We start from the raw sequence: 72089 nt of genomic DNA, 5'->3' as shown, positions 1-72089 counted from the left end.
AAGCGGCGTAAAACCAAACTCACTCACTATAAAGTATCTCTCTTTCCGTGTTCATCACACATACATTTACTGTACCTGTCTTGTAATAAATGACCCAAACCTGCCATAAGGGGCGGTCGGGTAGCCTAGTGGTTAAAGCGTTCGCTCTTTACGCCGAAGACCCGGGTTCGATTCCTCACATGGGTATAATGTGTGAAGCCTATTTCTGGTGCCCTCGCCGTGATATTGCTGAATGTTTGCTAAAATCGGGTTGAAACCATACTCACTCGCTTCATGGAATAACATATATTCAGCCGCAAAATAAGGCTTACAAAATAATGAAATTAATTATGAAACATAATTAATATTTAAATCCAACCAACATTGTGTCAGTTGATGCCAATGAAACAAAGATTATCGGGTTAGTTTAATAAATGTCCTGTAGAGATACGTCACATGGCTTAGTGAGTGAGTGAGTATTGTTTTACGCCGCTTTTAGCAATATTCCAGCAATATCACGGCGGGGGACACCAGAAATGGGCTTCACACATTGTACCCATGTCGGGAATCGAACCCGGGTCTTCGGCGTAAAGAGCGAACGCTTTAACCACTAGGCTACCCGACCGCCCCTCACATGGCTTAAACGAGGTGAGGTGAAATGGGGTGTAACTTCGTGTTCAAGATTACTGGGCTTATATCGCTGTGTGTAGGAGTCCGTGGTTGCTCTAGTCTGGACTAATGTCGGTTTTATAGTGCCAGCCCAGTGAGACACCATGCCGCAGTTTAACATGGACACTGCACTAAGACACAGTATACTGACTCCGAGCAGACCAGTCCTTGTTTTCTCCCTTTAATGCCGAGCTTCAGGCAGTGTAACAACAAGTACCATATTCAACGTGTTTGGGCATGACGCGGCCGGGGATCGAACCCCCGATCTTTCACAGCCTGGGCATTACGTGCCGTTAAACGTTACGTTGCTCATCAAAGAGACACGACGTTGCTTTAAAACGTCCATCAAAGAGACATCTCGTGGCTTTATAATATGTCCATCAAACAGACATCACGTGGCTTTATAATATGTCAATCAAAGAAACACCACCTTTGCTTTAAAATATGTTCATCAAAGAAACACCACGTTGCTTTAAAATACGTCCATCAGAGAGATTTCACGTGGCTTTATAATATGTCCATCAAATAGACATCACGTGGATTAATATCAAGTAATGGATGCTCATCAACAGTTATTGTAAAACAGTAAATGTATCCTTTTTTAAAGGATGCTCGTCGTACATTTATTCAAACATAATTCTGAAGGAAGTCGATCAGAAAAATCAGGTAGTAAATGTGAAAACCCGCAAAACAAAATTAAGTTACAAATGTATACCATACCTAAAATGTGAACGTAAAATGTAAGGCTGCATATGATACTGTATATGTTCTACTGAAATCTTAAAATACTTTAATAAGGTTTAAACTAGAAAAAATATGTAATCCTATGTTTTCTTAAAAGACATGACTGACATAGTAAGTTCTCTAAGCAACCGATTAGGGAAAGGGAAAATCGTGCTATTCTTCTACATTACGTACTGAGATCGCGTGGTCAGGCTCGCTGACTTGGTTGATGCATGTCATCGTATCCCAAATGCGTGGATCGATACTCATGATTTCAATCACCGTATTGTCTGGTCCAGACTCGATTATTTACAGACCGCCATCACATAGCTGGAATATTGCTGAGTGCGGAGTTAAACAACAAACAAACAAACATCATTGTAATGAGTATATTTGACCGTGTCCCTGTGCGGGTCGTGGGAGCCGTTTTTAAATGTGGATCGGTTTACTGTACAAACAAACAAACAAACAAACAAACATTACACACGGAGTCGTAAAGCAGGGCGTCTACAAACCCCCGGTCATAACAGCTGTAGGCAAATAAAACATGGCGACAGTGTAAAACCACGGAACCATTACTTAAGTAAAGGAACATACGCGTCACCAGACTCAGTGACCAAACGTTTTATAAATGCATTCCGTCAAAGGTATGTTTGATTATCAGTGCCCCAAACGCGTATATCTGTCTGTTCATGGCTCCTGCCTTCTCAGCACAGCCAGGAGGCGTTCCCTGAACTTCCCAAAACACAGCCCATATACAAGTGGCTTGATGCCTGCTCCACAATGACACAGCCACACAAGGGAGGTAATCACACCAGCCGGCAGAGGGCTGAACCGGGAGTACGTCCACACATAGCTGCTGATGACGTAAGGTATCCATGTGCCTACGTAAGCACAAGAAGTGATGACGTAGACCTTGAGCAGCATATAGTCTTCTTTAGCCAACGAGTACTCCTTTTTCTTGAACTTCGTTTTGGTATCTCTCTGTTGTACGTCGTCCTCGGTATCCGACGTCACGACGTAGCCATCTTTAGTGTAGTCGTACGTCTTCTCCAACTTGGGTTTCTTGTTCTTCATCCCTGCGTTCTGAAACTTTTCGCTGTATCGCTTCATCCTCTCCGAGTACGAGTCTCCCTTGGCGCTCTTGTTTGTCTCCAACACCAGAGCTCCCGTTGGTTGCACACGACTCCGCATGTGGAACACCTTTATAAAACAGGCGGAGTAACAGCCGATCATTACAACAAGAGGAATTCCATAGGACAGAATGAACATGAAGTTCATGTGCGAGGTGCTGAGCTGGTGCTCCGGGATGCACTGGTACTGGTCTGGGTAGTATCTCACCTGCGCCCAATGAACGGCCGTGAACACGCAGACGACACCGTCAAAGAACCACACTCCGCAAATGAGAAGGGTTAGGAAAAAACCGATACATATGTCTTCATGTTTGGAGGGTTTGAAGAACTTGAGAAACCTCTCTAAGGCTAGGATGGTGAGTGTGTGGAGGTTTATTGTGTTGCAGAAGGTGGAGAAGTACGCATGGACGTTACAGACGACGTCTGGTAGGATCCAAGCATCACCGACAACGGCCGTGACGGACAACGACGTCCACATACACACTCCGATCAGATCCACCACAACAAGGTTAATCCAGAAATAGTACTTGGGATCTCGGAGTTTCGGAGATTTGATCCACACAACTAAGACTATTATGTTGACAACTAGTGTTACAACTGCGATGAGCACCAGCGAGGCGCCAAGCCACACCTGGGAAGCTACGTTCGTCATGATCCCTCACCCAAAGATCTGCCCTGTTCCCTGGGTAAGAGCGACTCTGGTCAATCAGACAATCAGAACCCCGTATCACCGTTGAGCTGTGTGAGTTACCGGTGCGCGATATTCCAGGTTAATTGCCCTGAAACCTCCATTAAAATTACGCCGTATTCAAAAGCTGTCAGACAATGGCGCGCCATGCTGTACCTGGATATCACAATTGTGTGTCAAACCTCCATGCCAATGATTGACTTTCAGTGTCCAGATCTATACGGCTTCACATTCCTGTCCATATTTCACCCCTGACAACTACACAAACATTTCCCCCGGTTCCTTTCCCTCGCATTGATAGCAGCGCATGATGTCGTGACTTGATAATCCCGGTATTCAGAGTACGACGTTAGTTAATACAGCACTACACCCTAGCCTATATTGATAGTGTCGTACACACTCTATCTACATACGTTTATATGAACGGTCTGCACGAACGACACGCTAAAGACTTAGTCGGTTATGTTTACTAATGGACAAACAGTAGAGCGGAACAAAGAACTGTTTTCACTCCGACCAAATGCTAACAGAAGAGGAACTCAAAAAGTGTTTGAGGGGCTTTCTTCTGTTTATTTGTTGTTTAACGCCGCACTCAGCAATATTACAGCTATGTGACGGCGGTCTGTAAATAATCGAGTCTGGACCAGACAATCCCGTGATTGACATCATGATCATCGATCCACGCAATTGGGATACATTGACATGCATCAACCCATTCAGCGGGCCTGACCACCCGATCCCGTTAGTCGCCTCTAACGACAAGCATGGTCGCCCTCTACGGCAAGCATGGGTTGCTGAAGACCTGTTCGAGCCCGGATCCTCACGGGTCCTCAACCATGGTTAAAACACATCTGTGACGTCATTCTATTGTTTGAGCGCTCCATTATTTTTAGGGAATGGCGAGTTGATTGTGTTCTCTGCACGTGCTCCGTCACGAGCTGATCTTTACACTGCATGTTTTGTGGCTCTTCAGAATGTTTTGTCAAAGTGAAAGAGTAAAGATGTGTTTTAAGTAGGGGAATATCCTCATACCCCCCCCCCCCCCCCCCCCCCCCCATTCCTGCGGGGCCTCTGCTCCATTATTTTTAAGGAATGGAGAGTTACTCGGACATTCCCCCTCTACTGGAAACATATATATTTAGCACGACATATACTACTCAAAAGAAATTAAAGAACACCCAGTTTCATATATGGCTATGGCAGATTAACTATGGTCATGTGAAAAATCGGATGTTCTTCCACTTCTTTTGAGTAGTATATATCTTCAATGAGTCAATAATTAGACTGGCGTCAATTTCTTACCTGCGCCTTAGCCTTGAAGAGCGCATCGATCGTTCTCCATAAACTTGATAAAATAGGGTCAGGTACACATTTCAGCTGAAAATAAGACAATGCTTAATTGTTCTTGTGAAAACATTTTGCGAGGATGGGAACTTGAAAACAAGCACCGCCAGGTCTCTGTGTTTATTGGAATTGAGTAAGTTGGTTTTAACGCCGCTTTGAACAGTATTCAGTTATATCACGGCGTGCCAGCTTGAGGTGGGAGGTGAGGTGAGGTGAGATGAAATGGGGTTTAACGTCGCGTCCAAGATTATTGCACTTGTATAGCGACGTGCATGTACGTGTGTGTGTGTGTGGCTGCTTGTACTAGTCCGGGCTGATGCCAATTTATAGTGCTAGCTCACTGAGATACCATGCCGCAGTTTAACATGAATACCCCACTCAGACACAGTATACTGACACCGAGCCGACCAGTCCTTGTTTTAGCCCCTTAATGCCGAGCGCCAGACAGGATAACAACAAGTACCACCTTTTAATGTCTTTTGGTATGACGCGGTCGGGGATCGAACCCCGGATCTTCACGCTCTCCGGGCGGACGCTCTACCACTAGACCACGGAGGCGGTCTTGAGGTGGGAGACGAGCACGGGTATGGTGCTGACAGACCTAGAAACAAAGTTGGGGCGAACCGGGATTCGAACACATAAAGGACTCTGCAAAGCGAATCGCAGCGCCTAAGACAACTGGGCCCTCCGTGCTCCCATGTGGGTATTGAAGGTACATAGATACCTATTTAGAAATATGATCGGGCCATTGCAGAACAATCTAAATTGACACTGATCCATATCAACGCTTCTACTAAATTTGTTCACCGTATGTATTATCCACGTTGGGATTCAGGGCGAGACGAGGACTCTAATGAGGATTGGGTGGCTGTTTTGACTTTGCTGATTGCGTGTCACTGATCACGCCCTCAACGTCTCGGTCGCAGTGTTGATGAAGCTTGGGACGAACATCGGCGACTGACCCGTGATTCGAGGTAGATTTGGTCTTCAGCAACCCATTCTTGCCGTAAAAGGCGACTATGCTTGTCGTAAGAGGCGACTAACGGGATCGGGTGGTCAGGCTCGCTGACTTGGTTGAAGCATGTCATCTATCCCAATTGCGTGGATCGATGCTCATGATATCAATCACTGGATTGTCTGGTCCAGAGTCGATTATTTACAGACCGCCGTCATATAGCTGTAATGTTGCTGAGTGCGGCGTAAAACAGCAAACCAACATCGGCGACTGCGGCGTGATACAACGAGTACTCTGTTTTAGGTGTTAGGGGAGGGGACGTGGATCGACGTGATTCATAGCAAGCAGTGACTCACGGGTTCGGGAGGCGTCTTACGGTCATAAGAAACCACATCGACTGTCGGATCAGGTTTAAGAATATAGGAGAATCCCAACTGAATACGTAAAACGGGGGTCTTTGTTGTTGCTGCTCGTTAACAGATCGGTGCGAAGAGGGTAGTTTACCATACATAACACACACGGGGAATACAAATATGAACTGACTTAAATCTTCATGTTTCAATTTGAGGACCCTAAAACGTTAGACGTCACTTCTATGAGTGAGGTGCCTTTCTCGGTATCGGCACATTTTTGTTTGTTGTTTAGCGCCGCACCCTAATATTCCAGCTCTATGACGGCGGTCTGTAAATAATCGAGTCTGGAGCAGACAATCCAACCAGACCAGTTCTAACCCGGATCTTCACAAGGGGAGTCAAGCATGGGTTCCTGAAGACCAGTTCTAACCCGGATCTTCACAAGGGGAGACAAGCATGGGTTTGCTGAAGACCAGTTTTAACCCGGATCTTTACGGGCAATCTGGAAAACAGGACGCAATATTGAAGGAAAAGGTTCCACTTCAGAAATAGGCGAGGTGCATCGCGTACAAGATTATTGCACTTAAAAAGCGACCTGCATGCACGTATGTGTGTGGCTGCTTGTATTAGTCCGGACTAATGCCGATTATCACTGAGATACCATGCCGCAGTTTAACACGAATATCCCGCTCAGACACAGCATACCGACTCCGAGTCGACTAGTCCTTGTTTTAGCCCCTTAATGCCGAGGGCTAGGCAGGGCAACAACAAGTACCACATTTTAACGTCTTTTGGTATGATGCGGCAGGGGATCGAACCCGGACCTTCCGCTCTCCGGGCGGACGCTCTACCACTAAACCAAGGAGGGTCCACTTGAGAAATAACAGACGACGGCGATATCTCAAATAGTTTAATTGTCAAACACATTCGTAGCAACAGGAACAACCCAACGGTAACCAGTCGTCTCATATATACAAATACACAGTACTGCATGTCTGGTAAACTAGGTAAGACACGTGTGAGACAGAGGGCGTGGAGAAAGGGGGAGGGAGGCATGGGGTGAACACAGAGGAGAGATCACCACCAGTCACAGCAAAACCGTCATCACCGACACGAACAGGAAGGAACCGTTTTCTAAAAGATTGAGGAAATGGTAAATTTTGAATACTGTAATGACACGATTCTAGGTAAAAACAATGTCACATAGCAAATATATTTAAATATTTCGATTAGGGAGTCCTAAAACGTTGCTTGTGTTTGTTTGTTTACGCTGCACTCAGCAGTATTACAGCTATATGGCGGCGGTCTGTAAATAATCGAGTCTGGACAAGAAGATCCAGTGATTGACATCATGAGCAAACATTCGACTATAATTGGTATAATGCATTAACATAATTTGAAACTCTCGTGAGGTATACTTCTCAAAATAAGTGAAAGAACACGACTGTTTATATTACCATAGTTAATCTGTCATGCCAGTTAAAGCACACCGAATATTTCAAATTACTAAATTAATAGTATTAGAAAAAATCGTTGGATTCTATTTGAGTAGTATGAAACTAACATCAAAATATAATCATGCATTCATTAACAATTTGAAACTGTCATAACGATAGTACAACTTGTAACCTTTAGACTGGGTTTTCAGCTTCGCTGCGACCGGTGGTGTAACGTGTAAGGCCACAAAACCATAAGTATACATATGTACAGATGCTCAATATGGCAGTGTCAGGGGTGGACTTTACAGGGAGAAGCGAGAGTGGGTATATTGATAGATAGATTCTCATACATTCATTGCATGAAGTCAAATCCACATCGCCCAAATAGCCTGTCACAATAATGACCAATTGCGTATAAATCTCTTGACGAAAAATAAACCCAAGATAAAAGGTTTAAGATTCAAACACTCATACAAACACTGATATAAATACATGAAATCAAATAAAAATGTAGTATATTTTCAGTGGCTAATGGAGAAAAATGGCAAGGTTGAATAATACGTTTGATGATACTCGTCATGCTATGTGGAGAAACGTCGAGTGATCATGTGTTCACGAACAACGTCCGTCGCTGAAAGGTCCGAGTCGTTTGGTCCAACATCTCTTAGTGCCACATATCCTCATGCTGCGATGTGCACTAATGTGAGAAGGCATGATCAATGCACAGAGTCCGATTGTGTCTCGTGCATTCATGGCCACTATTCTACAACGATCACTGTTTGGCACAGACTCCCGCGAACTCTTTGATCACGTTTTGATTGTTTTAGTAATGTCAGCATGCTGGTTACGTGATAATACCAAGGAAGTATGGTTTTCGGAGTTGTAAGCAATATGTCAGCCAAATTTGGTACACGGCGAATGGGCGTCAGGCATTAGGTGGAATCGAACCCGGATTTGGGGCGTCCAGAGCCTATCCTGCAACTACTATCCACTATCCTGCTACTAGTCCCCAGGCTGTACTGCTAGAGATGGCGCTCGCCTACAATGGACTCCGCTGAGATTTCTTATGATTATGGAAATGGATCAGTCGTTTGTGTTTCTATAATGTGGTCACCGCGTCTGAACGACCAGTGATTGGTTTTGTAATATCTACATAAAGACGTGGTCTAGAAAGTCTATGATTCATTGTAATCCATCCTTGTGTTGTAACAGGTACACGTGATGGAAAGCCTATACAATTCGGAAATATCAACCTCAACATATTTGAATGTATTGTCGTGTCAGAAAACAACGGTCATAAAAGAGGTCAAAGACAACGCTGGGAGCTTTTATCATAATGAACAAGATGGGGCATTTTAGTATTTCTGCATATGAAATGCATGCATTAAGTGCACGTGTGATGACAAATGTTCTGCATGCATTTCGGTGGCAGGCTACATTGATCTATAATGTTCTGCAGGTAGTTGGTAACAGGGTTGATTATGCATTGCATTCATAAAGATGACTACAAGATTGTGGTGTATGTGCTGCATGCATGAAGATAGGCTGGATTGTAATACGTGTGCTGCATGCAAGTTGATGGTAGACATGATTGTGGTATTTGTGCTGCATGCGTGCATGGATAGAATGGATAGTACTGTTCTGAATGCATGATCAATGAATTAACTGTCCTGGATGCAACGACTGTTCGATCAATGCAGTTCTGAATGCGTGGTCAATGAATGTATTGTTCTGCATGCATGAAGATTGTAGGCAGGATTGTCAGTCTTTCCTGCATGCATGTTTGTGAAGGCTGGATTTGTACTGTTCTGCATGCATAATGGTAGGCTGGATGTTGTCCTAGATTCTCTGGTACCCTGGGATGGTGTGATTGAACTGTGACATGCTGACTGAAGACCCTCACAAAGGAGGTATTGGAATGTCAGTTGCTGCCTATGATTTCGTCTTAGATTATTAGCCAAGACAACATGTTCACAATACACTGCTGTCTCTTTCAGACTAACACAATATCTCAATGGACATGCATTCAACAATGTACCAACAAAACGTTCCTACTCTAACAGCAAAGTCTAAACAGCATCATTTGTACAATTGGTTATGAAACATGTTCACCGCGAACTGACAATGCCTTGTGTGGGTTATGTACAATTATTATGAACACAAATCTACTCATATACATGATATACCAGAAACAACCTTTTCTTTGACATGAAACCAACCACATAATAAAATACTATCATGTGTGCAATGAATTTTTGTGTTAAAATATTCAATAAAATATATCTGACAAGACTCTGTATACTAATAATGGGGCCTCTTGCATCTTGATTGCTGAGCATACATCCAAACACATATGTACATATATTTCTTGGGAGTGCTGATATTGCTTGACTATAAACATATCCACAAAGCGAAAGACTGAACACAATTGGATCACAGCTAAAACACAACAAGATTATGGGCGTGGTGGACAAACGTATAAATTATGCTTCTATATGGGGAAGGAAGTGTGTTGACTACTCAAGGACTAGCGAGAGGGGTCACTACGTTTGGCTATAAATGCATCATCTGTTACTGGTTGGGGACAACAGAAGGACTATCTTCGGATGTTTGGGTGTGACCAAGAGTCCACAGATCAAGTTTATATAACATACAATTGCACAAAGAGCAATTCCTTCAAGACAGGCTCTTGGTATGATCAATGTTTCAATTGGAATATCAGATTCATGATTAAATAAACAGTATAATACAGAAAAATGAGCATCCTGCACAAAAAAATCAGTCATACTGTACGCCTTTGATGGAACATGCCAGGGATTATCTAGACATGCTCAGAGGCCGATATTCGGACCAAGTCAGCAGCAATTCCCAATTTGAATGAAAAATTCCCAATTCCTCTTAATCTATGAATTTTATTTTTTATTTTTTGTTAACAATATCATGATTATTTCCCCCAAATTTGCCCACCAAGGACACTTAGTTTGGAATCCTAGATAAATCCCTGCATGCTTGTTTGACAAGTGTATTACATCATTATTTTAGAGCCTTTGTAACAGCTCATTAACCATGACATCAGCACCCCTTACACAGGTTGGGTATGCTAGTCCAAAACAAGGCTATATTCCTTGTTCCAACAAAGCATTCCCTTGTTCTTTGTGCAATGCCACTACCATAGGACAGATACTACCAAAGTGAATGTGTCTAGGGTTCTAGTGAAACTTGATTACACTTCTAGTTGCATAAACTTTGGATAGATGCACTCTCAAGGCCGTAGTTAACTTTTTTTGACAAGGGGGGGGGGGGGGCAAATATTTGTACACGTATCACTTGTCCCCAACTTGTATTTTCATGATTCAAATAAAACTCTTTTCTATAAAAAATCCAGGGGGGCAACTGCTGGCTACCGCACTGACTCTGGCTTTGCATTGCATAACACAACATGGAAAATGATGTTGGCTCCTGATGAATCAGTGAGTGAGTGAGTTGGGTTTAACGCTGCTTTGAACAGTATTCCAGTCATCACGGTGTGATAAAATCACTGACAGAGTGCAGACAACTCAGAAACTAGTTGGAACCAAACAGCTATGGCCAAAACCTTTCAGTCAATAATATCTGAGGGCTCTTCGTATCTCCTATCCGTCTGTCTTGTATTATATTTCAAACTTATTTCATATAATTTACGCCAATATTTGTAACCAAAAGACATAAAAACAAAATAAATATTTATAATCATCTTTAACTTGAAGTTCTACTTTTTACAAAACCCATTGTTGGCTAGTGAGCAGTTGACTAAAGAAATCCCTCAGTATTTATTATGAATGTAGAGCAGTGTCCGAAATAACTGCCTGCCCACCTACCCATTAACTTTTCAGTCGGGCTGCATAAAATTTTCCTCCACTTGCCCGACTGTCTGGCAGATAATTTTTAGTCTACTTATGTATTCAGTTTTATTATAACTCCTCATAGATTCTCAAGTAGATTTTCAACTGAATCAAGACGTGATTTGTGGAATTTTTCCCCGCAATTTTTTTATTTTTCTGTCTGGGCAGGCAACATTTATGGGTCAACTGCTTTACTGTCTTGTTGGGTTTAAAGATTTCAAGCACTGATGTTACAGTCACTGACCCCTTTCCTCAGCCAGGGCTCCTGGGCTCACATGCTGAATCCATGCTGAAGTCAGGGCCTCCCAAAACACCCTCTGCTTTACATTCCTGGCCTGTCCACCTTATTGCTAGTACATCACTATGGCAGTGATGTGTATATACACAGAGCTCATCACAGCACACACCAGATCGACACTGTCCTTAACCACCAACCTCGCACCTAGGTTTTATAACTTTCTGTTGTGATAAATAATACACCTGCTGCAGTAGGTTTAACATTTACAATTTTCATAACAAAAACATAGTATGGGTTAGCTTTCCACTAACCAATTCACTGTCCAGTCAACTGAAGCATGCATAAAGTAGAGACAATTTTTGGATAACAACTTCTTTTTTTTACTGTAAAGGTGACGTTTTGGTATAGATCCTTATACCGTTGTCAGGCAACTGTTGACAACGGTATGAGGGTCTATACCGAAGAGTCGCCTTTACAGTTAATAAAGAAATTTTCGATAAATTGTCTCTACGTTGTCATCAGTGAACAAGTAATGGCTATCAAACAATTGAAGCATGCATACTCGGACACACTGATCTATGGATGGGGTAATAATGTAGCGCCGTGTGCAGTCACTAGGAGTGGAATACGGCACAGAATAACCAGACTTATTATTATTATTAACATTTCTGCACAACTTTAGGTTCCAGCAAAACTAGCAACCACAGTTTGCGATAGAACACACATCCCTTTTTGAGAAGACTTAAACTAAAATATTCAGTCCACAAGAACATTTGAACATATTCATAGGACCTGGCTGGCATTATAGGGGCTCCTTGAGTGCATATTATATCTGTATAGAGCACGTATTGCACTTCCTGTAGCCAGTGATCAGTTTCAGAGGATGATGCAGGAACTGGTTCCTGAGCCACAGCACTTACTGACATCAGATCATCGGAAGAACATCGAGATGCAGAACCTACATTATTGATGCAATTCTAGTGTGTGACAGCGCCCTAGGAACCCCTTGGCTTCAGTCTGCTGAATGATAGACACGACAGGGTTTGTCTGCACGGAGAGATTCTCTACACTATGTACATGATGAACAGGAAGAAAACATCAACATTTCAAACATGTAGTCATATAAAATTAATTGATCCCAACATTTGATAAACTCTGTTGAACTAAAATTTCAATTGGCCTCAAAAAAGAGATTAATTTATACATTCAGAAGCTTTCTGCATGTACGTAAACATAAAAAATAAATTAATGTATAAAACTGATAAAACAATAAACAAGAATGAAAGATAACAAGGATAACACAGGACACACCTGTACGCGTCCCGACAGGACACAGATCAGATTCATTTCATGATAACATTGATATACATGATCTACACGCCATGTGTATACCTGTATAAGTGAGTGAGTGAGTTGGGTTTAACGCCGATTAAACAGTATTCCAGTTATATCACGGCATGTCAGCTCATTGTTGGAGGAAATCCTGAAGTGATGTAGGTCTCAGATGTTTACCACTTCGGTATGGTGCTGACAAACCTAGAAACATAACTGGGGCAAACCAGGATTTGAACCCACGATCATAGGTTTCTGCCATGCCCAAGGGACACAACTAAGGGTGAAACGATACACCGATATTCCGATGCATCGCGATACTTGACCCACGATACGATATACGATAAACGTGGGCCCATTTATCGATACGCCACGATACGGAACGCAAATCTCAAGTACAGCGTTTCCTCGCTATTGTGCCTTTCAATAAACCGCTAACTTGGTTATAGTGCGCGGTAACGCATGGCTCCCCAAAACGTACTTACATTTTTAATTAGCTCAGGTTTTACACCGACAGATGTTTTTCCCCATCTCATTAAACATTATCAGCTGATCACCGTAAGCACATAACAATGGAAATACAAGTCAGCAAGTCCGAACTGAAGTACGCAATTCAATACCATTATTATACTATCTTGTTATTAAAACGTGTGTTATTTTATTAATTTTACTCAAAATTTCATTTAATATTGTTTTCATTAAGTTAGGTGAAATCGTGTGTGAAGAGATACAGCAACCACGGTAAGATTACCGCTTTTGATGCATCGAAACGAACTTTAGTTGCTAGAGAATGGATACATATATTAAAAATGCCCTACTTTGACTCGTCAAAAGTCATATTTGTGGCAATTTGGCAAATATATGTCAACATAACGTTTTCGCAATCGAAATACATGTAGCACGGGAAGTCCCTAGGGTGACTGGTCAAATTGTTCCATACGTAAAAATATCCTGCAACAGCAATCACCAGTACCAAAATGCTACACTTGTGGTTCTTATAATTTTAAATATATATATATAGTAAAAGCTGCAACTAAGATAACACGATATTGGAATATATTATTCCTGATAAAACAAAAAATTCAGATACAATTTCTTCGACCATTGCGTCAAAATTCTTTTGACGTTGTATCACTGGTGGAGCACATTAATTATTTTCTGGTGTTTGAACTTTGAATTGTTTTTAAGGAAAATTAGAGAAAGTTCCACTTTGAAGCTGAACAACTTCAGCATGTTCAGTAGTCTTGTTATTATAAAATAATTTTGACTGTTCCAAAATCATGAACGGTTCAATCCTGACATGATTTAAGTCTTGTTTTTTTATCATTGCGTATCGAGATACGTATCGTATCGTGACCAGAATATCGAGATGCGTATCGTATCGTGACCTTCCTGTATCGTTGCAGCCCTAGACACAACTCTGCCAAGCGAATTGTTGGTATACCTGTATAATGCATGTGTTAACATATGTTTACACACACACATTGTGAATACTGTGAATAATTATCATGCAAGTGCAATGTATACACAAATTCTGTATACTGTACTGTTAACACCAATGTCTGCAAATGTCATATACACATTGTTCAAACATGTCAAACCATGCTGTTTTTTATTCTTTAGTTTTGATATGACTGTGGCCTGAGACTTTATACAATGCATTTGATCAATTATCATTCAAAACATTGTTACTTTTTTTCTTCTTTTTGTTATAGGTGTATCTTTTGTTTTTAAACCATCAAAGCCAAAATTTAAAAAAAATATTGCCTTATTGGAAGTGCTGACAGTGGCATATAGACTTGATAATCACATAACACCAAACTGCAGTTGTAGCACTGATCAATGGTATTGTCAACAAATTGTCATCAATATATGCACAATATTTTGACAACACTCCAACGTGCACAAAACATAACATTAATATTAACAGTGCATTGAACATTGCAGACACAAAGATGGAAGTACAGTACAGCGTCAACAACTTTACCTACATATTGTACCTATCACATTGTCGGTTTCAATCATCAATGATCACATCTGATACATATTGAGATCAGGCTGTAAACAGATTCTTTAACAATAATTACTTCATAAACACCTCACCTCACAAGAACACACCCCAGTGTGTGGTCTCTTCTCACTCCCTCCATACTCACACACAAAGCCACACTATACTGCTCAGGGTACAGTTCAGATCTAGAGTTATCTAAAATTGCATGTCAGCAGCCTGCTGATTCAAATATAGCTTCCTTTGATCATATTCTATGAGTATATTCTGGACCCTGACAATAGTAACCATGGCAACTACACTTTCTACAATACTGACAATACAAAGAATAGGTCTGCTGTGTTGTTTGGCTACCAAAGAGCCCAGTTCACTTTTCTATTGAAATGACTTGAACTTCTGTCAACTGTTTGGATACCATAGATTGATGATAGTCTACTTTTACATGTGAAAACTCATAAATTATATATGGCACTGCTCTGATCGTACTGCAAGGATTGTAGACGTTTCAACTCCACTTTAGTATGGGAAATCTTTTAACCTTTCCATGAGCCACAAAACTGGTTCTCATGATATGTCAAGTGTATATTCAAATAGAACGACATTCTGATCATACCTATTAAAAGGTGATTAATATATTAAAAGTAATAACAATAATATCTTAAGCAAGGAGGGCTACAAAATATTCCACAAACATTCATATGAACAGAAAGACTTATTCAAAAACTTCAACTATTGGCTTACCATGTCACCATAGAAACAAGTGCACATTTACTGCTGAATGGGTGTTTTTGAAATAGGACGAGGGTCCTATTAATTTACTTTGGCATGGAAGAAAACAAAACTTCAACAAAACAATTAATTGTTGACTTCAACCATGATGTCAAAGACATGCGGTCCACTTCTTCACAGGAGTGATGTTGTCACCTCGAGAGGACCTCATTTACTTGAGACGCTGTCTGGGATGTTGTCACCTCGAGAGGACCACATTTACTTGAGACACTGTCTGGGATGTTGTCACCTCGAGAGGACCTCATTTACTTGAGACACTGTCTGGGATGTTGTCACCTTGAGAGGACCTCATTTACTTGAGACACTGTCTGGGATGTTGTCACCTCTAGAGGACCTCATCTACTTGAGACGCTGTCTGGGATGTTGTCACCTCTAGAGGACCTCATCTACTTGAGACGCTGTCTGGGACATTGTCACCTCAAGAGGGCCTCATCTACTTGAGACACTGTCTGGGATGTTGTCACCTCGAGAGGGCCTCATCTACTTCTGACACTGTCTTGGGACACTGTGATGAACGTCTTGCACAACATCGGTGTACGTGGAATAAGGCAGGTAGACACTCGCACCATTCAAACACTGAAACATGCCGTCCTCCATCCGAAGGTAGCAGCAATACTGAAAAGGTCCTTGATTAAAACTGTATTGCACTGTGAGTCTCCCTGTGGGAGTTGTGGGTCGTATTGGTCAAGTACACGAAGGTGACGTCGTCATTAACTCACACTCGATGGTCCAGTACCGGTCACTACAACTTGGGGCAGTTCTCAAGATGGGTTTTTTAGCATTCTCTTTTGTCTAAAGTCATACACCTGTCGACATACGAACACCGTGGAAGGGTCGACGTCGACTCCAGGCATACGGTGAAGGATTGGGCTATCTCCATCCATGTCGGGAACTACTTTAGATCGTACACATGCATGCTGATCACTTCTGGAAACTTCTGCTCGGTACCTGCAAATGAAAAGGGTAAAGTAAGCATCACTCTGTCATAGTATTATCCAGTTTTGTCAGAGAGTTTTCAGAGTCCAGTTTCCACCCTTGCTGAACTAGGCTGCAATTATGGGGTTATATTTTGGCTGGACTAACGAGTCAATGCACAGCCCAATCAAAATAGCGTAACAAAATCAACATCCGGTTCGTAACCAACGTGCAGATTTCGGTCAACTGCAGTATTTGCAAAGGATGTGTACTGTCAATTGGGCGTCAAGAGATATTTTCCAAATCTTTTCATGTTTTTGATCAAGGTGCTCATGTGATTTGATGCACTTAAGAGGTAAGACGTTTTTTATTACAATAAAGATCTTGATCATTGATCATATTGTCTTGACTGGGCACCGCCCTTTTGTTTGATGTAAATGCAAGTGATATGAGAGGTGGAATCTAATTGGTCAATAGGAGGGACAGAACTCGTAATAGCCACTGGTAGCGCTATGATCAATCCCAGAAATTCCAGCCTAGTTCGGCAAGGGTGGAAACAGGACTTTTAGAGTCCTGGTAAAGTCAATGAATAAACATGCTATTACGTAACTCTTAGCCAATCGACACATACTTTACTCGTATTTCTCTCAGCCAATAGAGATATTCTGTTACATACACTACTTGCAGCCAATAAACAGACATTATTCGTAGTTTGTTTAGGCTGACCACTCGATCCATTAACATTCCTCCAGCCTAGGCTGCTGGGGACTTATTCTAAACCACAATCCCACTGAGGTCTAGTATCTCAGTCATATTAAGGCTCAACTAGGAGGAAAGCCAGATGTGAAGCAAGCTACTCCTGTTAAAACTAACATTGGTGTGGTGCTCGCAAATCAGTGATGACATGTTTGACTCTATACAAAATGTTACAAAAGTTATAAATATGTTAACACAGTCCAAACATTTGACAGCTTGATGGAAAGTTGACACAATAAAAGGGAGATAACTCTAGTAGTAGGTGAGGTGATGTGAAATGGGGTTTAACGTCGCCTTCAAGATTACTGCACTTATATAGCGGTGTGTGTGTGCCCACGTGCGTGCATTTGTATTAGGGCTTATGCTGATTTTATAGTGCTAGCACATTGAGATACCATGCCGCAATTTAACATAAATATCCCACTCAGACACTGTATACCCACTTATGGCCCGCAGTAAATTTACGAGTCGATTTATGTCACAATAAGCTGCATTTATTTTTAAATGAGGGCCTGAAGAGTTTGGTCAGGACCTGCAGCTAAAGTATATGGGTCCTAATGGCATGCAGACAATATTTATATTTTAAACACTGAACAGATCATAAAAAGGCAACAAGCTATGGATTTATTGAGATCTTGATTTATGCGACAGGAACCTATCAAGTGGCTTCTGTTTGCATCAGTATAGTTGTTATATCTTTGTTTGTTGTTTAACGCTGCACTCAGCAATATTTCAGCTACATGACAGCGGTCAGTAAATAATCGAGTCTCGACCAGACAAACCTGTGATTGATATCATGAGCATCGATCGACCCACTTGGGATACGATGACATGAATCAACAAGTCAGTGTGTCTGACTACCAATCCAGTAAGTCAGCTCTTGGGACAAGCATGGGTGCTGAAGACCTATTCTAACCTGGATCTTTACAGATCACATTGTTTCAGGAGAAGTTTGTGCCTACCTGCAATACTCATTAAAGGTGAGCACATAGCCCTTGTCGTCTATGCAGGCCACACTGTTCTCGTCCTTGTGCTTGGAAGCGAACACTTCACAGTCGACATGGTGTGGCTTACGGCCGATCTCTGTGTGTTCAGGACGGTAGTACCACAGTAAGCTCATCATCATCTCATCTGTAACCATGGATACGCATCAGTAACAAAATCATCTCAAACTTTTGATTTAACGCATAATTATTTACCATCAAATTCATTGAAACATAAATAACAACATACCATTACAGACAAGCAAGCTGAAAGATGAGAGTCAATCTACAAAGAACTATCTACATTCAACAGATTTTGAGGCCTATAAGGAAAACAAGCTTGATTCAAAGGTCACCAGATACTCCCCATCCCTTAAAAACTGAACTGAATTCTCGAAGAGAATTGTGACCAACCATGTGCATGATGAGATCAGGGTCTCTATGGGTGACAAAATAACATTTTGACTTTTCATTATATTTTAAAACTACAGCATCTTCAGAACACAGAAATACTATTCACAAGCTCCAATTCATATTTATTACAGAGATACATGACATCAAACATTTGGACTCATTTTCAGACTCATAACTGTTTATGTTATATTTGCAGTTTCTAGACATGATGTCTGATGAATGCATGTATGCTGAAAGATTTTGAAATTATTCTTTTATTACCTTACGAAGGAACGTAAGAAAAATAAGCTCTTTTTGTACAATCCTCACACATGGCTAGTTCAGGACAAGAGCTGTAATTTATTGTTTTGAACAGAGAAGACCCTACAAATATCACATTATGGGTTTGAAGACTTGTACATCTGTTTAACCTTCCTATTGCAAAACAAATTAAGTGAGTGAGTGAGTTGGGTTTAACGCCGCTTTTAACAGTATTCCAGTTATATCACAGTGTGTGAGCTTAATGTCGGAGGAAAGCCCGAAGTGATGCAGGTCTCGGACATTTACCTCTTCGGTGAAACCCACAAGTAAGGGTATGGTGCTGACAAACGTAGAAACATAATCAGGGCGAACCGGGATTCGAACCCACAATCATAGGTTTAATGGCATGGCCAAGGGTCTCAACTCTGCGCAGCGAATCGTGACGCCTTAGACGACTGGGCCACCCATACCACCCCAAACAAATTAAGACATGTATCTGACATAAAACAATTGAATAGGTTGTGTTGGAAGATACAGAAATATGAGTTTGAATGCACTAGCATAACATGTGTTGCTCCCGAGGATGCAGTAAATATGAGAACAGATACTGACTGTCATCGGGATGTTCCCAAAGCGCAGAAACTTTGGCTACAAATGGAATGTCTTTCTTTCTTGGTCCAGACCGGAGTAGCACACAGTCCCTCACTCGGATTATATCCCCACTGCTGTGTTGTATGGCTGGGTAACTCTTCCGCTTCACCGGTGGGGTGTCCCCCTGAAACACACAACACATGCCCTAAAACACCCACAACATGGGATATAATAATATACATGATAATGTCTATCAATATTGCGCCAATCCATCCATTGAAGCATGCTCCAAGTGCTGCATTATTATTACTCCGGTCAGTGGATCAGTTTGCAATTGAATTTCATTCTCAACTCCCTGGGGATTATACCGCCTGAGCTGCCTTGTGAGGTGTTAGAAGGCTTACAACACATTACCATCTCATACTACCAGGTACCTCTTGGAGAACAGAGGCACATTTCAAAGAAAACTTAGGAGACATCACATGTGACATGTTTCAGTGTCGGGCAGAACCAAGACCCGTGAATATCCCGGGGTAGAATAGGTCTTCAGCACCCCATTCTTGCCGTAAAAGGCAACTATGTTTGTCGTAAGAGGCGACTAACGGGATCGGGTAGTCAGGCTCGCTGACTTGGTTGATGCATGTCATCAATCCCAATTGTGTGGATTGATGCTCATGATGTCAATCACTTGACTGTCTGGTCCAGACTGGATTCTTTTACAGACTGCGGTCATATAGCTGGAATATTGCTGAGTGCGGCGTTAAACAAACAAACAAACAAACAAAAAGGGTCGCGCTAGCGGAACACATCTCTCATCCATCTTACTTTCAGTGACAATGGTTGTTTAACTTAGCCTGATTTGTGACCTGTGTTCTGGACACAGGATGTGGCCCATTACACCTGGGGTAGATTCAACAACAAATTCATATGTAGCCAGCCATACTCCCGAGGTAAGAGCTTCCACTCGCCTTTTTATCAAAGTCTTTCCATGCTGCATCAAGCCCACTCTCCTGTGCTAAATATGATTGGTCTATCTCATAGATTGATAGTCCAATCAGAAAACGTTTCACAAAATCAACATCCACGACTTGTACACCTTCGTATGAAAGTGGTTTACCGCTGCCTGTCTTTGTTGACACAAATGTCTTTTCATCTTTTAATCCCCCCTCCTCCTCATCGATTGCCAATGTTTTTGTGTCCGGGATGAAATCTTGAATGATTTCATTATCTAATCAACTAGGTCGTCGACTATGGTTGTCGCCATCTTTGTGAAGCTATACGAGATAAGAACAGCGATCTGATTGGATATCACGTTTCATTACAAGGGGCACAACTCATGATCTACAAGAGGTGGCGCCAGGGTCGAGCCTAGAAAAGTTGCCTTGATGTGGCAAGGGTAGAAACTAGGCTTTGATATAGGCTAGTGGACACGCTTGTCTCGGGAAGATGGTCGCCAGCAGGGCTTGCTCCTTTTTAAAGTTACCAACCTTCTCCAGATATACTGGCCTACAACTAAAGGATGAGGATGCTGCAAAGGGGCCTAACCTGAGGTCGTGTAGCCACCTAGTGGGGCTCTGAACATTTTAGAACTCAACCATGAAACACCTCTATCTTCGGCATCAAACTCACCAGACTTGGTACCACTTTCATATCCGACTCCCCTGACCACCTCCAGCTGTGCGGGGGTGAAGAAATCTGTCGCTGCACGGCTGCCGGAACTACTTTACTTCCCCCCTTCTTCTCCACCCCCTCATCCTTGGGACTCTTGCTGCGCCTCCTCTCCACCTTCTTCTTTGGCTTGGGGTTTTCTGGCTTGGATTTGTTGTCTCCTTTTGGCTTCTTGCTGACGGAGTTCCCACCAGCGGCATCCTCAGGGATTTCCTTGTCGTGTTTGGTGTAGCTGGTGAACGCACAGTCGTGGGAGTTGTCGGGGTTGTGGATGAGGACCTTCACCTGTGCGTGGGGGACGGGGACGGGGAGGTGGTGGGGCAGCAGGCAGGGGTCGATAGACTGGTGCAGCACCGGCGGGTTTGGCTGGTAGAATCCTCCACCGTAGTAACCTGCAATTCCACACACAATCAACATACAACCCAGTGGTAGAAACTAACATTCTCAGTCCACTAGTCCTTATAATGATAACATGCAGCAAAACATTTAAAAATAGCAACTTTCTACTAGTCCTTACGATGCCTTAACAATTGGGCAGTTTGGCAATTCCTAACGCTGCAACCCTGCACTACATCAACCTGATCAGCAACCAGTCCTTACAATGATAACATATAGCAAAAACCCTTAATGAAAAGAGTGAGGTGAGGTGAAATGGGGTTTAACGTCGCGTCCAAGATTATTGCACTTATATAGCGACGTGCATATACGTGTGTGTTTGTGTGGCTGCTTGTACTAGTCCGGACTGATGCCGATTTATAGTGCTAGCTCACTGAGATACCATGCCGCAGTTTAACATGAATACCCCACTCAGACACAGTATACTGACACCGAGCCGACCAGTCCTTGTTTTAGCCCCTTAATGCAGAGCGCCAGACAGGGTAACAACAAGTACCATCTTTTAACGACTTTTGGTATGGTGCGGCCGGGGACATTCCGCGCTCTGGGCAGACGATCTGCCACTCAACCATGGAGGCGGTCTAATGAAAAGGGTAAATTTCTACTAGTCCTTAATATACCCTAACTATTAGGCAGTTTGGCAAGGACCATAGGACCAGTGCCAATTTCTAGTCCTGTATTATGCTCTGAAAAAGAACAGATCTACAGTATTCATTCACAAGGGACTGATAATCCGTAATTTCGGGTTTCAGGTAAGTTATTCTAGAACTCATTGACATTTTAAGAGAGAAAACGAAAAAAAACACGTCATTAACAATGGATGACGTCACATTTTTTTCTCAACACTGAAGCAATGTGACGTCATGTGATATGGACTTTTCAGTGAAGGCTTAATCAATATAATGCTGTTCATTAATACATGTAATAGTAATCATCTAATCAATAGGACTGTTATTAAATAGTGAACTGATTTAGGTGAGGTGAAATGGGGTATAACTGTCAGGTTCCAAATAGTTGCACTTACATAGCGACAAACTGAATAAGACAATTATTGATTTTGGAGAACAACATTAATGTTCAAGTGAAAAAGTGAGTGAAAGTTGTTCAACACTAATAATTCAGCAATAGAATGAGGACCTGTAAATACATTAATATGACAGACACAGGCAAACCAGTGAAAGCATGTGCATCGATTCATGTCACTCTGGGTACATGTTGATGGTTGGTTTGTTGGCACTAAGCAATATTCCAGCTATATGACAGCGGTCTGTACATAATCAAGTCTAAACCAGACAATCCAGTGATTGATATCATGAGCATTAATTTGATCCATGCAATTGGGATCGAGGACATGCATCAAACCAAGTCAGCGAGCCTGGCCACCCGATCCCAATAGTCACCTCTTACGACAAGCATAGTCGCCTTTTACTGCAAGATTTGGTTGCTGAAGACCTATTCTACCCCAGATCTTCACGGGTCCTGGTACAAGGAGATGCTGTCGGTCAAGTCTCTAACCTGCGATTGTCTCGCATGACAATCATATTTACCCTTTCGTAGCTACAGCTTTCATTTATCTTCACACAATTACATTTTGTTTTGTTTCCTGTTTAACCCTGCAGACAGCAATAATTCAGCAGTATCACAGCTGTCTGTAATTATCGTGTTTGGTTGAGAAAAACCAGTGGTTGATATAATGAGCAACATTCCATCTTATCTGGCTTCAATGATGTGCAACCAGGTCAGAGACAGACATGGCTACGAGTCCGTTAGTCCAAGGCAAGTGAAAATATATAGGGTCCAGTAGTTTTCCGACAAAATCTAGTTCTATTACCTAGACCATAGTCCAAAATGAGGTGCGAACTAGTTGTATGGTGTTTAACCCTACAAGTCACTGAACCTGACCCCCAGATCCACAGGGACAGTATACTCTAGTCTGTAAGCCTGGACCAGATTTGTTAATGTTAAAGGTCTAATAAGGGCTAGAAGAATTTCAAACATTTTGGAGGGTATTGCTCATCAGAGGGAGGGTATGTCATCAATATTCGGGCTAGGAGACTTTCTTGGTTAATCTCCATCCCTTACGACATGCATAGGTGAGTATGGTCAGACTTGATTGATGCATGTCATCATACCAATTGTGTAGATAGATACTCATGATGTCAATCACTGGATTGTCTGGTCCAGGCTTGATTATTTACAGACCGCCATCACATAGCTGAGTACGACGTTAAACAAGACACAAACAAATACTAAGTAGCATTAGCATACTCACTGTAAGATGGAATAGTTGCGTGGTTGAATGGCACACTAAATGCGCTCCTGTAGGGCGACTGGTGGTTGTACGACATCATCTGAATGCTACTGAGACTCCCGATACCTCCGAGGGTCAAGGACTGGTACTGCCCCGCGGTGACAAACCTCTCCGAACCCGACCCACACGAGAAACCATTACACGGTGGAACACAGTTGTGACTGGGTGAGAACATGGGCGTGAGGCAGTGTGGTGTCCGGGACAAGGGTTTCACTGGAGTGTGCGCTCCGACCACGTCCACAACACTGGAAGGGCGGTCGTCACTGATTGTCTCTGATTCTGGTATTGTCGATGGTTTCTGGATGGCTGTCATCACAGTGGTTGTGGTCGTCTTAGATTCCTCACAAATCTGTTGTTCTTTCTTGGAGATGCAAACACTGGCTTGAGTTGTACAGCACACGGTGGAGCCCAGCCCATCCACCCACCGAGCTACAGGGTGATGCTTGCTCGCTATTGATACTCGTTTCCATGAAACACAAAAGCGGTCTATCCGAGCAGCACGTTCCAAACTCGGCCTCACATCCTTTGTGGCAGCCATCAATGCTTTTGCGTTTAGATTGGCTATTCTTTTGCCAGTTTTTCCAACCAAGTTCATTTTATCTTTCATTCTTTTTTTTAAATCATCTTTCTTGTCCTTTTTCTTTTTAATATTTGATTTTTTATCTGTGCTTTTGTCTTTAGCTTTACATTTTGGTAATAATTTCTTTATTTTTTTCAAAGTCTTTCCTTTGGAATCAATCTTATTTTTATTTTTATCCAATTTGGCATTTTTCTTTTTTTCTTCAATTTTTACCTTCCTATGCTTGATAATCTCCTCTCGTTGTTTCTTCACATCCTCAACTTTTTCTTTACAGGATTTATCCTTCTCCTTGACTGATTTGCATGCTTTGTCCTTTGTGGATTTATCTTTAGGCCCTGTCTTGTCCTTTCCCGATTTATCACTGGACTGAGCATTGGACTCTTCCTTATTCTGTTTAGCTTTCTTTGGAGTAGCAGGAAGTTTTTCAAACATGATATTGACTCTGGCAGAGGCATTGAGACTCGCCTCTCGCTTCAGTCGCATGAACTGATACACATTAAACTCTTTCTTGGGCTTCTTCACTTTAACTTTCATCTTCTTGGTCTTTGATGTCTCCTTGCTCACTGTGTTAGCAAATGACACAGGCTTTTCTGTATTTTTGCCAGAATTAGAATCGTTGCAACTGGAACCCATCTTATCTTTTTTCTCTAATTTGATTTTTTTCTCCGTCTTTTCCTTCTTTCCTTGTTTCTTGTCTGGTTTGACAACCACGTTGTTGTTGGGTTCTTTCATCTCATCGTGCTTGCGTTTCTTGGCCTTGTGGTCTTGTTTGGACATGAGAGTGTCTTTGTTAGTCTCCAGGTACACCTGAATTACTGACTCATACATCGGATATGTGTCGTTATATGATACAAACTTCTCTCGCAGCTTGCGAGATCCAATGCTGTGTGCCTGTTTATATTTCTTCAGATTCTGAAACAAAAACAAGTCTCCATGAATTCAGTTTTGGGGAGAGTCGAATAAGCTACTGTGGACACTTAATCTGTCCTTAGTGATTCTAATGGCACAGGTATCAGTGGGGTAGCCTAGTGGTTAAAGCATTTGCTCGCCACGTGAAGACTCGGGTTTGATTCCCACATGGGTACAATGTGTGAAGCCAATTTCTGTTGTTCCCTCCTGTGATGTTGCTGGAATATTGCTAAAAGCCAACTCACTCACTCTAATAGTACAGGGAGAGCACTTATTGATCAATGTTAAGAGTACTTCTCTCTGGGTAAGACATGTTGAATACAGTTGTAGAGAAAATCATTTTATTTGAGTTCCTTAATTTTTGGTCAGTTTCGAACAATCAATTGTCATGATTTATGAGTGAGTGAGTGAGTATTGTTTTACGCCGCTTGTCGCAATATTTCAGCAACATCACAGTGGGGAAAACCAGAAATGGGCTTCACACATTATACCCATGTGGGGAACCGAAAAGACCAGTGATGAACGAACGCCTTAATCTCTAGGCTTCCCAGACGCCCCCATTATCATGTTTAAGAATTTGTTTCAGGATAAACATGAGATAAAACATTGTAATCCAGCAAAACAGTGCCCATGGCCTCTTCCTGATGACCAGCATAATAACTGGTTTGTAAGGTCCAAGTTTGATTACCTGGAGGGGCCCTAACATGGCAGGAATACTGCGGTCAGCGGCGTGAAACAACATTCAGTCACATGCTCATGGTGATGTGCCTCTACAACTCGGCGCTAAGCAGTACTCTGCTCTGACTATACAAGGTTGGTTGGTTTGTTGTTTAACGCCGCACTCAGCAATATTCAAGCAATATTCCAGCTATATGACGGCGGTCTGTGAAATAATTGAGTCTGGACCAGACAATCCAGTGATTGACATCATGAGCATCGATCCACGCAATTGGGATCGATGACAAGCATCAACCAAGTCAGCGAGCCTGACCACCCGATCCCGTTAGTCACCTTTTACGACAAGCATAGTTGCCTATTACGACAAACATGGGTTGCTGAAGACCTATTCTACCCCGGAATCTTCACGGGTAGACTATACAAGGAGCCAGAAGTGAGTGAGTGTTGGTCATGCCTTACAATTACATTTTGAGGGGATGCGGGGAAAAGTACCACTTTTACTAGGTTTTTTCCACCACTGACAGAAAATTACAATAATCGAAAAGTATATTGTATTGACTGACATGAAAGATTGTCTTGAGTGCAGTTCTAACACTTCAAAATAGGAACAGTACAGAGAGTTGAACGATCCGCAACAATAAGGCCCGATTACACACTTTCAGCTAGGTCAGACACTGACCAATACTCATTTTACTCAACTCTTACAACAAGCATGTGGTGCCAATGTCAGGCCAAGATTGACACAGGATCTACCAGGTCAGACACTGACCAACACCAATAGAAATTGGCACTCGTCCTATAGCCCTTACCAAACTACCCAGTTGTTAAGGTGTCATAAGGACTAGTAGAAATTTGCCCATTTTAAGGGTCTTGCTGTATGTTATCATTATAAGGACTAGTGGACTAAAAATGTCTCTCACAAAGAGCATGTGGTGCCAACGTCAGGGCATAATTGACACAGGACCTAACAGGTCAGAGACTGACCACCCAATCCCCACCTGGAAACTCTTATACAAGCATGTACTTCATGACACCCTCACGGGGTCTCTCAACCAAGAAAACAGGCAGAACATTCCTCAAGACTGCAAAACAAATTCCTATACTGCAGGTGCATTGTCTGCACATTCACATAGTATTCATTCAGAGGAACAGGTAAAGCCCTGACCTACTGCTTGCACATGTACATAGAGATCAGGGCTTTACCTGCACACCATACAGCTGAGTGGACCCAAGCCTCCATACTTCACTGTGCACAGGGACCACGCCCCCTGCCTGCCCTCACAGAGATAACACTCTAGTCTCAGTCTGTGCAAACAACTTTATAGCCTACTTACAGATGTCCACCAGATAGAAACTTACTTCACTACTACCACATAGTCCTACCATAATGAACCAGCACGAACACACATATCCACTGGCAGGTCAGCTAGATGCATGTTGTCACTGAACACTATCCTCTTGTGGAATGTGTATTGAAAGCATAGCAGATTGGTAAATGGAGTATTTTCATATTACCCAATAAATCCATTTACAAACTTAACATATTTTTACAAGAAACTTTATCTGATTTTTAGGGTATCAGAGAGACCCTGGTCCATTTGGACAGTTCTTACACAACTAAACATACATATTGTGCAGTTTTTCTTACTACATAGCGAACTCTACATATTAGAGTCAAAAGCGACAGTGTACCAGTATAAATGGGTATAAGGTCTCAGTATAATATGCTAAACTAATTTATTTATATATTTTTACCTTTCAGGTAGCTATGTTAAGTTAATACTTTATTATCTAAATAATTAAAAAATACAGTATATGTGTGTATAAGGTCTCAGTGTTAAATATACTCAAATATTATACTGTGACCATTCAGGAAGCCATGTTAACTTAACAATTTATGATTTCAATAATTAATACAAGGAGGTGTGAAACCTTTCAATAAAACTATTTTCAGAATCATAACCTTTTCAAGCTTCACATTATATTTACCATAAGGTACAAGCTACAGCGCTTAGTTGGTTTTAATTGAACAGCTTGCAAATACTCAAAACCAATACGTAATTTTAGAAATAAAGTTTTTTTAGATAAAATATGAAATTGTTGTGACATGGGTGGTAAATTAGGTGACAGATGTAGTTGTATACGAACCCTATTCAGACAAACTCATAAATGATCGTAACTGGCAGTGCGCTCTTCTGGACTGACTACCGCAGCATACATACAGACGAACAACCAGATACCCATATAGGCTGTCGGCCGACATCGCAAAATACATGCCTAGAAAACGTTTAGTACGCTTTTGTGAAGACCGATATCCACTTATAAGTGTTGCCTTCGTCAAAAATAAACACTCTAGAATGAGATATATATTATTGTTACTCTAGTTCACTCACGGATCTCGAGATATGCGACAAAATACTTCAGACCCCTTCGGAAATTGAGAGAAATTTGCACGAATTTTTTCACTCGACTAACTTATTTCTCGTGATTCACCACGATATCCTTATCCGATCTCTCTCAACAAGACATAGTCATCTTCGTAAATGTTCATAGATACGGTATATAATAATTTTGATACCTGATCTTTCGCCTTGTTCGCACACGCAGCGACAACTGGGCTTGCCTTGCCTCCGTGTTTCCGAGCTTCGGTCGCCATCTTTCCGAGGCTTGACGTGACGAGCTTCGGCTGGCCGGTAGAGGGCGCGCTGTCAGGTAGTTTAGTTCGCGGAAAGCAATGCGGTCGCAAGCATCTGCCTGTATAATTATGCATCATACTCCGTCTAAATAACCTTACTCGTCCCCAAATACAAAGGAAAACCAACCATGCATTACACAATAAGAGCTCACACGGCTTTTGGCATTAATTTCTTCCTTCGTGTAGGGTTTGGTATTTTAATCATGACGACTTTTATTGGTGGCACACAATAAAGCCTGCAATATTGAGTGAATACATTTCTCTCGTATATCAAGCAGCTTATTCATTGATAATTTAATTGTGATTGTGTCTTTTTTAATTAAAGGAACCGAAGCAATATTGATGAATTATCACCCGCGAAAGAAAAAACGCGTGTACGTCGAGGAAAGGAGCTGAAAACCCGAATGTGTGAAAATACGCACTATCACAGAATCAACAGTTTATTAATAAACGTACCACGGAAGTATTTACCGCTTAATTATTCAAATATATTTTCATGACGTAAACGTTGAAACCGTTGAAATCTCGATTAATATGACCATATGTCATGACGCACATATGTATGCATGTTTAAATGTAAATGTCCACAACGGAAGCCACGTCGGCAACAACGTGGCAATTATTGGTCTAACACATGATCTATCATTGTAGTTATTTTGAAATAGTGTTGGTCTAATCACACAGTAGAGCAACGACCCTTCAATTAGGATCTGTATGGTCCAATCAGTCCCGGCCTTGAATTAACCCCGACATTAGGACCCATCACCGGACGACTGTAACAAGAATAAGTTAGTTGTTTCTTACGGAAAGTAGACATCCTTACAAGTCAAACAGATTTATCTTGTCTGAATATCGATATTATCGACCACATTGAAGTGCCCGACTTACAGATCATACGGGGGCGGTGGGGTAGCCTAGTGGTTAAAGAGTTTGCTAGTCACGCCGAAGACCTGGGTTCGAGTCCCGACACGGGTGCAATGTTTGAAGCTCATTTCTGGTGTCCCCCGCCGTGATATTGCTGGAATATTGCTAAGAGCAGCCCCAAACCATACTCACTCACAGATCATACGGCCGACTGATGTGCCTGTCCAGTTGCAAGTCCGATTGCTTTCTTGCAATATGCAAACATAATCATTGCAAACAATTCTTCTAATATCCTTCTAGAGAATCTTCGGAGCAAAGCATGCTAGTTCGCCTTACGTGTTTGCTTTCCTAAACACGGGAAGAATTCACTGCAGAAAAGTGACGAGAAGGGGTCTTCGTGACAAAAAGGGTGTGTTCGTGACAAAAAGGGTGTGTTCGTGACAAAAAGGGTGTGTTCGTGACAAGAAGGGGTGTTCGTGACGAGAAGGGGTGTTCGTGACAAGAGGGGTATTCGTGACGAGAAGGGGTGTTCGTGACGAGAAGGGGTGTTCGTGACAAGAGGGGTGTTCGTGACGAGGGGGGGTGTTCGTGACAAGAAGGGAGTGTTCGGGACAAGAAGGGGTGTCGGAGGCCCATTCGGACACCGCATCCCTACGGGGTCGGCGATATGAGAAAATAAGCAATGCAATGAATGAACGCTATTTGCTTCGGACCGAAATATTTGACCGATTGAGCGGCACAAAGCACTCTTAACGTTCTAAGAAATAATGAGGCGACTGTCTCCCATAACGCACGTTGATGTTTAGATACTGTTCATGTTCTCTACTGCAATAAAACAGTGAGTATACACTCGTGAGTATATCTTTGTCTCTTTATATGACACTATGGCTGATATATTTTCGAAGTGACTTAAAAATTTAACTCACTCACTTAATTGTTGCCCCAAAGTCATTTCGAAATTTTGCAAGCGACATTTGTTGAAACAATAATAATCAAACTTAATGAAAAAAACCCAACACAAATACGAATACACTGACATGATTACTATAAGTTTGCATATCGTACGTAGCATAGATCGATGCTCATGATGTCAATCGCTGGATTGTCTAGTCCAGACTTGATTATTTACAGACCGCCGTCATATAGCTGGAATATTGCTGAATGCGGCGTTAAACAACAAAGAAACAACGAAGCATAATTCTATATCACCATAAATCGAGCATATATCGACCTCTCCGCATACATATCATACATATATATACTGCTATACATCTTCAAATCAAACACACAAGCGTTGGTAATAATTTCCTTATTCAGACTTCGTTGAACGGTTCTTGATCGGAATAGACATTAAAACACAAAAACCTATGTAATACAATTGTATTAGTTTTTACAATTGTTGCATTGTATAAGAAAACTATCAATATTATTACAGTAACAGCTGCTCGAATACGTCCACACTTGTTAGGTTAAAGGGTAGACCTCCGCTGACTCTTCTCTCCCATGATGGACCGCCTCCGTGGTCTAGTGGTAGAGCGTCCGCCCGGAGACCGAAGGTCCGGGGTTCGATCCCGCGTCATCCAAAAGACGTTAAAAGATGGTATTTGTTGTTACCTTGTCTGGCGCTCAGCATTAAGGGGCTAAACAAGGTGTTGTCGGCTCGGAGTCAGTATACTGTGTCTGAGTGGGGTATTCGTGTTAAACTGCGGCATGGTATCTCAGTGGGCTAGCACAATAAATCGGCATCAGTCCGGACTAGTACAAGCAGTCACAAACACACGCGCATGCACGTCGCTATATAAGTGCACAAATCTTGAACGCACGTTAAACCCCATTTCACCTCACCTCTCTGCCATGATGAATAAAAACAATACAAACAATGACGAATGACATAGTTGCACATCTCGTTCTGGATGGCTGACGATAAATGTACTGAATGAGACAAAGGTCAACCTATGGCGCCCATCTGGGTATTAGGATATCGGTGTAAGTAATGGCAATTAAGTAATGGTCGCTATGACAATACATACCTTCGTATCGACATGCTAAGTATTTATCTATATATTGACATGCCTTATATGCAACTAAATACTAAGTAAATACACACATACTGTCTTATTTTACAGTGTATTATTGGTCATGGTGTCTTTAGTTATATTAGGTTAGCAGCAAAACTATTGGGCGAGGCGTGGTTTCTTTTAAAATTAATGTAGTTGCACATCACAATTGATAATATTAAAACACAAAACTGTGTCGGATAACGAATTTCTGTACCAGAATTTTCATGTGAAATATGTGACGTGGATGTTGGAAAATCCAAGATGGCTGTTACTAACGGTATACCGCCTGAAATTAGGTCAGTAACAGTAAGTATGGTTTTACGCCGCTTTTAGCAATATTCCAGCAATATCATGGCAGGGAACACCAGAAATGGGCATTTCACAACGTACCCATGTCGGGAATCGAACCCGGGTCTTCGGCGCGACGAGCGAACGCTTTAATCACAAGGCTACCCGACCGCCCTAGGTCAGTATCAACCAGATTTTACATTGCCGGGGTCCCGGCTGTGCCATCAAAATGGTTCAGTTGATCTATCATCTGAATTTATATCATGTCCGTACCATTTTGGAAGAGGGAAATCAGAGTGTTCGCCAAAGACATTCATGTTAACTGTACCACCCTATACTGAAGACGTGAAAATCAACAAACTCAAATCTGTTTGCATGTCAGTGACAGCTGCGAACGAGGGGCAAGATCACCACCGGAATGAGAAAAGACAACCGTAAATCTGCTAACAGCGTTTTACGCTAGAGATGGGGAATGTTATTGTTCACATTTCGGATACTTTGGGCCCCATAATCAGAAAACAAACTTCTACGGAGTTTTCGAATGATTTGTATCGGAAATGTTCACTTTGAGTGATCTGGTAGTGCTGTCGTGAAGAAACAACTCCCGAAACAGTGCCACAAAATACGTTTCGAACGAAGGGGACACTGATGGCACAACCGGATCATCCCAAGTAAGTCTAGATATCTGACCAGATAGTTTAAACTGACTTCACTTCACCACGCTTATCCATTTACGTTAAATCAAATTGAAAGTTGCGTAACTGGTCGGTGCGTCACGCTCATGGGGACCCTCGATCTATTGATCGGTAGTCGTACATTGTAAATGGATATAGCTCGATTATATAATGTCTGTAGAAGCTCTATGCATAACCTATGTAGAGTGTAAACCGCATTTGATGCGTGTGACTATCTTGTTTGGTTTAATAAAGTGTTTGTAAACATCTCTCGCTCTCATGAGATTGCTTCAGTTCTGCCTTGTAGTCGCAATATGAATGGCGTCTCGCGTTTTTTTTTATGAATGAAAAAAGTAGCCCCGGTGTGACAGAGGTCACGGTTATCCAATCAAAACAAATAAAACAAGGTCAACCTTGCACGACACACTTGTGACGTACGGATTTAGTATCTTACCACCTGTATCTTCACCACGTGGGTAATAATACTGATTCCATTACATGGGGCACGCGTGGCCCAGTCGATTCGCTGTGCAGAGTTGCGTCCCTTGGACACACCAGAAACCTATGATTGTGGGTTCGAATCCCGGTTCGCCCCGATTACGTTTCTAGGTTTGCCAGCACCATACTCGTGCTCGTGGGTTTCACCGAAGTGGTGAACGTCTGAGACCTGCATCACTTCGGGCTTTCCTCCCACATTAAGCTGACACGCCGTGATATAACTGGAATACTGTTAAAAGCGGCGTTAAACCAAACTCACTCACTCACTTACTCATCACATTACATATTTAGTAAATTTACATAAAGCCATGTTTAATATGTATCTTCATATTTGAATACTACTAAATACTTACATATTGTCAAACTTGGTATATACATCGATAATTAAGCATATGCCTACATCTTGTCATACTTAATATTCACTTGAAATTTGCATAACTTGTATAGCCCTTACTATTGTCAATCTAAGTATATGCCTTCATATGATCAAGCTTACTATTTATGCATCTTTGAATACTGTATAGTTTCATATTTGCATTCTTATACATTTTGTCATGCTTAATATATATCTTCATATTTAAATACTTAATAAATAGTTTCATATTCAAATACTGTGGTATCTGTCCACATATTGCCATGCTTGATATATAGCTTCATATTTGAAGCGAAACCTTTCATATAATTTTCACCGCTAATTTGCCTTTTACGCCCAATGGAATCTGTTTCGGTGGATAATCGAGACTGGTTATTCTCTGGCGTTGACGTTTTTTATTTACTATATATCTTCATATTTGAATACTCCATGAATAATTTCACATTTTCATACACCTACATGTCATGCATAGTTTACATACGAACGCTTCCAGCTGCTCCTTACTATCTCCTCCCGTTTGAAGGGTGCATGATCTCACATAGCAACTACAAAAGATTGAAAGTCGTTCCATTACTCAAACACAGATACTGTAAACACTGCTTCCTCCACGAACACCGTAAAGGGATTACAAAACAGCCGACGGCAGTATAAACACATGTACACGATGGTCTTAAAAGACATGTCATTTGGACAACCACTTCTTTTCCGCCGTTCTTTCAACTTATATCCGTAACAGATCAAACAATACATACTTATATAATTATATATGATATAATTTGTTTGTGTTGATTAAAGCCGCACTCAGCAATATTCCAGCTATATAACGGCGATCTGTATATAATCGAGTCTGGACCATTCAATCCAGTGATTGTATTATAGAAATAGAAGCGACAAAAGACTTTCCTAGATGATAAGACATTTGTGCTAAAAGCAGAGCACAGTGTGCGTTTCCGACTATATCATAAGCATGTGCGTCTGAATCACGATCAAATAGGGATGCTCTACATGGGTCAATGTATCTATGTTTCCATAGAAGGGCACCAAAAACGATCATTTACAACCACCTCTTGAACACTTCCGTGTTTGAGTCAACGCCATGGAGTGGCCGCGAGACGATCGCCTAATCCCTACTTAGTAGGGCATTGTATGTACAACGCGGAACAAACAGAATATGACATAGAATCACGTCACAATGTTACCATTGAATGCAATCGGATTGCATTGACGTATTGCTAGACGCGGAGGGACGGTAAGCGAGTGGAATCTGACATGGCGTTTGTGTGTTGCGTCACTTGTGTAATGGTGGTTATCTAGGTATTAACCTGTCGCGCTGCACCGGCTCGTGGCCTTGTATCTGTCGCCTTATTATCTACTGATGTAGGTCTTGAGTAGGTTTCCATTCTACCAGTGTCCATGTGCTGATCATATCTGCCCTTCATGCACATCTTGTCACAGGTCTCTCGCAGCGGTAGAAATTGGCACTCGTCCTATAGTCCTTGCCAAACTGCCCAATAGTTAAGGTATCATAAGGACTAGTAGAAATTTGCCCTTTTTAAGGGTTTTGCTACATGTTATCATTATAAGGACTAGTGGACGAAAACTGTTTGTTTCGTGGTGCCTATTGCCACGTTAGTGAGTGAGTATGGGTTTACACCGCTTTTAGCAATGTTTCAGCAATATCACTGCGGGGGACACCAGAAATGGGCTTCACATTGCACCCATGTGGGGAATCGAGCTACGCGTTTACGATGGGCACTTGTATAGCGACGTGTGTGTACATGCGTGTGTGTGTGCTTGCGTGCATGCGTGCCTGCGTGCCTGCGTGCCTGCGTACGTACGTTAGTCCGGACTAATGTCGGATTTAAAACCATGCCGCAGTTTAACATGAATACCCCACTCAGGCACAGTATATTGTCGCCGAGCCGACCAGTCCTTGTTTTTCCCCTTAATGCAAGCGCCGGACAGGGCATCAACAATTACCACCTTTAAACGTCCTTGCTATGAATCGACTTGGGAGCGAACCATCTCCGTTCAACTCTGCAGACAGACGCTCTATCCACTAGACCACCTATTTCCAATACAACGCTGCTTGTTTCACAGACAGAACTAGCATTTTCTCCAAACCGATGTAGTCTTGGAACCGTTTCCACTGATAATAGAGGATGAATATCACTTCACTGCTGCTTTAAATGCTTTTAGAATTAAATATTTACCAAAGACTAAATACATTAAAAAATATAAATGTCATGAAAAAATAAAATCAATATGCTTGTTTATATATTATGCTCATGACAGAACAAAGTAATTGTTTAACAATGTATAACATTTTGAAAATTGTTTTATATATATATTGGCATATGACCTTCAAAGTGAATAAAGTATTGATTGATTGAGCTAAAATGATGTTTCGGCCGGGACTGCGATGGGCCGAGCACAATGTTTGTCTTCGATTCCGTTTCTACTGTTAGACAAAGGAACGCCATGTTACGGCTTTACAGTCAAACATTCGGAGCAGTGACGACCTAAGTGGAACTCGGAACTGCTACCTAACGACAACTGACTGGTGGCACCATGTAATTACATGTGACACCACCAAACTGCACGAGACAAGTGACACCACCAAACTGCACGAGACAAGTGACACCACCAAACTGCACGTGACAAGTGACACCACCAAACTGCACGTGACAAGTGACACCACCAAACTGCACGTGACAAGTGACACCACCAAACTGCACGAGACAAGTGACACCACCAAACTGCACGTGACAAGTGACACCACCAAACTGCACGTGACAAGTGACACCACCAAACTGCACGCGACAAGTGACACCACCAAACTGCACGCCACAAGTGACACCACCAAACTGCACGCCACAAGTGACACGACCAAACCGCACGCGACAAGTGACACCACCGAACTGCACGCGACAAGTGACACCACCAAACTGCACGTGACAAGTTACACCACCAAACTGCACGTGACAAGTGACACCACCAAACTGCACGCGACAAGTGACACCACCAAACTGCACGTGACAAGTGACACCATCAAACTGCACGCGACAAGTGACACGACTAAACTGCACGCGACAAGAGACACCACTAAACTGCATGTGACAAGTGACACCATTAAACTCCACGTGACTGGTGAAAACCACTAAACTGCACGCAATAAGTGGCACCACTAAACAAACGTCACGTGACTAGTGACACCAACGAAAATTCAAGTGACGTGTGACACCAACAAACGTCACGTGACTTCTGACTCTAAATAACTACACATGACGAGTGACTCCAGGGACAACAGCTTTCAACATGATTTGAGAAAGACGGTCGCACGAAGACCCTTTAAGGCACACATGGTATCGTGATCTGTCAAGAGGGCAAAATAAACACATTTGATGTTGAAGCATAATGAGACTGCGAAGAAATGCATTCTTGATTGACAAGAAGAAATTTAGTCTTTGAAGAAGCGTGGTGAACCAAATACATCAATGTTTTTTTATTGCACAAAAGCAACAATGTTATCTAAGGTTGTTGACAATAAGCAGCAAATTTAGCCAACTTGTCCTCCATCAACTCAAGCAGGCACCAGTTGTGTCCATTGACTTGATAAAAAGTGTACGAATATACACTGAATTGGAGAAAGAACTTGGAGCTCGCCCGCTTCTTTTAATCTTTCCAATGCAGTTTCGAAATGTCACTCAAAGGAACTATTTCAAGACGAATAAGAACAGAGTAAGATACTCGTGTTTTTGTAACAGATAGTGGAAAACGGCTCTCACATTTCAACCATGCTTACTTTTTTTTGGCTTTTGTACCGGTATGGAATCTTCATCAGAACTGGATCGGGAAATAAATGACGATTTTAAAAGTGAGTGAGTATGGTTTTACGCCGCTTTTAGCAATATTCCAGCAATATTCCAGCAATATCACGGCGGGGGACACCAGAAATGGGCTTCACAGATTGTACACATGTCGGGAATCGGACCCGGGTCTTTGGCGTGAGCAGCGAACGCTTTAACCACCAGGGTACCCCGACGCCCCCGGCGTGACGAGCGAACGCTTTAACCACTAGGCTACCCCACCGCCCCGGCGTGACGAGCGAACGCTATTACCACTAGGCTACCCCACCGCCCCGTCATGACGAGCGAACGCTTTAACCACTAGACTACCCCACCGCCCCGGCGTGACGAGCGAACGCTTTAACCACTAGACTACCCCACCGCCCCGGCATGACGAGCGAACGCTTTAACCACTAGACTACCCCACCGCCCCGGCGTGACGAGCGAACGCTTTAACCACTAGACTACCCCACCGCCCCGGCGTGACGAGCGAACGCTTTAACCACTAGGCTACCCCACCGCCCCGGCGTGACGAGCGAACGCTTTAACCACTAGGCTACCACACCGCCCCGGTGTGACGAGCGAACGCTTTAACCACTAGGCTACCCCACCGCCCCCGGCATGACGAGCGAACGCTTTAACCACTAGGCTACCCCACCGCCCCGGCGTGACGAGCGAACGCTTTAACCACTAGGATACCCCACCGCCCCGGCGTGACGAGCGAACGCTTTAACCACTAGGCTACCCCACCGCCCCGGCGTGACGAGCGAACGCTTTAACCACTAGGATACCCCACCGCCCCGGCGTGACGAGCGAACGCTTTAACCACTAGGCTACCCCACCGCCCCGGCGTGACGAGCGAACGCTTTAACCACTAGGAAACCCCACCGCCCCGGTGTGACGAGCGAACGCTTTAACCACTAGGCTACCCCACCACCCCGGCGTGACGAGCAAACGCTTTAACCACTAGACTACCCCACCGCCCCGGCGTGACGAGCGAACGCTTTAACCACTAGACTACCCCACCGCCTCGGTGTGACGAGCGAACGCTTTAACCACTAGGCTACCCCACCGCCCCCGCCATGACGAGCGAACGCTTTAACCACTAGGCAACCCCACCGCCCCGGCGTGACGAGCGAACGCTTTAACCACTAGGCTACCCTACCGCCCTCGATTTTAATAAGGATCATCGTGATCACTTAGCAAGGAGCAGCGACATGAACCGTCACGCCACATCAGATAACCAACGTTGTCCGTTACACGTTCACTTCCAGGCGTTATGTCGTAAAACTATAAGCCAAAGCGGGATGCCATCAACACGTGTTACTTCCGCCCTAGCTCCACGATCTAATCTTCCACATGGCGATTTCAATCTGGTCGTACAGATTGCACGACGGTTCCCCCTCCTGTCGAGTCTCGTTTCAACCGGTACTAAAAGAACTGTTTTCAGACATATTTGAAACATTGAGCGTTTTAATTGTTTGGCTTGTGTCACAACGACATAATTTCTCCAGGAGATGTATGGACACGAGAGCCTAACATGCAATAAGCCTGGAAGATCGCCTCAGGACGTGATATAGTCTGTTTACCCACTCGCTGGTGATCCATTAAGTCCACACTGAAGCGAGTGTAGGTGCTAACCACAGTGGGAATCTAAGACGGATGGCTCTCAATTTCGTTATTGAATTAAAACTTGATCTATCAGGTGTGTGCAGGAGGGAAGGCTAAACGTCAAATTATAGACGAGCTGGTACTTCTGCCGCACTTATTACCTGGATAACTGTCATTGTTATACCACTTATGTCGATTTGCAGATTGCTTTGCCTTAGACGTCCAATGGAATCTGGTTAGGCAGATAATCGAGACTGGTTACTGTCTCGTTGACGTTTTATATTTCTTTGTTTCCCGACTGGGGCGGTCGGGTAGCCTAGTGGTTAGAGCGTTGGCACGGCACGCCGGAGACCCGGGTTCGATTCCCGACATGGGTACAATTTGTGAAGCCCATTTCTGGTGTCCCCCGCCGTGATATTGCTGGAATATTGCTAAACGCGGCGTAAAACCATACTCACTCACTTGTTTCCCGAAGCTACAAATCTTTCACTTTATTGGAAAAGATGGAATATTCTGGTGCTTTATCTGACGAGAAAATCTGGATCAAGAATGGGTGTCCCGCGAAGCCCGTCTTGCGCTTGGATGCGGATATTCCAACAAAACTTCCTATTAAATATTTTCGATTTATATTTTTGACGTTAGCGAAAAACATAAGAACATACACGTTTTCGCTGTAATGATGCATTGTGGGACAAAATATATTTGTAAACGGTATGGGGTCAAACGCCAGAACATTCTTCAACACATCTCTAACTTTTACAGACTCATCTTTCCTTAGATCGGTCATGTTGATAATTATTCAAGTTGGGGATATCACTTATTTATCATTCCAAACTGGCTTCCACGGGAGATATCGCTTGGGCGAGATCAAGCGATACATCCTAAAGTAGGCGATATCGCCACTATAAAATCGCAGCACCAAGCTTTGCATTCGTGACCAACTCGTGTCATTCCGGGACTAGCCGAAAAGCGACTCGCGCCCCTCTCGTGGCCATTTTTTGCAGCTGGGTTTCGTCTAAGCGCAAACGAGCATAGCTAAAAGAATTCGTTGCGCAATGATTCACGTATATTTCCCCCCGTGTGTCACTTTATTCCATATACTATTTAAAACACATCGGGACTTACGGTATTATACAGCATGTTTGAGCACATTTAACTGTATGTTGGGTATATTTTAGATGCAAGACATATGTGAAGTCAAAGATTATTCCTGAGGGATTCTTTGACCGAAGTACTTGAAGTCATACGCGCAGTCTGATTGGGTTGTCGTATTTACGCACATAACATTCATCGATAGGGGGACGAGTCTTGCAGACCATCGTGACATCACTTGTCACCATGACGTCACAATCAAATGAAATCACTAATCTGTTACTGAAACTGGTTAGCTGTAATTTTTACACCAAATAAACTTGTTATTACTGTTTATATACTGTAAAAGAAGGATATAAGCTGATAAATAGAATCTCACCCTCGTGTCTTTTGATATCAAATATATCAACACAAGTTGATAAAAGCAAAGACGTATATACGTCCGTGATAAAAGTTACAAAGTTTATCGACTTGGTTGATATATTGGATATAAAAACACGACGGCGAAATTCTCTATAAATCACAACCGTCTCTTGGACTGTTCAATGACAGCAATGGGGGCATGTCATTGGCGTTTTAATTAAGTGAAGATTTTTCATGACTGTAGTTAATCGGTCATGTCATGAAAGATTAACTATATTAATATGAAAGAATCGGGTGTTCTTTAATTCCTTTTGAGCAGTATATCTGCATTTGTGTGGACTGACTCGCGAATAGTGTATTCTGACCCGCTCGCTAATTATAGTGCTTAGCGGAGACTAAACATCACTAAGGCTGAGGGTGAATGGATTAATGTTTAGTTATGACTCGGCCAGACATACTTCGTGTCAAGTTCAACTCCAGCTGTACTCGGAGACAAAACCATATGTTCTCTTCATTCACCACGAATCGGGTTTCTGTTATATCTCGGCGTGTTAAATTAATGTGAGAGAAAAGCTCAGTGATCCAGGTGGTAGACGTTATCGACCTTGGCGAAACCAAGAAACCCGATCACTGGATCCAGGCGCCAGTAAGGGACGTAACTCTGCATATCTAAATGCGCTACCTTTGACTACTGGACCACCTGTGCTGAGCGACAGGAAGCCAGGAACCTATGCCAGGTGTTCGAGAAAGGCAAGTATACCTGAGCGTGGTATTACCGTATAAAAACATTCCTACTTGTACAGCGATTAAGTGACTTCAGCTGACATCTCCAAACTTGAGGTGTCTGTGACAAAAATGATGTGCGATGCAATTCCCTATTTTGACTTGTACATGTTACCGTGTTTTGTAATTTTCGGGTGAACAATTAACTTGCCTGTACTTGTGTTTAAGACGGGTACCACCAATGGGGCAGGATACGCTCACTTTTTCGCGAACACCTGGTATCATTACTATTTAATAGTGATTAAGAAACTCGTGCGCATGATATAGTCGGAATCGTGCAATGGTCTTTAGTACAGATTTCTTGTGGAAAAGGTTTTCGTAGATAAAATCGTAGATTAAATGAGTGCGTACGGAATCGCTTGCTCTCCGTGTGTTCAACCGAGCAGTGTAGTTACGATGTCGTGAACGTATTGTACACACGAGTCGGCGACAGCGCAACACGACGTGGCGCCACACACAGCTGTTGAGCATCAGTTACAGGGCCTACACGTCGACACAAGCTGTGCAAGCACCATGTGGGTGAAGACTTGTCCTTTGTCGCTCCCTATTGGATACACGGCCGAAATGTCTACATCATCTGAACTGTATAACGCGAATCTCCTCCTCATCATCATAACCGTCGTCGTCATCATCAATGTTATCATCACATTATCATTACCACCGTCATCATCATCAACATCTTCATCCGGGACGGTGGGGTAGCCAAGTGGTTAAAGCGTTTGCTTGTCACGCCGAAGACCCAGGCTCGATTCCCCACATGGCTACAATGTGTGAAATCGATTTCTGGTGTCCCCCGCCGTGATATTGCTGGAAAATTGCTAAAAGCGGCGTAAAACCATACTCACTTCTCTATTTAGAGACCGCCGTCATATAGCTGGAATATTGCTGAGTGCGGCGTAAAACAACCAACCAACCAACCCCATTCACTCATCATCACTATCGACATACATATTAAACTTCATCAACAAAACAATACATCACGTACCATAGGAAATAATAACTAAATCATGCTATCATAGTCGTCGTCGTCGTCATCCCACCAAATAGGTCCCCAGTACCTCATCCAGACTACAATGGGGATCAGGTGGTACAGAGTGCGATCTGGCGGACTCGACTTTCAGATAGAGATAGAGAAGACACCTTCAGACAGGTGCACATACTGCATATAACACTATTTGGAACTCCACAAATAAACCTTTAGTCACAACACACGTAGTGAAATTGTGATTCAGTCGTCTTGCATTACTGGGCAGTATTTACATTATACTATTCAAAAGATGTTAGTGATTGAGAGGGAGTAGAATAGGTCTTCAGCAACCCATGCTTGCCATAAAAGGCGACTTTGCTTGCTGAGTGCGGCGTTAAACGACAAACAAACAAAACAAACATAGTGATTGAGAGAGTATGGTTTATGTTTTTTAGCAATATTCAAACACTATCACGGCGTGGGACACCAGAAATGGGCTTCACGCATCGTACCCATGTGAGGAAACAAAAGATGTTACGGACCACCCGTTTCTTTCAGATTAACTATAGTAATATGAAATAATCAGGTGGTCCTTAACTTCTTTTGAGTAGTATAGTTGAGCTACCAGAACTTGATGCGCCGGTTACCCTACTTACTTGTTTCTTTGTTGTTTACCGTCGTGCTCAGCAATATTCCAGCTATATGACGGCGGTCTGTAAATAATCGAGTCTGGACCAGACAATCCAGTGATTGACAACATGAGTATCGATCCACGCAATTGGGATACGATGACCGGCATCAACCAAGTCAGTGAGCCTGACCATCCGATCCCGTTAGTCGCCTCTTACGACAGGCATAGTCGCCTTTTACGAAAAGCATGGGTTGATAAAGACCAATTCTAACCCGGATCTTCACGGGCGTTGCCCTGACTGACAGGATCAGTACACTTTTCCAATGACAGAGGAAGTCCGGGGTCGGAATACTAAAATAACCGGTAAGACACGGATACTGCGAATATTGCCTTTGCTATTGTGTCGTTTCGTTTGTTCATCGTCTAACGCCGGATATACCAGCAAAATGATAGTCTGGACCAGACAATCCAGTGATTAATATTGTGAACAACGATCCATTCGTCGGGGTATGGTGACACGCTAGACCACCTGATCCATTTGGTCGCCTCGACAAGCATAGGTTGCTTCGGACAAATTCTAACCCTGAATTCTGGTTATTGTGAGTGAGTGAGTGAGTTTAACGCCGCTTTTAACAGTATTCCGGTGATATCGCGCGTGTCAGCTTGATGTTTGAGGAAAGCCCGAAGTGATGAAGGTCAAGGACGGTTGTCACTTTGGTGAAACCTGGGTATTGTGGCGTATACGGTAACGTTTGTGATTGGTCTGGCAGCAAACTATCTCGGCCCTAACACTGAGTGAGTGAGTGAGTTGGGTTTAACGCCGCTTTTACGGTGTTCCATTTATATCACGGCGTGTCCGCTTCATGTGGGAGGACATCCTGAAACGCAAATTAACCTAAAATGTGTAAACGTATGTCGTAACAGCATTACTACCCTTTGTAAAGGATGCCAGGCAGATCATGTGTTAAACCCCCTCTCACATCTACTTGTAATCACCTGTTTGTCAGTTCCAGATCTATATCATAACCTACATATTCACAATTATGTATCACCAACATTGTATTCAAGTGTAATTTCTTCATAATCATTATCGTGAGTGAGTGAGCGAGTTGGGTTTAACGCCGCTTTTAACATTATCACGGTTATATCGCGGCGTGTCAGCTTAATGTGGGAGGAAAGCCCGAAGTGATGCAGGTTTAGGACGTTTACCACTTCGGTGAAACCCACGAGCACGGGTATGGTGCTGACAAACCTAGAAACATAATCGGGGCGAACCGGGATTCGAACCCACAATCATAGGTTTCTGGCGTGCCCAGGGGGACGCAACTCTGCACAGCGAATCGCGGCGCCTTAGACGACTGGGCCACCCCTGCCCCCTCATAATCATTATCAGTTACGTAGTATCAGGTATGTAGCATCACCTATATGTTATCAGCTGTATATCAATCACTAAGGCGATGCATATCGCCGTGTAGAGTTACGTCCCTTAGCCGTGCAAGGCACTTATAATCGTGGGTCACAGATTCCCCCTGATTACGTTTCTCGTGGGTTAGACGTCTAAGAACTGTATTATTTCGGGCTTTGGGATGTAAATGAAATACTGTTCAAAGCCATATTAAACCAAACTCACTAACTTATATAACACCATCCTTGTAACGCCCTTCATAAGCCACCGTTTACATAACATCACGTTACACACCCCGTCAATCAATGGATACCTTACGTAACACCAACCTTGACCTGCACAGCGTGGTGCCTCCATTAACCTAACAACCAGTCGCCCACTGCAGCCCACACGATGCGCTGATATGAAGAACAGTTTCTATTTCACACTCGATTCCATTCATGTTGTCCATCATCACACTCAAGGATGTTCGTCTCCACAACAAGTCAAATACTCTCTATTTCCATCCTTTAATACCTTTGACAACCCGCCTACGAATATCTTACTTGCTGCAGTAAAACCGGTTCTAGCCATTTACAGCGCCCCCGTAAACATTAGGAGTGCAATTATACATCCGCGTTTGATTTGAGTCTCCCCTCTTAGAGACATCCAGTGTCCGATGAAGATATGATAGCCTTTGTGGTGAAGCGGATACAGCGTTTGTCGGATGGCGGGAGTCGGGGTTCGGACCCCGGCCGGTCATACCAAAAAGGCGTTCAAATATGGTACTTTTTGTTTCCCTGCCTAGCGCTCGGCATTAAGGGAATAATACAATACTGGTCGGCTCGGAATCGGTATAGTGTGTCTGAGTGGGGTATTCATGTTAAACTGCAGCATGGTGTCTTAGTGGGCGTGCACGTCGCTAAGTATGTGCAATGATCGTTCACGCGGTGTTAAACCCCATTTCACCTCAACCCACCTCACCTCACCAAACAAGTGCGCCTAAAGAATACTATACCATTATTTTTGTTCCGGTCCAGTGATCCGGAAATGTGAGTGGTGGTCCTGCCAAGCCCGGAAATTAACGTGCCACAACAAGCTCGGTCACGTGCATCATAGCGTATCCATGCGGTTCCACGCCTCGCTGGTTACAAGAAAGCCGTAAACAGACACATAATTACCAGAAATTACCAGATAACCACTCTCTCAAGGTAATATATAATTGAAGCGAAGGAAACTGCCTACGACATGCCTACCAAACAGGCAATGAATATTTGATATTTGCAAGGCGGTGTAATCTCTCAGGGCCAATTTACAATGAATGAAATTTGCACTTGCACGTTCATCCAAATTCTAACAATGCTTCCTAATCGATTAGTTGACAGCCATGAGCATGCGTCAGGTGGCGGAAGTGTATCTGTGTCATATCCATAGGACTTACTGATGTTTAATGAACTACAGAAAACATATGCGGCACTCTGTCGGTACCAGTTCCTTAACATGTACATGATGTGTTAACCCCTGAAGATCCGGGGTAGACTCAGTCTTCAGCAACCCATGCTTGCCGTAAAAGGCGACTATGCGTGTTGTGAGAGGCGACTAACGGGATCGGGTGGTCAGGCTCGCTGACTTGGTTGGTGCATGTCATCGTATCCCAATTGCGCGGATCAATGCTCATGATGTCAATCACTGGATTGTTTGGTCCAGATTCGATTAGTTACAGACCGCTGGCATATAGCTGGGATATTGGTGAGTGCGGCGTTAAACAACAAACAAACAGATAAACATAATGATTGTGACACAAACTCACAGGATACTATTCCATCTTTGATGAGGATATTTTGGTTGGTTGGTTGGTTGTTTATGTTTATGTTTATGTTTATCTGTTTGTTTGTTTGTTTGTTGTTTAACGCCGCACTCACCAATATCCCAGCTATATGCCAGCGGTCTGTAAATAATCGAGTCTGGACCAGACAATCCAGTGATTGAAATCATGAGCATCGATCCACGCAATTGGGATCGATGACATGCATCAACCACGTCAGCGAGCCTGAACACCCGATCCCGTTAGTCGCCTTTTACGACAAGCATAGTCACCTTTTACGGCAAGCATGGGTTGCTGAAGACCTAGTCTAACCCGGAATTTTCACGGGTCTGGGGATATTTTACCTCTCCAGATACACAAGACTGATTCTCATAATACGTCGATGTGTACAGACATTCATTGGCGTAAATAGTTGAATAATTAACTAGCTTGCGATATTTCTCCGGATAATTATTTTACTAACAAAGATCTTGCATGTCGGAGCACATCCCAGTCATTGAATTGTTAATAGCTTCTACAGCATGGCAGGCGTTGAGGCCATCTGTTAAAGAGAGCCCTACTCCACGTGACCAACAGAAGGGCGACACGTGGCTACATCCCACGCGCTGTAACACCGATATGGGAAACTGATACTACTGCAGAAACAAGATGACAGTAACCGTTCTCCACTTTGTTTTTAATCTAAACTATCACGACAATTATTTTTCCCATTACACCAGTCAAAAGTTTTAGTCTGACTGCGGAAGCGGTAACCCCAAAACATCGTTTCTGTAACATGCAACGCGTACATCAAATTCGTTTTTTGGCTTTGTTTGTTTGTTTGTTGTTTAACGCCGCACTCAGCAATATTCCAGCTATATGACGGCGGTCTGTAAATAATCGAGTCTGGACCAGACAATCCAGTGATTGTCTTCATGAGCATCGACCCACAATTGGGATACGATGACATGCATCCACCAAGTCAGCGAGCCTGACCACTCGATCCCGTTAGTCGCCTCTTACAACCAGCATAGTCGCCTTTTACGGGAATCATGGGTTGCTGAGGACCTATTCTACCCCGGATCTTCACGGGTTACACTCATTACGTTAAGGAACTGGTACCGACAGAGTGCCGTAGAGACCTATTCTCTATCCAGATCTTCACGGGTTTCTGAAATGACTCAACCAGGCCCTTGATAGTGAAACCTTGATTAAAAAGCTTAGTTTCAAATAAATGTGTCTTTCCATGACATATGAATAATATGTACATGCTCTTAAGTACCTAAGAAACTGCGAAATGTTGACGCCATAAGCTGGAGCTGATATTGATCAACACGAAGGAGAAATACACGTTGGTAAAATCGAAATCATCCATCTTACGATACAGCTTGTGCAGAGGCTGCCACCATTCTCAATGTCTACGCATAGATCCACATAGGACATTAAATGTGGCTAATCAGTTCTTTCTTTGGTTTCCAAACCTCAAACATGAAATGAAGATACTCATTTATCTTAGCATTGTTCAAATACACGAGGTCATCAAAATATGACACTGAGGTTGAACTCCTTTGAAATGGGTCCTTTCTTTGATTTAACTAAAGTAGTCAAAACAACGATTCGTATGCAAAGAGAAAGGTCAGTTAGGATACGGGCACAATACGAGCCAAGAGGAATACCTACAACTTGTCTAAATCTTGAATTCCCAAATTTGACAAATGTGCAATTGACCATGATAATACATACAACGTATACACATTCACTCTGGTCAAGTATTAACATATATCATGTACACTTGGTCATGATTATATCTATAACGATTACCCTGGTCAAGTAAATACATGTAATATTATGTACACTTGGTCATGATAATATCTATAACGATTACCCTGGTCAAGTAAATACATGTAATATTATGTACACTTGGCCATGATAATATCTATAACGATTACCCTGGTCAAGTAAATACATGTAATATTATGTACACTTGGCCATGATAATATCTATAACGATTACCCTGGTCAAGTAAATACATGTAATATTATGTACACTTGGTCATGATAATATCTATAACGATTACCCTGGTCAAGTAAATACATGTAATATTATGTACACTTGGCCATGATAATATCTATAACGATTACCCTGGTCAAGTAAATACATGTAATATTATGTACACTTGGTCATGATAATATCTATAACGATTACCCTGGTCAAGTAAATACATGTAATATTATGTACACTTGGTCATGATAATATCTATAACGATTACCCTGGTCAAGTAAATACATGTAATATTATGTACACTTGGTCATGATAATATCTATAACGATTACCCTGGTCAAGTAAATACATGTAATATTATGTACACTTGGTCATGATAATATCTATAACGATTACCCTGGTCAAGTAAATACATGTAATATTATGTACACTTGGTCATGATAATATCTATAACGATTACCCTGGTCAAGTAAATACATGTAATATTATGTACACTTGGTCATGATAATATCTATAACGATTACCCTGGTCAAGTAAATACATGTAATATTATGTACACTTGGTCATGATAATATCTATAACGATTACCCTGGTCAAGTAAATACATGTAATATTATGTACACTTGGCCATGATAATATCTATAACGATTACCCTGGTCAAGTAAATACATGTAATATTATGTACACTTGGCCATGATAATATCTATAACGATTACCCTGGTCAAGTAAATACATGTAATATTATGTACACTTGGTCATGATAATATCTATAACGATTACCCTGGTCAAGTAAATACATGTAATATTATGCACACTTGGCTATGATAATATCTATAACGATTACCCTGGTCAAGTAAATACATGTAATATTATGTACACTTGGCTATGATAATATCTATAACGATTACCCTGGTCAAGTAAATACATGTAATATTATGTACACTTGGCCATAATAATATCTATAACGATAACCCTGGTCAAGTAAATACATGTAATATTATGTACACTTGGCCATGATAATATCTATAACGATTACCCTGGTCAAGTAAATACATGTAATATTAGGTACACTTGGCCATGATAATATCTATAACGATTACCCAGGTCAAGTAAATACATGTAATATTATGTACACTTGGCTATGATAATATCTATAACGATTACCCTGGTCAAGTAAATACATGTAATATTATGTACACTTGGCCATAATAATATCTATAACGATAACCCTGGTCAAGTAAATACATGTAATATTATGTACACTTGGCCATGATAATATCTATAACGATTACCCTGGTCAAGTAAATACATGTAATATTAGGTACACTTGGCTATGATAATATCTATAACGATTACCCTGGTCAAGTAAATACATGTAATATTATGTACACTTGGCCATGATAATATCTATAACGATTGCCCTGGTCAAGTAAATACATGTAATATTAGGTACACTTGGCCATGATAATATCTATAACGATTACCCTGGTCAAGTAAATACATGTAACATTATGTACACTTGGCCATAATAATATCTATAACGATAACCCTGGTCAAGTAAATACATGTAAACTTGGCTATGATAATATAATATCGATAACGATTACCCTGGTCAAGTAAATACATGTAATATTATGTACACTTGGCTATGATAATATCTATAACGATTACCCTGGTCAAGTAAATACATGTAATATTATGTACACTTGGCCATGATAATATCCATAACGATTACCCTGGTCAAGTAAATAATGTAATATCATGTACACTTGGCCATGATAATATCTATAACGATTACCCTGGTCAAGTAAATACATGTAATATTATGTACACTTGGCCATGATAATATTTATAACGATTACCCTGGTCCAGTAAATACATGTAATATTATGTACACTTGGCTATGATAATATCTATAACGATTACCCTGGTCAAGTAAATACATGTAGTATTATGTACACTTGGCCATGATAATATCTATAACGATTACCTTGGTCAAGTAAATACATGTAATATTATGTACACTTGGCTATGATAAAATATATAACGATTACCCTGGTCAAGTAAATAATGTAATATCATGTACACTTGGCCATGATAATATCTATAACGATTACCCTGGTCAAGTAAATACATGTAATATTATGTACACTTGGCCATGATAATATATATAACGATTACCCTGGTCAAGTAAATACATGTAATATTATGTACACTTGGCCATGATAATATATATAACGATTACCCTGGTCAAGTAAATACATGTAATATTATGTACACTTAGCTATGATAATATCTATAACGATTACCTTGGTCAAGTAAATACATGTAATATTATGTACACTTGGCCATGATAATATATATAACGATTACCCTGGTCAAGTAAATACATGTAATATTATGTACACTTAGCTATGATAATATCTATAACGATTACCCTGGTCAAGTAAATACATGTAATATTATTTACACTTGGCCATGATAATATCTATAACGACTACCCTGGTCAAGTAAATACATGTAATATTATGTACACTTGGCCATGATAATATCTATAACGATTACCCTGGTCAAGTAAATACATGAAGTATTATGCACACTTGAACAAGGTAATATATATATAACGTACGCACAGTTACTATGTTCAGGTAAAAACAGGTAATATCTCTTATACATGTTCAGTGCGTGGTCTCATGCCTACCTTATGAATAAAACAGGATAAACCCACTGAAAAAGGGGCGTGGCGGAATTCCTTCAGCGTCCATAACTAGTGATAGGTTTCCCATTGGTTCGAAAGCAACCAATCACGACCGAATGCTCGTTCAGTACTGGGCGGGAGTTTCAGCACCTATTCTAACCAATGAGTGAATGAGTGAGTTGGGTTTAACGCCGCTTTTAACAGTACTCCAGTTATATCACGGCGTGTCAGCTTAATGTGGGAGGAAAGCCCGGAGTTATACAGGTCTCGGACGGTTACCACTTCGCTGAAACCCACGAGCACGGGTATTGTGCTGACAAACCTAGAAACATGATAGGGGCGAACCGGGATTCGAACCCACAATCATAGGTTTCTGGCGTGCTGAAGGGACGCAACTCTGCACAGCGAATTGCGGCGCCTTACACGACTGGGCCACCCGTGCCCCTCTAACAAATGAACACTCAACAAAACCTCAGTGAGTGAGTATGGTTTACGCAGCTTCTAGCAATATTCCCGCAAATATGAGACGGGGGACGCCAAAAATGGGCTTCACACATTGTGCCCATGTAGGGAATCGAACCCGGACCTTCGGTGTGACGAGCGAACGCTTTAACAACTTGGTTACCCCACCACCCCAACAGAGAACCTGCCGATCAAACGTGTGTCCCGTGTTAGATCTTATTCATGATACATACAGATTAAACTCGTATGTACCACACAGGGTTGTATGACTCTGGAAAAGGTATCCCAGTAGACAAGCAGGCAGAAATGGACGTGGGTCGGTGTTGTGTGATGAAGGGAGCCGCACTCAGCTATATTCTAGGTAGTTGACGGCGGCCTGTAAATAATAGAATATGGACCAGACAAACCAGTGATTGATAAAATGAACAACGATCCACGACATGGTCCGACGACAAGAGGTCACCCATGTCACCGAGCATGGGCCCCGTTCCACGAAGCGATCGTAGCACGGCAGTCGTAAGTCTATGTTATAGTATGGGAGTTACGATCACCTTAGCGCTATGATCGCTTTGCGAACAGGACCCTGACCGCCCGATCCACTAAGTCACCTCGCAGGATCACGATTGTTTCCTGGAATCCCTACAATGGTCTGAAGTGAGTGAGTTGGGTTGACCAAGTATCGTGAGATTCGAACCCAGGACCAGTGCGCCCTATCAGCTAAGGCACTACAAGTTTCGCCTTTGACCATCAGGCCACAAGTAACTCCGAACCCGTGAAGATCCGGGTTGGAATAGGTCTTCAGCAACCCGTGCTTGCCATAACAGGCTACTATGTTTGTAAGAGGCTGATTTTTGGTTGATGCATGTCATCGTATCACTATTGTGCGGATCGATCCTTATGATATCAATCACTGGATTGTATGGTTCAGACTCGATTACTTACAGACCGCCGTCATTTAGCTGGAATATTGCTGACTGTGGTGTTTAACAAACAAACAAAAAAGAAAAGTAACTCCGGAGTTGCATGAATCTGCACGATGTTGATGATGCTGCACGATGTTGATGATGCTGCTGCATGACATTCCCAGAAGAAATGTAGGACGCTCCCCACTTCCGGAAGAATGTGGTAAAATCAATTTAGTCTATACATTCAAAATTTTCTTACATCCAAGTGACGCCGAAGCTACGATTTACCGTATTTCTAATGAAAGTTAAAATATTCTTTTTTGATTACGTATCTGGAATATGACTCGCAGTCTGTCTGGAGTATTTAAAAACATTTTCTTATCTAAAGCATACATCGATGGGTGTGCCGTGGGTACAAGTGACTCCGCAAATAAACAACGAACAAGGTTTTGTGAGCAATGGTTGACATAGCAAGGCATGTTTACAGCTTTTGTACAATAATACCAATTCTCTCCCCCCCCCCCCCCCCCCCTCCCCCCCCCTCTCAACGGCGTAGATGAAAGGAAGAAAGGTGAAGATAGTATACAGTGAGTATTATTTTACGCCGTTATAACAACGGCCTTCGGCGTGACGAGCGAACGCTTTAACCACTAGACTAGCCCCACCACCTCTCGTATACAGAAAATAACCACATGTTTGGACAGCAAAGTTAAATTTACAAGCAGGTTAAGTTGTTTTTCGAGTTACGAAACTAACCTCCTCATTTTTTACTGGTGACGTTATGAAGCGAGGGTGAGATCAAATGGAACGTTAAAAACACATGTGCATAATAATTCTATGTGCGAAACGTCTCGTGACAAGTACCTGCCTCAGCCCAAAACTAATAGAAAGCATATTTATCAAATACAGTGATGTGATTTCATATCCACCTGCATGTCCTGGACAGAGTGGGAGGGAAATAAGCAACAGCGAGTTGAGCGAGTAGGTATTTTTTACAATATTCCAGCTACGTGTATACTACTCAAAAGTGTAAGAGAGTGAGTTGGGCTAAACCCAGCTTAGAACAGTATTCCATTTATATCATGGCGTATCAGCTTAATGTGGGAGTGAGTGAGTGAGTGAGTTTGATTTTACGCCGCTTTTAGCAATATTCCAGCAATATCACGGCGGGGGACACCAGAAATGGGCTTCACACATTGTACCCATGACGGGAATCGAACACGGGTCTTCAACGTGACGAGCGAACGCTTTAACCACTAGGCTACCAGACGCCCCGAAGTTGGAGAAAAGCCCAAAGTGATGTAGGTCTCAGACGTTTACCACTTAAGTGAAACACACGAGCCCGGGTATGGTGCTGACAAACCTAGAAACATGATCGGGGCGGGCCGGGATTCGAACCCACAAAATAGGTTTCTGGCGTGCCCAAGGGACGCAACTCTGCATAGCGAATTGCGGCGACTTGGGCAACCCGTGCCCCCTACTACTCATAAGAACTTAAAGAACACCCGAATCTTTTATCTTACTGTTGTTTATCTGTGGTGGCAGGACGATTTTTTCATATTACTATTTTCAGTATGTCAGGGTATGACAGTGTCAGGGCGGAGGACACCAGAAATGGGCTTCACACACTGATCACATGTTGAGAATAGATTGTTGATTGTTGTATAACGCCGCACTCACCAATATTCCAGGTATATGACGGCGGTATGTTTTTTGCTTGTTGTTCTAACGCCACACTCAGCAATATTCCAGCTATATGACAGCGGTCTGTAAATAATCGAGTCTGGACCAGACAATCCAGTGATTGATATCACGAACATCGATCCACGCAATTGGGATCGATGACAAGCTTCAACCAAGTCAGCGAGTCTGACCACCCGGTTGTAGAGAGGTTCATATTTCAACAGGAGCTGTGGAGTAGCCTAGTTGTAAAAGCGTTCGCTCGTCATGTCGAAGCACGGGTTCAATTCACCATAGGACCGCCTCCGTGGTCTTGTGGTAGAGCGTCCGCCCGGAGAGCGGAAGGTCCAGGGTTCGATCCCGGGCCGCGTCATACAAAAAGACGTTAAAAGATTGTACTTGTTGTTACCCTGTCTGGCGCTCGGCATTAAGGGGCTAAAACAAGGACTGGTCGGCTCGGAGTCAGTATACTGTGTCTGAGTGGGGTATTCATGTTAAACTGCGGCATGGTATCTCAGTGAGCTAGCACTATAAATCGGCATCAGTCCGGACTAGTACAAGCAGCCACACACACACATACACGTGCATGCACGTCGCTATATAAGTGCAATAATCTTGGACGCGACGTTAAACCCAATTTCACCTCACCTCAATTCACCATATGGGCCGAAAGCGCGAAGCACATTTCTGGTGTCCCCCGTCGTGATATTTCTGGAATATTGCCACAGGCGGCGTAAACCCATACTCACAAGTTCGATAGGAAAAAGTGCTTTGAACAAACTCCCACCCGGGTCCCAAGGCGTAAAGAATATCTGCAATTGATTTTAAAAACTTGACGTTGAAAGATGGTTTCCAAAGTATACCTTTACATTAGAGGCTGACGTGCATAACCTGTAACTAGCAACCGATAGCGGGAACATTCAGCGTGACTAATTGCCCGTCGCGTTAGGATTGATGACAGTTGAATACCCCAGAGTTACACCAACCTGCTACACAATGAATGTTTGATGCAACCATGAAAATAAGGTAAGATCGAAGCTAAACGATTCCCTAACTGTCGCTTAGTGCAGACAAGTGCCTGGTTTACACATGCATATCTATTTCCAAACCCGACTGGAGTTGTAGATAAGGTAGAATCTTTCCTCGGGACACTGTCTGTTTGTCGTTTAACATCGTACTCAATATTCCAGCTATATGACGGCGATCTGTAAATAATCAAGTCAGGACCAGACAATCCAGTGATTGTCTTCATGAGCATCGATCCACACAATTGCAATTGGGATCGATGACATGCATCAACCAAGTCAGCGAGCCTGACCACCCAATCCTGTTAGTCGCCTCTTACGACAAGCATAGTCGCCTTTTACGGCAAGCATGGGTTGCTGAAGACCTATTCTACCCCGGATCTTCACGAGGGGAGAAAGGCATGGGTTGCTGAAGACCTATTCTACCCCGGATCTTCACGAGGGGAGAAAGGCATGGGTTGCTGAAGACCTATTCTACCCCGGATCTTCACGAGGGGAGAAAGGCATGGGTTACTGAAGACATATTCTAACCCGGATCTTCACGAGGGGAGACAAGCATGGGTTGCTGAAGACCTATTCTAACCCGGATCTTCACGAGGGGAGACAAGCATTGGTTGCTGAAGACATATTCTAACCCGGATCTTCACGGGTCCTACTCGGATGAAGAAATATAATGGCTATAATCACTTCCCGTCCACAGCATCATGCAGGCGACGTTCAGAGAACCGGGACAGAAAGTATTCCTGTACTTACAAACCTGTTTCTTATCCATTCTAGCTACAGTACCCGTTGTTTAACGTTGGGAGCAAATAACCGTTATCTAACGGTAACCATACACCTAAATACATGTCCCCATGTAACATCCGCTACAAGCGCCTGTCTCGAATTTGAGACAACGATTATGTATGCTATTTCATTTCGAAATTAAATTGTAATATTCCAGTTTGTGTTCGAGTGACTAAAAACCTATTGCCTGTCACTTTAATAGTAATTGTCAATCTGAATTACGTGAACATTGCACATTATGACATACTGAAAATTCCACGGAGGTCAAGATTAAATTGGGATAGGCCTCCATGGCTTCAAAATATGTTGGGTTTTGTAGCTGGCATTGGCGTGCATGATGAGCCAAATTTCAGCCTAATATTCATATTGATATTCTGCGCGCATGTTCTGAAATAATGAGATCATTATCGGAAGCATATATCCATGTGTTCGGTGTCAAAGATCCACGGTTGCTGTCGGGGTCAGGTGGTGGCAACACGTGACTAATTAGCATCCCACACCACACATACTCTGTACGTGAGAGTGACTATTGGGGTTAGTGTCTCTATGTGTGGTTGTATCGCAATAGTAGTCCACACTATTGCAAAAGTATCGGGACAGTAGTCAACTATTGTAATATTGTTTGTTTGTTGGTTGTTTAACGATGCACCCAGCAGTATTCCAGCTATATGACGGCGGTCTGTAAATAATCGAGTCTGGACCAGACAAACCAGTGATTGACACAATGAGCATCGATCTACGCAATTGGGATCGATGACATGGCATCAACCAAGTCAGCGAGCCTGACCACCCGATCCCGTTAGTCGCCTCTTACGACAGGCAAAGTCGCCTTTTACGGCAAACATGGGGTGCTGAGGACCTATTCTACCTCGGACCTTCACGTATCATCACAGATTAAGAAAACTTACATTAGAGATCCTTTCTTTGGGTGACTGACTGACATCGCCTCAACTATTGTAATAGTATTGCCATAGTAGTAAACCAACTTCAAGGCTTGATTATTATATTAATTAATGAAGCGTCCGCCCGGAGAGCGGAAGGTCCGGGGTTCGATCCCCGGTCGCGTCATACCAAAAGACCGGACTAGTACAAGCAGACACACACAGAGACACGCGCGCACTTCGCTATATAAGTGCCAAAATCTTGGACGCGACTATAAACCCCATGTCACCTCACCTCAACTATTAATTAATGCAATGGAAATTAATAAAGTATTGCTGACAATCTCAAAGACGGCCATTAGTCAGTCACCCAAAGAAAGGATCTCTAATGTAAGTTTTCTTAATCCGTGATGATACGTGAAGGTCCGTGGTAGAATAGGTCCTCAGCAACCCATGTTTGCCGTAAAAGGCGACTTTGCCTGTCGTAAGAGGCGACTAACGGGATCGGGTGGTCAGGCTCGCTGACTTGTTTGATGCATGTCATCGTATCCCAATTGCGTGGATCGATGCTCATGGTGTCAATCACTGGATTGTCTGGTCCAGACTCGATTATTTACAGACCGCCGTCATATAGCTGGAATACTGCTGGGTGCATCGTTAAACAACAAACAAACAAACAATTAATCCTTGTTAACCAACACGGACAGGTTTGAAAATGACATAATATATGTATTATTATATAACTAATTGCAACTATTAAAACTATTGATCGTTATGGATACTATTAACAATACTATAGGTAATTTTACTTTCCTATCGATACAATACTATCGTTGGGCAAACAATACCGATAGTTCGATATGTCATTACACTCCTAACTGTTAATGCCTATAATCAACGTGTTATGCGAAGATGTGACATACCGTATAAGCACCACTGCCAATATGTTACACGACGGGCATACCGTATAAGCACCACTGCCAGCATGTTACACGACGTGACATACCGTATACGCACCACTGCCAGCATGTTACACGACGTGACATACCTTATAAGCACCACTGATAGAATGTTCTTCGAGAAACACCGTGTAAGCAACACTGCCATAATGTTATATTTTGACGTGACGTACCGTTTAAGCACAACTGCCAGCATGTTACACGACGTGACATACCGTATAAGCACCACTGCCAGTATGTTACACGACGTGACATACCGTATAAGCACAACTGCCAGGATGTTACACGACGTGACATACCGTATAAGCACCATTGCCAGCATGTTACACGACGTGACATACCGTATAAGCACCACTGCCAGCATGTTTACACGACGTGACATACCGTATAAGCACCACTGCCAGCATGTTACACGACGTGACATACCGTATAAGCACCATTGCCAGCATGTTTACACGACGTGACATACCGTATAAGCACCACTGCCAGCATGTTACACGACGTGACATACCGTATAAGCACCACTGCCAGCATGTTACACGACGGGCATACCGTATAAGCACCACTGCCAGCATGTTACACGACGTGACATACCGTATAAGCACCACTGCCAGCAAGTTACACGACATGACATACGGTTTAAGCACCACTGCCAGCATGTTACACGGCGTGACATACCGTAAAAGCACCACTGCCAGCATGTTACACGACGTGACATACCGTATAAGCACCACTGCCAGCATGTTGTACGTGACATACCGTATAAGCACCACTGCCAGTATGTTACACGACGTGACATACCGTATAAGCACCACTGCCAGCATGTTGTACGACGTGACATACCGTATAAGCACCACTGCCAGCATGTTACACGACGTGACATACCGTATACGCACCACTGCCAGCATGTTACACGACGTGACATACCGTATAAGCACCACTGACAGAATGTTCTTCGAGAAACACCGTGTAAGCAACACTGCCATAATGTTATATTTTGACGTGACGTACCGTTTAAGCACAACTGCCAGCATGTTACACGACGTGACATACCGTATAAGCACCACTGCCAGTATGTTACACGACGTGACATACCGTATAAGCACAACTGCCAGGATGTTACACGACGTGACATACCGTATAAGCACCATTGCCAGCATGTTACACGACGGGCATACCGTATAAGCACCACTGCCAGCATGTTTACACGACGTAACATACCGTATAAGCACCACTGCCAGCATGTTACACGACGTGACATACCGTATAAGCACCATTGCCAGCATGTTTACACGACGTGACATACCGTATAAGCACCACTGCCAGCATGTTACACGACGTGACATACCGTATAAGCACCACTGCCAGCATGTTACACGACGGGCATACCGTATAAGCACCACTGCCAGCATGTTACACGACGTGACATAACGTAAAAGCACCACTGCCAGCATGTTACACGACGTGACATACCGTATAAGCACCACTGCCAGCATGTTGTACGTGACATACCGTATAAGCACCACTGCCAGTATGTTACACGACGTGACATACCGTATAAGCACCACTGCCAGCATGTTGTACGACGTGACATACCGTATAAGCACCACTGCCAGTATGTTATACGACGTGACATACCGTATAAGCACCACTGCCAGCATGTTATACGACGTGACATACCGTATAAGCACCACTGCCAGCATGTTATACGACATGACATACCGCATAACCAGCACTGCGATACGACTTGATACCACGTGAACTACAAGTTATATGATACAACGTGACAGTCACCAGAGAGACATTTATGATGTGGCAAGAATACTGCAGTTATATGAAACGAAGTGACAGTCAACAGTTATGATATGACGTGACATGCTCATCAGTTATATGATACGACGTGACATATAGTCACTCGTTAAATGTGTGATATGGCACGAATTCGCCACTACAAACAGACAAGTTGTAAAACATGCACTCTCAATGGAAATACTGCTTCCATGTGATGTAGAGAGCCGGGGAGGGCAGTCTTACAGCTTTGCAGGAGGGGAAGCGGAACACTGTGACACGTTGTACGTGACTGTCATAAATTTGTTGATGCATGTAACGGTCCGCGACATTCAAGCCCCGTGATAAAGGGCCACGCCGACAATATATACAGTAGGCTATAGAACCATATAGGCTATGGGATGGGATGTGATGAGTTCGGGAAATCTAATATGTCATAATGGTAACACTGTCCATGCACGGATAGCTCTCTCATATCAGATGCGGTATTGGATAAACAAGGCGGAGAAGGGCATTTGCGGCCAGCGATAAGCTGTGGGCGACGCGACATTTGACATTAGATCTACAAGAGGCATATCGCTCTCGCGTCGCACACGGGTCTGCTCGGACACAGCTGGTGTTCTACATGGGCCGCGTCAGACAAATACCCCGATATACTACGATTCCTGTACACTATTATGTTCGGAGTGTCATTCCTGTACACTATTAGTTGGATAATTGTGGATGCTTGACATGACAACGGTGTATATGGTAGCACAATAATAATAATAATAATAATAATAATAATAATAATAATATAAAAAAATAATAAAATAATAATAATATAAAAAATATATAAAATTAAATAATAGTAATAATAACTGCCTCCCGATGTTAAGACATACGGTTCTTTTAATGTACAAACCGTTTTTTTAATAATAATAATAATAATAATAATAATATATAAAATTAAATAATAAAATAATAACCTCCCCCCGATGTTAAGACATACGGTTCTTGTAATGTACAAACCGATTTTGCAATGACTGTACGTGATCGCTGCGGACATTTTGTATCGTTGACGCATGTACATATGCAGATATTATAAGACGGAGACAAAATTCTATAGTATTGAAACTACGGGGCCCAAATACTATTTACTTTTGATACACATGTGTTCCCTCGATGACGAAACTGGCAATTGACTATTTTCACATATGGCGATAAATAACAACCAAATGAGTTTACACACAATGTCGATCAATTGTCGATCTTCGAAGGGTTTCAACATTTATACCGACAATCTGTTCCAGTTATGTGAATGGAGAGAGACACGAGAGAATGCAAAGTCACAGCCCGGGCGTGACAAGTACGCCATCACGCGCTGTGACACCGTGACGCCTTCCCAGCATGGAGGCAGTCACAGCGATACCAGAAGATGTCACACACACGCGCGTCTCCTGTATCAAACAAACAACGTGACCATTCACACCCCACTGCGGCAACGAACCACAAGACGACAGTCATTAGCTGGAGAGTAACTGCCAACAGGCTAGCAATCTGCTGTAGCAACAGAAGTCAACATCTCACACCCCACTTACCCACTAGTCTCGAACTTGGGCCACGTGCTGTTATCCCAATGACCTAACCAGAACTGACACCTGCCTCGTGTATGTATCCACCTCCCTCGACTACAAATGCGCCAACTCCCGATCAAGTCCAAGGCGCTACGACAGACAAGCCTCTAGTGCTAGCGAGGTGGCAAGCAGATTGTTGGATACACATGCGTCACATAGTAGGGTAGTAAAGCGGCCTGAATAAGCTAGGGTTTCATTCAGCTGCTGCAACACGAGGAAGTTCTATCAACGGGGCGCAATTAGTGGTACTTTAGCCTGAATGGAAGCCATTGAGGAAATCCTCGTAGTCCGTGCGGAGTCAAATCAATATTTGCCATCGACCGCGCACACAATATCCACTACTTACCACGCCAGATACCCTCCGCTCGGTCCGCAATGGCAATGGAAACGGTTTGTCTTTTCGCGGCAAAGCCTCACTCACTGTTCACTACACGTGAGCTACCAACCCAGATAAGCAACGTCCCTCCCGCGGCACGTAGGCGCTATTAAAAGACGATCACGGCAGTAAGACATTATACAACGGGCGGTAATCACCGTATGGCAGGCTGGTAAAGCTGGCGATCAGGATGACCCCAGATAGCCCAGCTCAGTAAAACGTGTAACACACTTCCGTATGTTTACATCCGTGTTAATCAAAGCATTAGCCTGTGAGACGATCGCTCTTGCAGGGGCTGAGATGGGTACTGCACTGCCCGTCTAGAACCGTCCAGAATCGGCTGAATGGAAATCCTATAAAGTCGCGAGAAGCGGAACCTATTTGGATGATCATTTTTCACCCAGGAGAATGATGTTTGTGTTGAATACACCTACTTCAATGTGCTCGTCACTTCACGTCTATTACCAGAAGCTTGGGCCATCTCTTCGCCCGAACACACTTGTCCAAATTGCAATATTGACAAGTGGAGTAAGAGATAAATAAAGGTCCATCCAACGTGATAGAATCATTCCTGAGGTTGTTTCTCTAAGTAATAACACAAGCGACCTCGCCGCAGTAATAGCCTCTAGACTTTGATTTGATGTCTAGTCGGACGACGTAATCGTTTTTCAAATAGCTGGATCATGTTTTGTCACCGGGATGAAATATACAATCATCATAAACACGCCGTCAAGTTAAACTAGTATCCGCCGACCCGACCAAATGTTTCACAGGCGTCAACAAAGCCACACTGGAATACTTGCGGCAACACAATTTACTTAGAGTGCGATATTCCTCAGATGCTTCCTGCCAACTGTGCGGACCATTCTGCAATATATGTTTTAGCAGGTGGATCCACTCTGAGGCTGAAATATATAAATGTAAATCTATGTCGGAGTTGGCTCCAGTTTACCTTACATGGTATGTCTTCACAGGCGGGCGGCGGGGTAGCCTAGTGGTTAAGCCTTCGTTCGTAACGCCGAAGGCCCGGGTTCGATTCCCCGCATGGTTACAATGTGTAAAGCCCATTTATGGTGTCCCCCGCCGTGATATTGCTGGAATATTGCTAAAAGCGACGAAAAACAATACTCACTCACTCACAGCCGGCGGGCCCCACTTGAGCAAGGATGCCATTCGACATGTGTATCTACCTGTCAGCATGTGGGTATATTCATTTAACGGGTGTGCTTCATCATTCCTTCAGCAGGCGACCGCCCCGTGGGCTAGTGGTAGAGCGTCTCCCCGAAGAGCGGAAGGCCGGGGGTTCGAACCCGGCCGCGTCATACCAGAAGACGTTAAAAGATGGTACTTGTTGTTACCTTGCCTGGCGCTCAGCTTTACGGGGCTAAACAAGGACTGGTAAGTATACTGTGTCTGAGTCGGGTATTCATTGTAAACTGCGGCATGGTATCTCAATGGGCTAGCACTATAAAATCGGTATTAGTCCGGACTAGCACACACACACACACACACACAAACACACACACACACACCACATGCATGCACGTCGCAATATAAATGCAATAATCTTAAACGCGACATTAAACCCCATTTCACCTCACCTCACCACCTTCAGCGGGTGTGTCATCCCCTAATCTGACCACGGTGACGCACAGTAAATGTTCCGGGTGTCCTCGCACACAGTGATATTTAAAACTGACCAGGGTGTCCATCTTGCTTGGATCTGGCTGACGTTCCTACCTAACAACGTTACTAGTCCATTATACAGGAGTACACTAACTGCTCGTTCATCATGAACCTTTATAACCACAATAATCACGTATGTTCAACATCCAAGAATGAAGAACGAAGCGTTCAAAATGAAGAACGAAGCGTGATTTATTTCACAATAAAACATGACGTCGTTTCTGGAAATTCGAACATGCGCCCTCAACTTGATGGCCTCGTAAATTAGACGACGTCATTTTTGAGAAGGAAGTGTCCGGTAAGTTGTCCCCCTAAAGATGTAGCTAGACGGCGCAGATGAACGCAATGGCCGGCCGAACGATCGACGTTGAAATTGTGAGAATACCAAATTTACCCCCCCTGTACCAAATGTTGACATCTGATACTTGTATTTAAGAAATAAGTGACTCGTGGTCGTTGTTTATCGTGAGTGAGTGAGTGAGTTGAGCTCAACGCCGCTTTTAACAGTATTCCAGTTATATCAGGGCGTGTCAGCTTAATGTGGGAGGAAAGCTCGAAGTGATGCAGGTCTCAGACGTTTACTACTTCGGTGAAACCCACGAGCACGGGTATGGTGCTGACAAACCTAGAAACATAATCGGGTCGAACCGGGATTCGAATCCCCAATCATAGGTTTCTGGCGTGTCCAAGGGACGCAACTCCTTTGTTTATCGTAAAATAAAACACTACTGGGAGAATAAACCACTCTGGGCTGCGCCCCTCATGGTTTATTTTCCCTGCAGTGTTTTATTATACGATAAACAACTCATTAATTGTTTATTTCTTAAATATATGTATCAGCACTTGTTTTTCTGACATAAAGGGTGTGTTTGAGCAGGTGTGAAATATTTATGCCAGCCAAGACGAATCTACAAACAATACTGCCACAGTTAATTTTTTACAGAATATTCGTGGGAGATATTGCCCTTTGCAAACGTCCGTGCAAAATAAGAAACGATTCGCGACATATTATTTCTTGGCGTGACCTAAAAATATGCCCCACCCCTTTAAACGATTTTCACGGGTTTTTTTGTTATGCAGTTATGTCGCTGCAGGTGTATCACATCTGGGCCACCCGCTGTGAAGTGGATCGACCACCCCTCCCTCTACAACACCGCGAAGTCACCGATGCGTGACGCGGCTATTTATTGCGACTGATCGAACATTAGAGACACGGAAATAGCCGTGACCCATATCCTGAAGACTGAAACTAACAGGACTTGCAATTGAATTGCATGTTAATCGTATCGCCTGTTTATTCTGCCCTCCGTACACATATTTTATATCTTTCCTGTTGGAACTCTCACATAATAGACCTAGCACCCGTCACGGGGGATCCGGGGCGTGGGAACACGGACACTAGAAGAACGATGTCGACACAAAACCTTTTGTCCGGTGTGACCAAATTTTGATAATGAACATTCCTGTATAACATTCGCACACATGTTATTTTCCCACTGGTTTGAGAATAATCTCCCCTTCACAATTGCACCAGTTATTTGATAGTTAATTTGAAACAAACAAACAAACAAACAAATATGTAAAATGAAAGCTATTGTGACCATCCTGCTTTTATTTGTTCAGTTTTTGGTAACCCCTTTAGGATTCAAGAGTTGGATCTTCTATACCCATATCACCTAATTACCGAAATCCGGTCAAGCATAGTTAACCCACATTACCTAATTTCTTGTACCTATATTTTACTAAAAATAATATACTACCTGTAGACCTATGTGTATATCGTGTAATATACTGCCTGTAGACCTCTGTGTATATCGTGTAATATACTCCCTGTAGATCTATGTGTATATTGTGTAATATACTCCCTGTAGACCTATGTGTATATCGTGTAATATACTGCCTGTAGACCTATGTGTATATCGTGTAATATACTGCCTGTAGACCTATGTGTATATCGTGTAATATACTGCCTGTAGACCTATGTGTATATCGTGTAATATACTGCCTGTAAACCCATGTGTATATCGTGTAATATACTCCCTGTAGACCTATGTGTATATCGTGTAATATACTCCCTGTAGATCTATGTGTATATCGTGTAATATACTGCCCGTAGACCTATGTGTATATCGTGTAATATACTCCCTGTAGACCTATTTGTATATCGTGTAATATACTGCCTGTAGACCCATGTGTATATCGTGTAATATACTCCTGTAGACCTATGTGTATATCGTGTAATATACTCACTGCAGACCTATGTGTATATCGTGTAATATACTGCCTGTAGACCTATGTGTATATCGTGTAATATACTGCCTGTAGACCTATTTGTATATCGTGTAATATACTGCCTGTAGACCTATGTGTATATCGTGTAATATACTGCCCGTAGACCTATGTGTATATCGTGTAATATACTGCCTGTAAATCTATGTATATATCGTGTAATATACTGCCTGTAAATCTATGTATATATCGTGTAATATACTGCCTGTAGACCTATATGTATATCGTGTAATATACTCCCTGTAGACCTATGTGTATATCGTGTAATAAACTGCCTGTAAATCTATGTATATATCGTGTAATATACTGCCTGTAAATCTATGTATATATCGTGTAATATACTGCCTGTAGACCTATATGTATATCGTGTAATATACTCCCTGTAGACCTATGTGTATATCGTGTAATATACTGCCTGTAGACCTATGTGTATATCGTGTAATATACTCACTGCAGACCTATGTGTATATCGTGTGATATACTGCCTGTAGACCCATGTGAGGAACAGAATTTGATTGAAAAAGTTTTAATCTTTAAAAAATCAAGTCTTCAAATAATGGCATAGCGCCCCCATAGAATATAAAATGGCCGGTCCCTAAAACGATGGCATCATCTATGATTTCCTTTTTATGTTACAAAAATTAGAGAAAAAGTATATCGCAGCTAACCTCCTCCCTTGTGAAGCATTGCTGTAAGTCCTGAGCCAAGGGTCAAAATAAATTGAGTCGGAAAGATAATACCTCATTTCTTGAAGCTCGTTAATCATTGCCTGCGTAATGTGTGAAACTGCGCTGTGCCTGAGAGTGGTGCAAGACATGCAGTTCGGGCCATTAAACTAATTGAATAATAGATGTATGTTGACACAGCGCTCTCTATGCATCATGTTTGTTGTTTGGGCGGCATATAGAATATAGAACAGAGGACGCGAGTTGGGTTTAACGCCGTTAAAACAATATTTGAGTTATATTTCGGCTTGTCATCTTAAGGGTGAAGGACGTCGTAATTAAAGGTTACCTCTTTTGATGAATAACACCATGCGGAGTCAGGGATTAAAACCACGAACACTGGATCCTGGCACGGCCAAGGGACGCAACTCTGTTTTACGAACCGTAACCACCCATGCCTCTTGGAAGAATAAATACCTAATATCACGAAATAAAGGGGGGATTGCTGATCATGGTGTAAATGTTTCATTGCAACATGGTATCATGCATTACAGTGTACAGTGTACATAATGGAACTGATTATGCTAGAAGTGAGGTGGAATGGGGTTTAACGTCGAGTTCCAGATTACTGTACTTACGTGTGTGTGCTTGTTTTGTGCTTATACTTGTTCGGACCAATACCGGTATTTTTGTGCTAGCCCACTGAGATACCATGCCGCAGTTTAACATGGATGCCCGACTTAGACACAGTATACTGACTCCGAGCCGACCAGTCCTTGTTTTATTCCTAATGCCGAGCGCCAGGCAGGGTAACAACAAGTACCATCTTTTAAATGTATTGGTATGACGCGGCTGGGGATCGGGCCATCGACCTTCCGCTCTCCGGACAGACACTTTATCCACGGACCACGGAGGCGCCGATTGTGCAAAAACACAATAAGACCGACTGTTTATTCCATTCCAATTAGACCAGTTAAGATCCGGGGTAGAATAGGTCTTCAGAAACCCATGCTTGCCATAAAAGGCGACTATGCTTGTCGTAAGAGGCGACTAACGGGATTAGGTGGTCAGGCTCGCTGACTTGGTTGATGCATGTCTTTGTAAACTCAATTGCGCAGATCGATGCTCATGATTTCAATTACTGGAATGTGTGGTCCAGACTCAGTTATTTAGAGACCGCGGTCATAAAGCTGGAATACTGCAATTATGGTAAGAAAATGGAAGACAGACTATGTAAAACAGAGGGGCCACTCCACACGGAGTTACCGGAGACTGCAATGAGTAAAGTTTACATGCTTACATACTATGTACACACATTATACTTATTTATTTTATAAGCAATAAACACAAATTGTTAATGCTTATCATATCATTACTAAATGTGGAATCATATATTACTTGTGATATGTCTTCATGGGCGGATACGGGGGGGGGGGGGGGGGGGGGGGGGGGGGGGCGGGGTCCGGGGGTCCGCAACCCCCCCCCCCCCCCACACACACACACACACACACACACACACACACACCCCTATTTAAATCTTTATTTCTGTATAAATTACCACCAAAGACAATAAATAGATCTTAATTGTGCACCCCACCTTTTAAAAAAAGCTGTATCCGCCCATGGTCTTACCAACGTAGACTTATATTATAGCCATGTTCCGGTGTAATAATTTCAGACTTGCTGTTGAACTGGGGCGTCACAACAACATCCCATATAACGAACGTGTCTGCACTTTGTTTTTCAAAGGGACATAACCATGTTGAAGATGAATTCCATGTTCTTATGATTTGTGACCAGTATTCTAGAGCAAGAAGAAACTCTTTTCCCAGGCGTCTCGTTACCCCTCCCTCTATTGAGAATTTTATAAGACTTACGTCAGCTGAAAACGAACAAATTATAAAAGGCTTAGGTAAATTTCTCTCCCAAGTCATGAACATCGAACGGAAACACAGTGTTGAACGGTGAATCATTATTAAATCTACTCAGCATGCAAGTATATATATACAGTATATTTCCATTGTATTATGGGCCGGTGGCCTGAAGTACCGAATAAATTTGTCTGTCTGTCTGTCTGTCTGCAATGAGTAAAGTTTACATGCTAACATACTGTACACACATAATACTTATTTATTTTATAAGCAATAAACACAAATTGTTAATGGTTATAATATTAAAAACTATTACATATGACTGACGTCCAGTTTTAAAAAAGCACAGCAATGTTGGTCGTTACACTATACATATCACATGACGATAAAAAATAACAAACTTTTGGAGTGAGTGAGTATGGTTTTACGCCGCTTTTAGCAATATTCCAGCAATATCAGGGCGGGGGACACCATAAATGGGTTTCACACATAGTACCCATGTCGGGAATCGAACCCGGGTCTTCGGCGTGACGAACGAACGCTTTAACCACTAGGCTACCCGACCGCCCCTACAAACCTTTGGAGTATCACAGAGATAATTAGAATTACACAATGAGTGTAACACACACAATGTCAGTCTGTCCCGACCGTTGCTCTACTTGGGTAGGTAACGATAATATTTTGTTCCCAGTAACATTGTACCATGTTTTCACTATAGCTAGACACGCAATGCCATACATCAAAAGATGGTGATGGTTTCACTATAACCTATATCACAACAGGGAATGCTGTAAAGGTGACGTGATCGGAAATCGACATGTTTGGTAATACACTGTCTCAAAATGTGTCGAGATTCTAAACACAAACCTACTCACTTTCCTTGTCCCATAACTGTTGAGGCCTAAACATGTTTAGAGTTGAGTTTAATAGACGCTTGTAGAACCTAAACATGGTCATCATGTTTAGATTCATGATTAGAATATTGACATAGTTGCTCTGCGATGATGTAGAGGCCGAATCCTGTTTAGAATGGTGTTTAATTAAACGTTTTTAGAACCTTAACGTGGTCATAATATAATGATGCATGATTATAATGCTGGTCAGTTGGTATCTTTGCTCTGTGATGACGTGGGAGGCAAATAGACAATATGCATCATACCACAGGAAGCGTCAACACCAAAGGCTTGTCATTTGAAATAAGTGAGTGAGTATTGTTTTATGCCGCGTTTAGTAATATTTCAATAATATCATGTCTGGGGACACCAGAAATGGGCATCACACAATGTAACCATATGGGGAATCGAACCTGGGTCTTTGGCGTGACGAACGGACGCTTTGACCGCTAGAGTACCTCGACGCCCCTGTTGTTATAGGGTAACTCTCTCCAATCTATAACTCAACACGTGGCTGTAAATACCAAAGACAAAATAAATCAATACTACTCAAATAATCCAGTATTTAATGAGTAAATAAATGATTGAAACAATGGACTATTCAATATGAGTCACACTATGTGATTAATCGGGATATCTTTGTGAAAGAAAATCGGACTTGAAAATGCTATTAAATAATGATCAGCTATTCTTTCCTGATTTTCTGTAGTATGCTTTCAGTGCGTGATTAAAGTATATTTACAACCATGACAGTGAAGAATGCTTGATCTTTTTCACCTGGTGCAAATCAGGTAGCTAAGTCCATCCAATACATCAAAAGTCACATACCTATTCACACAAAAATATTTAGTATGAAAACATTGAGCAACAGCCTACGCATCGTGGGGTGGTGGGGTAGCCTAGTGGTTAAAGCGTTCGCTCGTCACGCCGAAGAGTGAGTGAGTGAGTATGGTTTTACGCCGCTTTAAGCAATATTCCAGCAATATCACGGCGGGGGACACAAGAAATGGGCTTCACACATTGTACCCATGTCGGGAATCGAACCCGGGTCTTCGGCGTGACGAGCGAACGCTTTAACCACAAGGCTACCCGACCGCCCCGTCACGCCGAAGACCCGGGTTCAATTCTCCACATGGGTACAATGTGTGAAGCCTTTTTCTGGTTTCTCCCGCCGTGATATTGCTGTAATATTGCTAAAAGCGGCGTAAAACCAAACTAACTCAAACACCAACGAATCGGCACATATCGGAATGGCGGCCGAAAACCATTGTATACGTCGTTATCAGAAGAGCAGCTTATCAAACATGATGAAATTTGTTTCAGAACACACACAATTAAATAAAACACACACTAACCATTCTGCCAGGGCCACACAATCGTAGGTAAAGGAAACAACCACGTAAGTAGGTCCGTATAGTATAAGTTGTACAACCATTTAATCAAAATAGATAGAACAAATGTAAACTTTCCGACTTTTCTGTTCTAAGCGCCTAATGTCTACTTTCTCGACTCATGATCAGATGCGTAGCGGTACCGGACACCCTGACACCCTGACACCACGACACCCTGACACCTGGATACCACGACAAGCGGACACCTGACACCACGACGCCCGGATACCACGACACTCTGACGCTCTGACACCACGACGCCCTGACACCCGGATACCACGACACCATGACGCCCTGACGCCCTGACACCACGACGCACTGACACCATGACACCACGACGCCCTGACACCCGGATACCACGACACCACGACATCACGACAACCTGACACCATGACACCCCGACACCTGGATACCCCGACACCCTGACGCCAGGACACCATGACGCCCGGACGCCCGGACACCACGACACCCTGACGCCCGGATACCACGACACCCTGACGCCCGGATGCCATGACACCCTGACACCATGACACCCCGACACCCGGATACCACGACATCCTGACGCCCGGACACCACAACACCCTGACGCCCGGATGCCATGACACCCTGACACCATGACACCCCGACACCCGGATACCACGACACCCTGACGCCCGGACACCCCTACACCTGGATATCACGACATCCTGACGCCCTGACACCACGACACCCTAACGCCCGGATACCATGACACCCTGACGCCCGAACACCACGACACCTGGATACCACGACACCCTGACGCCCGGATACCACGACACCCTGACGCCCGGATACCATGACACCCTGACACCATGACACCCCGACACCCGGATACCACGACACCCTGACGCCCGGATACCACGACACCCTGACGCCCGGACACCCTGACATCCCGACACCCGGAAACCACGACACCCTGACGCCCGAATGCCATGACACCCTGACACCATGACACCCCGACACCTGGATACCCCGACACCCTGACGCCCGGTTACCACGACACCCTGACGCCCGGATACCACGACACCCTGACGCCCGAATGCCATGACACCCTGACACCACGACACCCTGACACCATGATACCACGAAACCCTGACGCCCGGACACCACGACACCCTGACGCCCGGATACCACGACACCCTGACGCCCGGATACCACGACACCCTGACGCCCGGATACCACGACACCCTGACGCCCGGATACCACGACACCCTGACGACCGGTTACCACGACACCCTGACGCCCGGATACCACGACACCCTGACGCCCGGATACCACGACACCCTGACGCCCGGATACCCCGACACCCTGACGCCCGGTTACCACGACACCCTGACGCCCGGATACCACGACACCCTGACGCCCGAATGCCATGACACCCTGACACCACGACACCCTGACACCATGATACCACGACACCCTGACGCCCGGATACCACGACACCCTGACGCCCGGATACCACGACACCCTGACGCCCGGATACCACGACACCCTGACGACCGGACACCCCGACAACCTGACGCCCGGATACCACGACGCCCTGACGCCCGGATGCCATGACACCCGTACACCCGTCTCCAGGACACGTTATGGTATATAGACTGAATCATACATAGAATCTAAACTGGTTTAGTTGTCGACACACACGTATGAATAATTACTCCTTAATCGCAACACACACATGACATTTGAAGACGAGAGTCCATAATGACCACGTCAGGTGGCTTTCACGTGACGACACATGACCAGCTGATCGTTGTAACCATGACTCAGCATAATTGTATTAACCTACGGTTCACCTATACACAAAGAAGTATATGGGAGAGATTTCATAGTCATATTAATAGGTCAAGAAAAGTAATGTTGCTTTTAAAGTGCGGGGATAATAATCCTCATTTGATTACTTTTTTTCCTTGCCAGGGCTCCTCTAGTGTGCCATAAGCCGACGCCCTGTCAGTTTCCTGTGGGTTAGGGGTGGGGCATCATGTGTGTACTGACCCGTGACCTTGACACTTTAACAACGTGAGACAGGTGTGCGGGTGTTGCTTGGGAGGATACCCTTTCAACTCTTCGACGTCACATCACGATCAGTCTAGATCTCACCCCAACCACCCATTTACGTCACACCTACCTAAGGTCTGACCCCAACCACCCCTTCACGTCACAATAACCGGATGTCACATCTCATCCAC

General features: G+C 43.0%; 3 protein-coding genes across 6 annotated transcripts; all 3 read right to left on the bottom strand.

Annotated features, from left to right (window-relative positions):
* Positions 1-1251: 1251 nt before the first annotated feature.
* Positions 1252-3426, bottom strand: LOC124131917 (rhodopsin-like). Its single transcript, XM_046495449.2, has one exon. The coding sequence runs from the start codon at positions 3154-3156 to the stop codon at positions 2062-2064; it is 1095 nt and encodes a 364-aa protein (XP_046351405.2). The 5' UTR covers positions 3157-3426; the 3' UTR covers positions 1252-2061.
* A 10294-nt stretch (positions 3427-13720) lies between these two features.
* LOC124131895 lies at positions 13721-61190 on the bottom strand. 4 transcript variants are annotated; one of them, XM_046495411.2, is made up of 7 exons: positions 60673-60886; positions 33884-33969; positions 23767-25297; positions 21060-21490; positions 19452-19614; positions 18165-18333; positions 13721-16479 (listed from the first exon to the last, which is right to left on the bottom strand). In XM_046495411.2, the coding sequence occupies exons 3-7, from the start codon at positions 25211-25213 to the stop codon at positions 16293-16295; spliced, it is 2397 nt and encodes a 798-aa protein (XP_046351367.2). In that variant the 5' UTR covers positions 25214-25297; positions 33884-33969; positions 60673-60886; the 3' UTR covers positions 13721-16292. The 4 variants fall into 4 exon arrangements, with proteins under 4 accessions (XP_046351367.2, XP_046351366.2, XP_046351365.2 ...); XM_046495410.2 differs by lacking the exons at positions 33884-33969; positions 60673-60886 and adding an exon at positions 61055-61190; XM_046495409.2 differs by lacking the exon at positions 33884-33969 and having other exon boundaries at positions 60673-60885.
* Positions 61191-70888: 9698 nt separating this feature from the next.
* LOC125384313 (glycine-rich domain-containing protein 1-like) lies at positions 70889-71455 on the bottom strand. The gene has a single exon (XM_048403245.1). It carries the CDS (start codon positions 71453-71455, stop codon positions 70889-70891), a length of 567 nt encoding a protein of 188 aa, XP_048259202.1.
* Positions 71456-72089: the final 634 nt, after the last annotated feature.

Source organism: Haliotis rufescens, unplaced genomic scaffold (assembly GCF_023055435.1).
Source record: "Haliotis rufescens isolate VD_foot unplaced genomic scaffold, xgHalRufe1.0.p SCAF_3, whole genome shotgun sequence".
In the NCBI taxonomy this organism is placed as follows: domain Eukaryota; kingdom Metazoa; phylum Mollusca; class Gastropoda; order Lepetellida; family Haliotidae; genus Haliotis; species Haliotis rufescens.
The sequence above is the reverse complement of the archived record's forward strand: the minus strand, read 5'-3'. Positions and strand labels throughout refer to the sequence as shown.

Bases quoted from the DNA above. Each gene is read 5' to 3' on its own strand.
- LOC124131895 (XM_046495408.2), bottom strand. From the start codon at position 28,628: ATGGCGACCGAAGCTCGGAAACACGGAGGCAAGGCAAGCCCAGTTGTC. The intron at 25,298-28,550 runs GTATCAAAATTA...TTTTTGTTTCAG, and splicing joins CGAACAAGGCGAAAGATCAG to AATCTGAAGAAATATAAACA. The intron at 18,334-19,451 runs GTCAGTATCTGT...CCATGGTTACAG, and splicing joins TTGGGAACATCCCGATGACA to ATGAGATGATGATGAGCTTA.
- LOC125384313 (XM_048403245.1), bottom strand. From the start codon at position 71,455: ATGGCATCCGGGCGTCAGGGCGTCGTGGTATCCGGGCGTCAGGTTGTC.
- LOC124131917 (XM_046495449.2), bottom strand. From the start codon at position 3,156: ATGACGAACGTAGCTTCCCAGGTGTGGCTTGGCGCCTCGCTGGTGCTC.